The following is a 72,089-nucleotide window of genomic DNA, read 5'->3' as shown; positions in this document are numbered from 1 at the left end:
GAAGTAGGCTAAGTCCTTCCACAGCAGAGAAATTAATATTTTTTAATAAAAATCTCTAAAATAGTGAGACATTGTGGCTTGATTTCTTTTATTAATATTCATTTTGCAGGACCAAAATAACATTATGCACAGTGAGGAGCCTATAGGTTACAAGCTTCACATATTAGAAAAATACAATAATAAAAAAACAACAAATTTTTTTAATGGCTCGTCAAGGTTGTTTCAGATCAACACCTGCAAGTGACCACTAGGTGTCACCGTTGAGACGGGTGTCGGAGCCTCGAAACAATATGGCCCATTTGGTTCAACTGTTTCATTGCTTCACGAAACCTCGATCTGCCCACCACTAATAAGGGACAGAGCAGAATTTAAGTTATTAATCCATGAAAATGTTAACCCAGCTTCCCTCTGCGTGAAGACGGCGCGCGTGTGCGCGCTTCTGCATTTCAATGTTTCAACTGAAACACGGCATGCTGCAATCTGTGACGAAGCAGGCGAGAGCCAATGAGCGTTTGATATCACTGCCGTAAAACATGTCGTAACGCTTCTTGAGGGCGCAATTTTTGAATTTAAATTCATCACGAGCGCGGCCCTGCGCGGGATTTGACATTTACGGTCGCTGTTGAGAATGGAGATGGAGATCGCTGGATGTGGATGAAGGGCTGAATTTGGATCTGTTTCTTGCTTGCGTATGGATTATAAAGATTTGGATTACATCTAACGTTACATTAGCTAATAAAAATTATGTATTTTGTTCATTTATATTGTGTTTTGGTGTATTATGGTTCTATAGGAGAAAACGCCTTTTGTGTCTCACCGTAACGTTAAATAAACTAAATGTTACAAAATGGTTAAACGATTAAAGAAGGTATTGTTAAGGGTTTAAACTATAGTCTTGTCTGTTAATCCTCCGAAGCGAGTTTGCAGCAGGAACAGAGATTATTTCTTAAATGAGTAATTCTTATAACGTTAAACTGCATTTAATAAATGCGATTTTCTGTAAAACTTACTGTCATGAAAGGCTAAATGTATTAATTAATAATTATTGTTATTTGTTGTTTATAACTTTTGATCTTGGCCTCGGGAATTTGAAATGATGTAGACTATTGAGAGTTTTCTCATTTGGAATGCTCAATATAATTTTTTTTTCACATAATCAGATGGTTCAGATGTGATCGTGATATCCTAGTAAATAATGGGTTGTATTATTATTATTTTTTTATTTTTTTATTTAATAAAAGTGATTTTTTTTCTCTGATGTGCTGGCCATAGTGTTTGTTCTACTTCAGTCTGGTTAGGTATGCATTGCAATCTGTTGATAGGTTGTAGACTTTCTACTGATATCAACTGTCTTTCACTTTAACTAGATAGTCCTGAAAGATATCTACTAACACTTAGTGGATAATGTCTATTAATAGTCAACTGATCATAAACAATATATTAATCTGTTGATAGGTTATAGACTTTCTACTGATATAAACTCGTTTTCACTTTAATTAGATAGTCCTAAAATATATCTACTAACGCTTAGTTGAGAATGTCTATTAATAGTCTACTGGTCATAAACAATTTCTTTGTTGACAAGCAACAAATAAGCAACTACATGTAATCTTTAGTTGACTATCAACAGATTATCTACAAATGGTTAAAACATTTTTTAAAACAGTTTTAAATCAGCTAAAATAATTATTAATTTGATGCACATGAGACCCATTGAGCAGGATATACAGTATAATATACTTCATATGCTGACATGACTGTTGACATTTAACTGACAGATTGATCTTGAGTTGTTGGTACTCAATCTACAGTAAGTTAGTTGACAATTAAAAGTTAGTCGCCAATTGGTTAATAACCTGTTGCAAAATAACATTGACAGTCAACAGGCACTTTTTTGTCAAATCTGTAGATTAACACTTGAATTGTACCTTATAGTCTATAGGCAGTCAGTTGAACGTATGTTACTTGTCTGTTGAAACAGTGTTGTTGAATGTCAATTGATGCACTGTTGACAAGCTACTGAATGGCTACTAATAACTAGTAAGGTCTCAACAAACGGACTATCAAAATAAAGTTACCGATTTTTTTAACAGTGTATTTAAATAAAGTCCATCAAACTTGCATACGAGCAAACATTTTGAGGTCCTTCCTCATAGTTACACAGCCTGTTTCATTAAGCTAGAAGCTATGGAACTGTGAGATTATAACCTGTACTAGTGTGCAGATCCAACAAACCATATGATTATCCTTCCGCGTGCCATATTGCCGACCCCTGAACAAACCTGATTATTCTCTCTCTGGCTGTGGCCGATCTGCTTATGGGATTTATTGTGATGCCCATAGAAGCCATTAACCTGTTAAGCTGCAACGCCACTTTTGAAAAATCCCCAGAAATGACATACCCAAACTGAAACACATACAGTTCATGAACCCTTTGCACTAAAAGCACAAGTATGATCTCATTTGAAAGCTGACACCTGGTAGTTTATTGTAAATGTAGAATTAATTATTGTCATAATGAAAATAATTTTTTTAAATAGCTTCAAAGTTTTGTAAAGTTATTAGAAATTTATTTTTATGAAACATCTTCATGAAAATAAAATTGAAGTTGGCCCTGGAGCAATCTAGAAATGCACTGCAGCTAAAGCCATATGTGTGACCATGTTATATTTAAAATCTGAAAATGATAAGTCTAAAACTCTGTATTTAGTTAAATGTTTTTCAAGATCATGTCATATAACTTTATTTTGATTAGACTCTAAAAATGCTACTGATGTTTAGTCATCATCTAAGTCATCTATTCAGTCTATTGTCTCTATTGTTTTGTGGTGCAAACGAGCCCCATTCAGTCTCCCCAGTACACATTCACACACCTCTCCAGCCTGGTTATGGATCTAAATATGCATATCTTTTGTCTGCATTATAGTTACTAACGACTGGCTATTCACATGCTATTCATAGGGTTTCAATCCCTAATTTATTTGATCAAAGTTCTCACTTACATTTGAAACTGTATCAAATGCACTAAAACATTTCAGAAAAGCATTACTATTTAGAAAAAAACCCCATAAAAGAATAACTTCTAGGTGACAGGTGCACCTGAGCTAGCTAGCATGTTAGCTTAGCACACCATCAATACACGACCATTTATGAGATTAAAACTATGTTTGTGCTTCAAACTTATTTCATAACGCAAGACGAGTGTTTTAAATAATCTTCTGTGATCTAATTTGGCTTCAGATAAAAAAAAATTAGAAAGAAAATATATTATTTATAGTATGCACGATGATAAAGTCTATATCGATTACCATTACATTATAAATATAATCTATTATTATAAAAATACCTGGCATTGCTTGAAGAACACTCAAATATCAAATATAATTTGCAATCATGTTTATTGTCTTCAAAACGTCTATATCTGCATATTACAGCGATCTCTGTGTTAGCTTTGTGTGTAGCTGCTATCAGTGACGTCAGAGAATGTCTAATATGGCGAGAAGTTTCACTCTCACTACACTTCCGGCTTCTGAACTGGTTGCAGTTCCACTCTGATTCCATATGAGGGCGCTCACAGGACGAGTGCAGAATGAATGGAGGTCAATGGCGGTATACCCCTCAAAATCCACTTTTCTCAGGATATAATTTTTTGTCTAGTAATTTGAATGTTGTATTCGAAAGGAGATGCAAAGAAATTACACATTGCTGGGTGTTAGATTTTTTAGAGTCACTTATTTGATTTAAAAAAGTCTTTCAAAATGTCAATGACGTCAGAATGCTGACGTCATTAGCAGAATGCTAGCGTGTTATGGGCAACAACAACTCAACCTGTAAGAAATCCAAACGACATAAGTACTCGTTCATTCAACTTTCGACCTAAAACCCATGTTGAACTTGCAAAATCTACAATCACATCTGAGATTTCTCAACGGCAATCGGGTGAAAGAGACAAATTTAGCCGTCTAGCCCCATTGACTCCCATTCATTTTGCACTCATGGCGAGCGCCCCCAGTGGAACTCTGGTGGTACTACAACCAAAATTCGGTACAATAGGGCTTAATAGGGAGTGGACAGGCTCTCCGTAGACGGGCTCTGGTGACGTCCTTGAAGGTCACATGATTATGGCTCTTCTTCATGTTCCATATATGGATTATTTTTGTGCATATAGCGCCCTCAGGCTATTGGTATGAATTGAAAACACAGCACATCTCAGTAAGAAGCGCTCATAATGATTACATCGACGCATTTGGGTATAAATTCAATAAATATTATTCCTGTCTATAGAAATATGATGTGAATCTATGAGAATATATCAATATTTCTCCAAGTCAGCACATTTTTGAGCTAAAAGCCCTGAGGGACGTTGTTTTGTGAATCGCTGTCATGACAACAGCACGGAGTTTTTTTTTCTGAATGGACCAGCTGACGGTCATAATTCATATTAAAGGTATCAACGCATTTTTTCATTTCATAACTCCTGACACAAATTAAGACATAACTGTCACTATAAGTTTCTCAGAATACAATAGTTGTCAAATACTGAAACTTGAGTCTCATATCTTTTTAATGATATAGTTTGTCAAGGTAAAACATTTAATCTGATAGTAACTTTGAACTAAATAAAAAAAAAAAAACGCTTCAGTGCGCCGACGCACAGGTTAAACTGAGATGTGTTGGTACCCAGTCTGATTATCTCAGGATCTCTCTGTCATTTAGTATTAATTGCTGTTGATAGTTATGTAGCTGTGTGTTGCCCTTTACTGTACCCACAGAAAATTACCATAACTAAAACATTAATGACCATCTGTCTTTGCTGCTTTTGCTCTTTGGCTTATATCACTGCTCTTTCAAGCAGCAATCAATGTTTTGACACATAACACAAAACAGATGTGTGTTATGGAGAGTGTTCTCTCATGATAAGTTTTACATGGATAGTCAGTGATCTGTTCGAATCCTTGCTGTTTCCTTGTACCCTAATCATAACTTTAAATTTCAGGATTTTCTTTGTTGTACATCAGCAAGTGAAAGTTATAAACTCTCTGATGAAAGGTGGTAAATGTGTAATGGAAGGTTCAGTGAGAAGGAAATCTGAGAGAAAAGCTGCTGTGACATTAGGAATCATTGTGGCAATTCATATTCTCTGCTTTCTACCTCTCTATACATTTTCTCTTACAGGGAATACAACAATGTTCTCTGTAATAGTGAATTTTCAAACATGGGTCTACTATTTTAACTCGAATCCTATCTATATGCTTTATTTTGCCCTTGGTCAGTTAAACACATCCTATCACTTAGGATATTTCAGTCAGCATCCTCTTTAGTGGACATTTTTACAAATTATCATTGATGAGTGCTGTATCTCACAATGTACAGTCAAACCAAAAATTATTCAGACACCAGATATCATTTTTGATTTTTTTTTTTTTACTAGTGGGTGCAGGACACTAAAGTTTATTTATGTAAGTGAGGATAGCAAAATAAAGTAAACTGTGACAAATTGTACCCAAAAATTCTTCAAACATTGGACTACCAGTAAAAAAATAAAAAATTGGACCAAAAATTATTCAGACACTTTGACCTGACCATATTTTAATTAAGTGTTTTTTCTTTAATTGCTAATGCGACCTTTTTACACCACAGACTGAACAAAATTAAGCATTGCTTGGTAATTGGTTTACCTAAATTGGTATTATGTAATTGTATACTAATATTTAACAGCTGACAACTGACAACTATTCAACCTAATTCATTTGTGAAACAGTCTAACAGAAGGATGGCCAAAACCAGTGAAATATCAGCTGATTTGATAACTCTGAGTTCCTGTCATATTTTATTACCATTTTCTAAACTACGGCGAATAAACTGTGATAATGTGAGAAATGTTGAAGGTGTCTGAATACATTTAGGTTTGACTGTATTTGTGTTTCAGATTTCAAAATGGTAAAGCACACTTTTAAGCTGCACCCGATATAATGCACCATAACCGTTATTACACGTTACATTTTATGTTGTGGTAAGAACAGTAAATTTAATTGTGGTTCATTTTTAACAATATAGAGGGACACTTTGTCGTCCTAAGATTTTTTTCCTAAGATTTATTCCAAATGTGCAGCTCCTTTTCAGTCGACTGATTGGGATCACGCTAGGGAGCCTGTCATCTTCGAGTATATTAAAAACGAGCCAATTGCATTTGCAATTTGGGTATAAACACTGAAGCGGATGCACGCACCACTTGTCTTTCGCTTCGGAGCCGATCGGTCTTCATGTCGATGTCTCTGAAGAGTGTGTTGTTTTACAACGAGCGAGTGTGTCGGTGCTTCTTCAGGAATTCTCTCCCGGTGCTGGTGGTTTTACAGCTCGTGACAGAGGTAGTCGCGAGTTTTCTAAGCTCTCAACTGCTGTTTTGACAGCAAAGCAAATTTCTTTTGTTTGTCTGACGGCCGGTTGAGGGCGAAGAGAGTGAGTGCTTCACTGGTACAGGCTGCACCATCCCTGTCAGTGTTGCCGCGATCATTCCCCTGTGTGCTCCAGCACTGGTGAGAGTGTTTCTTTCCTGAAAGAGCAACACGGGTGCGTTTGTGTCTTTTTCAAGATGTCATTCCACCCGTGCGTTTCTGGATGCGGCCGTTCCCTATCCCCCTCTGATGGTCACAATTGTTGCATCATGTGTTTGGGCTTACAGCACGCTGAAGCAGATTTTGTGGATGGTTCGTGTGCTCATTGTGGGAACATGACTGTCTCGGTGTTGAGATCAAGACTTGCCTTCGTCCGCGAAGGTGCAGTTTGAGTCCAGCCCGGTAACCATTCCCCGTGGACTTCTCACGATTCCATCACACTGCTACCGGTGAATTCCTTTGTTGAGCGCGCTGGCCTGTCTGTAATGGATGGGATAGAGGTTCCATTGGAGGTTCCTCAGGAGGATAGGATGCCGATTGCAACATTGGAGGGTGAGCTGAGCTCTGGAGATGATGACTCAGCTGTGTTGTCCCCTTTGGGGAGTACAACGTTGCCTCAGCCGGATCCACAGTTGTCAGCTATGCTGAAACGGGCCGCTGCAGCTGTCGGACTCGAGTGGAACCCTCCACCGTGTCCCGCTCAGTCTTGGTTGGATGATTGGTTTCTCGGGGCGGGCCGTGCTGGTTCTCAGCCCGCCGCCCTAGTACCTTTCTTTCCTGAGGTGCATAGAGAACTGACCAGGTTGTTGATGGCACCTTTTACTGCTGGAAACGACCTGGATAGTTCTCCCCACTCACTACCCTTGAAGGAGGAATAGTGAGAGGTTACGTGGCTGTCCCTCCAGTGGAGCGGTCTGTCACGGCACACCTGTGTCCGGCAGCTGCTGTATCTGGTTTGGGGAGCCTCGTTTCCCCTCGCGGGCCTGTGAGTTTTCGTCTGTTCTTACAGACGGAGCTTATAGAGCTTGCGGGCAAGCTGCTTCCTCTCTGCATGCCATGGCGTTGTTACAGGTCTATAGTCTAGACCGTGCGCTGATGAGTGAGCTCCGCACTGCAACTGACTTGGCTCTCCGGAGCACAAGCGTTGCGGCCTGCGCGATCGGTCTAGCAATGCGCCCAACAGCGATGCGCCCAACTGAGCCCAACAGTTCTCTGCTGCTCAGGAGCAGATGGAGGAGGTCTGACACATCCTGTCCCGGCGGCCCGCTGCTGCCATCACCCCGCCGCCGGTGGCAGTTCCTCCACCTGCACATTGCAGAGGTTGCCCCTTGCCACCGCTCACGCTCCTGCTGGGCCACCGTGGCAGCCTTCACTCAGGCCTCAGCTGAGATCTAGCCGCAGGCAGGCCGTCCAGCCTGTATCAGACACTGCCAAACCAGGTGGCAAGAGCGAGACTAAGCGTCCCTGATACAGGCCACCCAGGGAATGGGGGAGGAGTTCTTCAGATGGTTTCTGTTCCACCGCCGGCTTCCCAGAGTCCAGTGGTTCCGAATTGTCAGAAGAACAAATTCCTTTATTCCTGGGTTCCAAGAGGGTTTTTGGAAGCCTGGAAAGTGCTTTCCAATCCGTCCAGCTGGATTCTCCACACCATCAGACTCGGCTACACGAATCAGTTTGCCCGGCACCCGCAGACTCGACTACACAAATCAGTTTGCCCGGCACCCGCCCGTGTTCAGAGGCATTTGTGGATGAAAGAGCCCCTGTCATGCATGCGGAAATCGCAGTCCTACTGGCGAAGGATGGGATAGAGCCAGTTCCCCTAGCCTAAATGAAGTATGGCTTCTACAGCCCTTACTTTATTGTACCCAAGAAAGGTGGTGGGTTAAGACCAATCTTGGACCTGCACGTCTTGAATCGGGCCCTTTACAAGCTTCCGTTCAAGATGCTAATGCAGAAATGCATTTTTGAATGCATTCGTCCTGGAGATTGGTTCGCAGCAATCGACCTGAAGGATACGTACTTTCATGTCTCCATGGCCCTTCCTGCGTTTTGCGTTCGAGGGTTGAGTGTATCAGTACAAAGTCCAAGCCTTCGGGCTGGCCCTGTCGCCCCGCATCTTTATGAAGATCGTGGAGGTGGCCATTGCTCCCATTAGAGAGCGTGGTGTTCGTGTCCTCAACTATCTCGATGACTGGCTGATACTAGCTCAGTCTCGGGAACAGTTGTGCAAACACAGGGACTTTTTGCTCCAACATGTCAGCCAATTGGGTCTTCGGGTCAACTGGGAAAAGAGCAAACTCACCCCTGGGCAGAGGATCTCTTTTCTCGGTATGGAGCTGGACTCTGTCAAACAGATGGCACGCCTCACAGAGGAACGTGTCCAGTCGGTGCAGAACTGCCTAAATACATTCAAGAGCAGGATGGTGGTCCCACTGAAACTTTTTCAGAGGCTCCTGGGGCATATGGCAGCCGCAGCCGCAGTAACGCCGCTCGGTATGATACCACTTCAGCACTGGCTTCATGGCCGAGTCTGAGGTGGGCGTGGCAGAGCGGCACAGCATGTGGCTGACAGCATGTGGCCACCGGAGAGTGGAGACTTCATCCCTAGGTGGTTCAGCTGATCTGGGACCACTTCGGAGCTGCACAGATCGATCTGTTTGCCTCTCCGGACTCGTCAAATTGTTTTACTCCCTGACCGAGGGCACTCTCAGCACGGATGCACTGGCACACAGCTGGCCCCGGAGCCAACGCAAATATGCGTTTCCCCCAGTGAACCTTCTTGCACAGACACTGTGCAAGGTTAGGGAGGAAGAGGAGCAGGTCTTGCTAGTTGCCCCTTATTGGCCCAACCGGACCTGGTTCCCCAAACTTGTGCTCCTCTCGTCAGCACCTCCCTGGCCCATTCCTCTGAGGGAGGATCTTCTTTCTCAGGGACGGGGTACCATATGGCACCCGCAACCAGACCTCTGGAAACTTAATGTCTGGTCTCTGGATGGGACGCGGAGGTTCTGGGTGATCAACCACAATCAGACGTAGACACCATCGCTTCTGCGAGAGCACCTTCTACAAGGCATGTTTACGCATTGAGGTGGAACCTGTTCGTTGATTGGTGTTCTTTCACAGAGAAGACCCCCGAAGATGCTCGATCGGGACTGTGCTTTCTTGCCTGCAAGAGGGGTTGGAGCGAAAGCTGTCTCCCACCACCCTCAAAGTGTTTGTTGCCTCTATTGCTGCATATCACGATGCAGTGGATGGGAAATCCGTGGGAAGGCACGACCTGGTTGTCAGGTTCCTTAGGCGAGCAAGGAGATTGAATCCACCTCGCGTCCCTTCCATTCCCTCTTGGGATTTATCTCTGGTACTGACCGCACTTCAGAGGCCTTCCTTTGAGCCTCTGCAGTCAGTCGAGTTAAAAATTATGTCGTTAAAGACAGTTCTCCTGCTTGCATTTGCCTCTATCAAGAGGGTAGGGGACCTGCAAGCATTTTTGGTCGACGAATTGTGCCTGGAATTCGGGCCGGCTAACTCTCTCGTTATCTTGAGACCCCGGCCTGGATATGTGCCCAAGGTTCCTACCACTCCCTTTCGGGAATAGGTGGTGAACCTGCAAGTGCTGCCCCTGGAGGAGGTAGACCCATCCCTGGCTTTTCTCTGTCCCGTCCGCTCCTTGCGGATATATGTGGATAGAACGCAAAGCCTCAGGACCTCAGATCAGCTCTTCATCTGTTACGGAGGCCAGCAGAAGGGAAAGGTTTTCTCCAAGCAGAGGTTGGCCCACTGGATAGTGGATGCCATCATCTTGGCATATGAATCCCAAGATGCACCTTGTCCCCCGGGACTGCAAGTTCACTCCACACAAAGTGTTGCCGCTTCCTGGCCGTTGGCGCAAGGTGCCTTGCTGACAGATGTATGTAGAGCTGCGGGCTGGATGACACCTAACACGTTTGCTAGATTTTATAGCCTATGCGTCGAGCCAATTGACACAGTAAGCATGCTCGATGTGTTGGCTTGCTGTGCCATTCCCCTCCTATGGACAGGATACGTGTGCCATTCTTGCTCCAGTTGAGTGCTCCTTATTCGAACCCTGTGAGTTCCTCCACAACCCCTTCGGCATTGGACGTGGCGGAGCGTCCAATGCTAGGCCTACCACTTGTAAGCTTAGTGAACTTGTGCTAGGCTGGGTCCATATGTTGTATCGACTACGTCTCTGTTCCCTCCTTCAGGGAACGAGGGTTACATACGTAACCGAGATGTTTTATATTTCAGCCACAAGAAATAATAAACCGAAACCAAGGCCCTCCAAACAAGTGATATTTAGAATAATCATAATAATGACCCAATAAAATAAACTATCACACAGTTATTTGAGTTTAAGATTCATGAGTGAATCATTCTTCAGAGTCCGATCAGTGAATCACTTGATTCACTTCACCATACAGTTGACGTTGAACCAGAAACATAATTATCCAGTTTTTCTAAATTGTTCTAAGACGATCATTAGTTGTCAGCTGAAACATTTCATTTGTTCATTTGTTCTGTTGGAATGTGTTTCTCTGTACTGTTGGCACCTGCACCACATAAAAAATCAGAGTAAGATTTACTTGGAAAAAAAGCTAGGATACAAATTTCACTTAAATTATTAATTTATTTGAGCAGTTTTAATACCAATAATGAGTGAAATAAAATTATCTGAACATTACATTACCATACAACATTATACATAAAAATATTGTTTATGTCTGAATTGTTCAATCAAAAACAGATATAACTAATAATTTGAGAATAAAACAAAAAAAATCTTCAATTCTCTTGTACTCTGCAAAAAAGATAAGTTAGATAAGGTAGCATTGCCATCACACATACAGTTGGTGTATAACGTTCATTGGCTCATTCTGTAGATACTAGAAGATGATAGGGCTCCCTGAAGTGAACCCAATTACATCGGCACATCAACGTAACATCTCCCATTCCGTCCTTCAGGGAACGAGGGTTACAGACATTACGAGACGTTTTACCGCATTATTGTGTGACTAAACATAATAATGCATACAATGATGTATATTATGCAGCATCAGAGTGGGCGGTAGATCATGGGTAGGTTGGTCTGATCCAGACACTGTATAAATTAAACGACAATAGAGCAGAGGAGAAGAGCAGAACAAACTCCTAACAGGAGGAGACTCACTCATGGCCTATGAGACAGAGGATCATGAGACTCAATACTGCTTTCCTGCCATCAACTCATCATGTATCAAGGGAAAACGCTCCACACATGAATACAACATCATATATGTGTTTGTATCATTGCTGTCAGCATGGACTGTGATTCTGAACCTGCTGGTGATCATCTCCATCTCTCACTTCAAGAAGCTTCACACTCCAACAAACCTGATTATTCTCTCTCTGGCTGTGGCCGACCTGCTTATGGGACTTGTCATGCCCATAGAGGCCACCAGGCTGATTGAGACGTGTTGGTACTTTGGAGACACGTTATGCGGATTCTATTCAATATTTATTGATGTGCCTCTTTCAGCATCTCTCAGTAATTTATTTTTAGTTGCTGTTGATCGTTATGTGGCTGTGTGTCACCCTTTACTGTACCCACAGAAAATAACCACAACTAAAACTTTAATGAGCATCTGTCTGAGCTGGATTTGCTCTTTAGCTTATATTACTGCCTTTATAATTAATAGCGGATATTTTGACACTTCACACAGAACAGACATCTGTTATGGAGAGTGTTCTGTTATGATGGGTTTTGCCTGGAGAATCATTGATCTGTTCATGTCTTTTATTTTTCCTTGTATCCTGATCATAACTTTATATTTGAGAATTTTTTATGTAGTACATCAGCAAGTGAAAGTTATAAACTCTCTGATGAAGGGTGGTAAATGTGTAATGGAATGTTCGGTTAGGAGAAAATCTGAGCGCAAAGCTGCTCTGACATTAGGAATCATTGTGACAGTTTATCTGCTGTGCTATATTCCATACTATATCTGTTCTATTGCAGTAATCTCTTCCACAACCATAAATGTTTTGACATGGGTCTTGTACACAAACTCAGGTCTGAATCCTCTGGTCTATGCTTTATTCTATCCCTGGTTTAAAAAGACAGTTAAACACATCATAACTCTGAAAATATTTCAGCCAGCATCCTCTCTGGTTGATATTTTTACACAATATTAATTGTAATTAAATCACTCTGAGAGCAATTTCACATAAACTTCATTATTGTTATACAGTCATAAAGGTAGATTAACAGTTTATCTGTGTAATTTACATAACATGTTCAGTTATTTTATTTGCTCATTAAGTAAATTGAGCAAGAAGCACAAATCTTCAGTCCACTGAAATAAATGATAAAAGTAGATATTATGTAGTTTATGCTTCACTTTCATCAGTTATTTCATCAGTTTTATCATAAATCAAAAACACAATGACAAAAAGAGACAGTCAAATGATAAGTAAAATAAAATGTAAGTAATTGTGAGTCTTTTCCCCACAAATGTTATAGGATCTTAAGTGTCCACAGTCAGGGGTCAGCACAGAGAGAGGGGAAATGAAAGCTTTAGCATTAAGTTCTGCCAGGAAGACTTAATTGTTACGTCACACTACCTTTTCATCTATCCAATCACATTCCAACACTTGTGGTATAAAAGTTCGGTACTTATGTTTGAGTTCGCAGATGCTGACGCTTCAATTCACCACCATCCTCCCCACCTCCTCCAAATTGAATCCTTCCCTCCATCCTCCTCACCACCAGGATGGTCCCTTCCATACCTCACGGGGGTCGGCTGCGCCCCTGCCTTGATCTTCAGGCAGGATATGCAGAGTCCGGACCCTCAGATTGCGAGCTACGGACGGGGCCTACGCCAAAGAACTTTATTGCTTGCTGGGTTGCTAATAAATGGATAATTGTCACAGTATTTATTCTCCCGAGTCTTTCTGGTAGAACTGTTATGTTCAAACCAGAAAGTCAGAAAGATGGAGAGACTCAAGAAGAAGTGACAACATGTAGACAACATTTCTGAATGGTTAGTTGGTGAATTTATGTAGCTTATGTGTAGCATACACAATGATCTTCTAGTCATTGATTAGCATATTCTGTCTTGTTAATCTATAAATCGCGTTCCCGGGGGTGGGTTTCTGTAAATTTTAGGGTTAGTGATGTCACTAACCCGGGAGGATTGTGTGTAGTCCTTACCAGCCATTTGTTGTAGTCCTTAAAAAGCAATTTCTTTAAAAGCAAATATCTCCCTTTGCTTTGAACTTTGAGTGTTGTAACTTTGCAGATATTATTTATGCTCAAATAGTGCATTACACACTAAATAAAGTTAGAAAAGTGAAATCATATTCAACCACCCCTTTAAGAAAGTACTCCTAATGTCAGCTCATTATGTGTATAAAAGACACCTGTCCACAGAATCTGTATCTTCCATTCCAACCTCTCCACCACCATGGGCAAGACCAAAGAGCTGTCAAAGGACATCAGGGACAAGATTGTAGACCTGTACAAGGCTGGTGTAGTGAAATCAACTCAAATGAGGGGAATGTATAATTAATAGTTAATAATTAATCATACTGGTTATGAGCCATATTACCTACACATTTTAAATCGCCCAAAAAGGGAATACATAGCTATAGATAAATATAGATAATTAACCACAACAAATTACAATCAATTATGAATATACAGATGGGCTATAGATCAAATTTGTGAATGCCTACAGAATTAATGTCACATTGAATAATTTGTTCGTCCACCAAACGAATCGTGATTTTCTTATCACTCTCAAGGAGGATTCTTCTTCTTATAAACTCTCAAGAAGCTATTCTTCTGGCCATGAATAACTTTCCTGTTCTAAAAGATTACTAACTTGTAGGCTAATCAACAATATAAAGCTTGTAGCTAAGATCACACATTTAAGAGGCTTTATTTGGTGAGCAGCAGACAGAGACAATCAAAATGTATAATGGGTTTTTAATAAATGAAACTATAAAACATACAACTACATTTAACAAAGAATATATATATAACAGAATAACGAAAGTAAATAAAGAAAGAAAGAGCAGATCACAGAATGGCAAATTATCACAAACAGTTAACCTTTGAGAACCAGCAAAGAATCAAATCACCTTAAGCAGGGGCAGACAACCTTAAACGCATTTAAATCTCGATAAAGATAATACTTGCATTGATCTTTGTGGCTGAGTGAGAATTCATGTGTGTGAGTGTCTGTCTTTGGTGTGTCCGTTAGTTGGAAGCGTTCTCTGGGTTCTCAGGAGTGCGTCGTCCGCGGGAAGTTCAAATGGTTTACTCGTAAGCGGAGTTGCCAGAAACTCAGTTTAAGTCCGTTTCACTCGTAGGTAGGAATGAATGAGCCCGAGACTAAACGAGGCAAGACATAAAACAAAACGCGGAGAGAGGACAAACTTAGGGAGATAAAAGAAACTTGAAGAAAACAAAAGCTTGAAGAAACGAAACGAAGAGCGACGAAAACATGAAGAGAGCGAACATGAAGAAGAGAGCTGATCTTGTGATCAGGGTTGCCAGGTGCCAGCAAGGTTTTCCAGCCCAAAACCTCGTCAAAAACCTTTTTTTTTTTTTTGGCTTGTTTCTCGTTTCACATTGAAATCATTAACAAGCTTTAAAATGACCCATTTTTCGACTTAGCCCATCCGATTTTAGAAACAATATTCAATCAAATGAACGCAACAGTAGGCTACTGACCTCAGTCAGACTATTCTATTAAACTATAAGCTTATGTTACGGAAAATAATGCGGCTATCGATGAGTCTGTTTATTGCCAATAAAAGTCGATTTGGAACAAAAGCATTCAGTAGCATAAAAACATTAAGTGGATATATGGACATAAAAAATAACCCACTTTAACATTTCAGTTATTTCAAATGGCAACATGAAACAGGGCTGGGAGAAAAAATCGATTCACCATGATTTTACAAATCGATTTTTTTTATTACTACAGAATATTACAGATATTAATTCAAATTAAATTGCTTTATTTTTGCCCTTGCTTATAGATGAGGTTGACAGAAGTTAGCCACTTTCGTTTCAATAGAGGATGAAATGTCTCATTACAGAGCTGCACCATTCTGTTGTGTTCACATAATTAACTAGAATCATTTATTTACACACTGCTAGGAAAAAAGCAAGGGGGCTACTATTATGAAGTAATCTAGCTGTGTTGGTTGTTATAGAATCATCTGCGTGATGTTTATGGTGTGCGCATGCGATGAAGAGGAAAAAAGTGAAGTTCAGTAAAAAAACATGTAATACAGATTATGTGTGTCTCGGCTCTTTCGTAAACGTAAGATTGGCGACGAGGATGGCTGAATTTGGTTTACCCCCACCTGCACACTTTCTTGCCGTCCCCGGAGATCCTCCAGTTCCATGGGCAAACTGGCTGGAGAGTTTCACAGTCTACCTGGACGCTATAGGCTTTGATGACATTACTGACAAGAGGAAAATGGCGCTCCTCCGCCATTGTCTGGGAGTGGAGGGGCAACGCATTTTTCGCAATCTTGGGACGCCCAACGACTATGATGCTGCAGTTACCCTCTTGACGACCCATTTCACTGGCCACCAAAGGACTTTACTCCGTCGGTATAAACTTCGAAAGCGCCTGCAACGACCCGGTGAGTCTGTTCGAAGCTACGTGACAAACTTAAAAGACATGGCGCGCTTGTGTGACTATGGGGTTCTGCAAGATCAAATACTTCGGGACCAGTTCATTGAGGGGACATCGTGTGAGAAAACAAGAGAAAAGCTGTTACTAGAAGCGGACGATTTGACTTTAAACAGAGCTGTGAAGATAGCGCTGCAAATCGAGACAGCCATGGAATGCACGTCTCAGCTAGCAGGCACGCGGCCACTCGCGGACAGAGCTACAGAGCAGTTACAGCCCGCCTATCACACCAGCATGCACTCCGCCAACGACAGTCGGTGTTCAGAGCAAGGTTTCCCAGTACAATTCACGCAGAGACAGAACAATAGGCGAACTGCAGAGGTATGTGGTAACTGTGGTTCTAAATCACACAATTCTAAGGCACAGCATTGTCCTGCCAAAGGACAACAATGTAGAAACTGTCTGAAGCAAAACCATTTTGCCAAGATGTGCCGTTCAGCCCCGGCCACGCTCCCACAACACACTGGACCTCCACCAGCTCAGCACAACTATACTGAGATCAGAAATGTGACCGCTGGTCAGGTGGCGTTTAAAACATGTACCGTCCAGTTAGCCGAAGTAACCCTACCCTTATTAATGGACACTGGTGCGGCTGCATCGCTCCTAAATTCAAGCACTTACTTTAAGTTTTTCTCTCACCTGCCATTAGAACATCCTGCCACCGCTCTATGTGGCTATGACAGCTCCAGGATTGACATCCTAGGTGTGCTCCACGTGCCGGTTCACTATGGCTCCAAGCACCTACCATCTTTCCCCTTTCACATTGCGAGGAGGGGAGCCAACCTTCTAGGCCTGGACCTGTTCACAGGCCTGGGGTTCACGCTCAGGGATGATGCTGGCTCCGACATTCACCACATCACCTCCACTTGGCAGCAAAAGTGGCCAGCTCTGTTCGATGGCCTAGGCTGTCTCTCAGCCTTCACACACAGGCCTCTGGTGAACCCAGACGTGTAACCTGTCATCCAGCCCCTGCGCAGGATCCCCTTTGCCTTGAGAGACGAGGTCACCCGTGAACTTGGGACACTTCTGGACATGGAAATTATTGAACCAGTCAACGCTGCTCCCTGGATTTCAAACCTAGTCATTGCAAAGAAAAAATCTGGGGGAATAAGAATATGCGTGGACCTACGCTTGGTGAATAAAGCAGTTATTCCAGACAGATATCCTTTGCCTACCTCAGAGGAGCTCACTGCACACTTTCACGGCTCAACAGTCTTCACAAAGCTTGACTTACGTCAGGGCTACCTGCAGGGACCTCACTGCTTTCGTGACGCATGCTGGAGTGTTCCGGTACACTCGAATGGCCTTTGGATTAAGCTCCGCCCCTAGCTGCTTTCAGAAGGTGATGAGCACAATACTGGCCGGCATCCCTGGGGTAGCGGTTTTTCTGGATGACATTGTTATTCATGCCCAAGACATCGAGACACACAACAAGCACCTCCAGAGGGTGGCTCAAGCCCTTCTTCAGAACAACCTGACTCTGAACCCAGAAAAATGCTGCTTTGCTGCCCCAGCCATCGACTTTGTTGGGTTCCGCTTGTCAGCCAAAGGGATTTCCCCTCTACAGTCCAATGTCGATGCCATACACAGGATTCCAGAGCCGACCTCAGCCTCTCAAGTGGCCTCATTTTTAGGCATGACGGCCTACTACCTCCGTTTCCTGCCCCACTACTCACAGACCACTGCACCCCTCCGCCAGCTGCTTAAAAAAGAAGAGCAATGGCACTGGACTATAGCATGTTCTGAGGCCGTACAAACACTGAAAGCCCAGCTCACAACACCTCCTGTACTAGCCCACTTCAACCCTGAATGTCTGACTCTAGTCACCTGTGATGCTTCAGATCGGGCTATTGGTGCAGTCCTTTCACAGGTGCAGGACGGGGTGGAGAGACCTGTAGCCTTCGCCTCCAGGGCATTAACACCAACAGAACAGCGCTACTCTGTGGGTGAGCGTGAGGCGCTTGCCTGTGTTTGGGCTTCAGAGAGGTGGCACCTTTACCTCTACGGACGGCGTTTCACCCTCAGGACTGACCATCAGGCCCTGACCGCATTGCTGACGGCATCTGGATCCGGTCATAAACCCCTGCGCCTGCACAGATGGGGGGAAAGGCTGAGGCAATATGACTATGTACTGAAATTTACCCCTGGAAGGGACAATGTAGTCGCCGACTTACTCTCTCGTTCCATCGATGCCCCCACACCCATGGTCTCCCCGGACGAGGACACAGAGTGTATTATTTGTTGTATTATTTTAATTTAATACTGTGAAGCTGCTTTGATACAATCTGTATTGTGAAAAGCGCTATACAAATAAACTTGACTTGACTTGACTTGACAGAGACTGAATTAATTCACATGCTTCACACGCCCTTGCAGTCTGCCGTGTCGTTGGAGGAGTTGCAGCATGAGTCAGAGCGTGACCCCACACTATCCTCGCTACGCACGTACATTCGCTCTGGATGGCCAGCAAAGGTTTGTGACGAGCTCATGCCATTCACAAGGGTCCGTGATGAACTTTCATGTTGGGGTGATGTTTGTGTCTCCAGGGGGTTGTGCACCGTGGTGCCCTGTAGCCTGCGGGCCCGCGTGCTATCCATGGCACACGAGGGGCCCCTAGGCATTGTTAAACTCAAACAGCGATGCCGAGATCTCATCTGGTGGCCAGGCATCGATCGCGATATTGAAGCCCTTGTTAAAGATTGTGTGCCATGCCTCCTTAGTGGGAAAACTGGACCTCCAGTGCCAACCCCTCTGCAGCCGGTTCCATGGCCGTCCCGCCCATGGGAACATCTCCAGCTTGACATCTGTGGAGAAATCCATGGACGTGGAATTCCCCATCATCAGCGTTTCCTTGTGGTGCTGTACGACCTCCATTCGAAATGGCCTGAAGTGGTTCCGGCTGGAACTGTCACAACCCAGGTAATCACAGACATTCTAGAAGTCTTGTTCGCGCGTTGGGGCATGCCTCGCGCCATCACGACAGATAATGGACCCCAGTTCATCTCTGCAGACTTTTCTCAGTTCCTCAGTGATAGGGGAATCAAACACATCCGCACAGCATACTACAATCCTCAAGCAAATGGCGGTGTGGAGCGGTTCAACCAGAGCCTAAAGAATGGCGTCCGGGCCCACCTGGCTCAGGGGTGTACATTCCAGACAGCACTCAACCAAACCTTAATGCACTACAGGGCCAGCCAACACGCTACAACTGGGGCCTCTCCAGCACTCCTCATGCTGGGCCGGGAGATGGAACTGCCACTGGACAGACTTAAGGCACAAGGCATGGTAGTGCCTACAGCCGGCAGCTCTCAGGCTCAGACCAAAGCCGCTGTAAACAGACACCAGCAACGGATGCGGCAGTATTTTGACCGGAAACACAGGGTCAAGGCCACTGCTATTACCGCAGGTGACTGGGTTCGAGCACGTAGGCCACATCGGGGCAACAAGATGGCTTCATACTGGAGCCAGCCCTTTCAGGTGCACCGCCAGCTGGGCCCAGCCACATTCATGCTTAGTGACGGATCACGATGGCATGCTAAAAGACTGAGGAAAGTGCGGAACCCAGGTGAGGAAATGGTGGCTCCACTGCCATCGGCCCCTCCTCCACCGGTGCCGACATGTACAGGGCCACAGCAGGCTTCCCATACTCCTCAGGCCGCACTGTCACCAGTGCCCCAGCAACCTGCCCCTGACCTGCAATCTCATCTGCTTTCCCCTGGCCTCCAGTCAGATCCAGGGCCGGGCTGTGCCACAAGTCCAGCTATGGGGAACTCCCCAGCAGTTCTGGAATGGCCACAGCCTGAGGTCGAGGAGGGCCGACCCGTAAGAGCCAGGGTCCGCCCTGCTTACTTAAAGGACTTTGTCACAGAGTGACAGTGTAGGCCTTGCACTATGTATTGGACTGTTCAATTGTTTTGGCAAGGACTTTGTTATGCATAAGTCTAGTTTCTTGGGAGGGAGGGGGAAATGTGTTCACATAATTAACTAGAATCATTTATTTACACACTGCTAGGAAAAAAGCAAGGGGGCTACTATTATGAAGTAATCTAGCTGTGTTGGTTGTTATAGAATCAGCTGCGTGATGTTTATGGTGTGCGCATGCGTTGAAGAGGAAAAAAGTGAAGTTCAGTAAAAAAACATGTAATACAGATTCTGTGTGTCTCGGCTCTTTCGTAAACGTAAGACATTCATCTTTAAAAGTCTGTGATCTCGATTCAAACACCCACGCGATCTTCTTCCATTTCGTCTGTCTATTAAACCTTTGACAAAATCATATCGCAACATTAAAATCTGTGTTGGCGCTGCCGCTGACCCAGAGAGAGTGTCATGAAACCGCAGTGTCAGTCATCTAGCTAAGTTTGAAAACCCCGCGATCTAGTGTGTTGTTTGAGGGGCGGGCGGTGCCGTCGTGCGTCACTTTAAGGTAGTGGGAGGGAGCAGAGGTGGGAGTAAGTCACACATGTTCAAGTCACAAGTAAGTCTCAAGTCCCTACCATCAAGTCTCAAGCAAGTCTAATGCCGAGTTCAGACTGCACGATTTTCAAAGTAGTTGGGTCACTGTTCTTTTCACACTGCATGACTATCCAGGGTAACATTCAGTTGCTGGTGTGTTCACACTGCACGATGCATCGGCGACAGGTTTCACACTCCATGACTTTCAGGAGGAAGAATCGCCGACAACTCCTGTCTGGCCCGCAAACTACGTTTCGCAACCAAACACACGCGAGAAGTGATAAGGAAATAACACAAAATCCCGCGTGCGTAAGACCGCAGTTCTCGCGCGAGTTTGAAATTGTTATTAAAAATGATAGCCTGCAAGAAGCTTGCGATCCAAATTGTCTGTGCACTGATTTGCAGCGAAAAGGAGAAAAAGAAAAACATTATGCGTGAGGAAATGGCTGGGAAGACAAGGGGAGCAAGGACTGTGTGTTCTGCAAAGAGAGTTCGGGGTAAATAAATAATGTTGCAATGTGCTGCTGTTGCTGCTGGTCAAGCAAATGTTTGTGCTTTGTTTCTGTTTGATATAATTGTAAATATATCTATTAAAATACTGATATTGTGGTCTATAACTCCTCCCCGAACTCCCCGCTGCTCTGTATCTTGCTCTCTCATTGGCTGTCGGTCATCGCCGATGTAGTTTTCAGTCAGAACACTTTTCACACAGCAGGATTTTGAATCGCCGACAGGTCCAGATATTTAGCATGCCAAATATCTCACGGGCGTCGGCGACTCGTCGGTGATTCTCTCAGATCGCGTCTTTGCTCATTCACACTGCGTGATTGTCACTCGCGTGAACGAGCACCGATTTGCCTGTGATTTCGGGCATTTGTCGGCGATTTCTCAAAACCTGTCGGCGAGCCAAAATCGGGGCTAAAATCATGCAGTCTGAACTCGGCATAAGTCGCAGTACACAAATACCAAGTCAAGTCAGTGGTTCACTTCAAGCAAGTCAAGTCGAGTCCTGCTAAGGGTCAAGTCAAGTCGAAGTCAAATTACAATACCAAACAGAAACATTTATATACATTTATATCGTAATATTCATATAATTTATTAGCATGCATTTATGATTATCAAAATTTGGAATTACTATAATAACAATGATACAAAATGTTTTGAAGATAAAACATTTGAAGGTAAATTCACAAGTGTGATGCATTAATTATATTGGTTTTATAGTAAATGTCATATGTTTAATTAGATGCTAAAAAATAATAAAATATATATTTTTAATTATGAAGTTAAAACCGCCAATAGGTGGCGCCAAATCACCGTCTTAATGTACGAGTCATAGAAGCATTCATTCAACTGATTTGTTTAAAACGGCAGATTCGTTCTGGAACTAAGCAACTAGGTCACTGAATCACAAAAAAACAACAAAAAAACCCCGAATTTGTTCAGATATGCATAACTCTTTCTGTGGCTTGTTTGGAACTATTGTCATTGGAGAAACATTTGGAATATTATGTCTAAAATGTCACATCACAATATTCACTCTTTGTTTACTGAACTGTTTTATAAAATCATTATCACATTTGCAATCGTGCCAATATTCTGGAATTTTTTTTTAATATCATATGTTATAATTATAATAATAACTATACATAAGGACATTTTTATATTAATTCTGCTCGCATTTTGCCCCCAACCCCCTGATAACATCTGACCCTGCTTTAAGAGAAACATAAAACACGACAAAACATTAACAGTTTTCTATGTTGTTTTTCGTCATTGGAAAGAACGACATATTTGGCTTTAAAGCATGATTTGAAAGAAATGTGGCAAATGTTATACAAAACATATGCCATCATTAATTATTATTTGAATATTGACAACATTAAGCTACATTTGAAAACATAATTGTGTATAAAGAGGCATGCTGTTTTGACCAATATTCTCTCTAGATTTAACGATAGTCAAATTAACTATAACAAACAGGTTAAACAAGCCATAGCTTAGGCCTACTTTTAGACGTGGTGAATGAAGTTCGACTGTTCAAGGTTGTGATGGTCGTCCGATATCCCTTGCCAGTTATTATGCATACAGCAAATCTTCTTGTATGAATATGGTCAATTTTAGTGTTTATATCCAAAAATAAACGATGCTGGGAGATGTTTTTGTATTTAGCGCGCTCACCGCGATGTATGTTTTTTCTGGGCTTGTGCAGCGTCACGCAATCGCTCAGAATCTGATGACTGGCGTCAATGGTTCCGTTGCTTTCATTTTGTTCATCAATTGATGTTGCAATGATTTATATAAAAATGTATATCAAGTCATTCTCGAGTCATACAGTTCAAGTCAAGTCAAGTCTCGAGTCATTGGATCTCAAGTCAAAGTCAAGTCGAGTCATTTTCTTAATTTAGTCAAGCAAGTCTCAAGTCCTTAAATTTGCGACTCGAGTCTGACTCAAGTCAAGTCATGTGACTCGAGTCACCCATCTCTGGGAGGGAGTGTCTGTTATGAGCGAGGTTAGGGGGCACGTCAGCCAGAGTTGTAGTGGGTGTGCCGAACTGATCCGAAACCAGCCCAATTTTTATCCACCCGCCCAAACCCATTTTGCCCGCAAAATAGATTGCAAAACCGCCCAACCTGGCAACCCTGCTTCTCACTTCCTGATGTACCGTATTTTCCGCACTATAAGGCGCACCGGATTATAAGGCGCACCTTCAATGAATGGCCTATTTTAGAACTATTTTCATATATAGGGCGCACCGGATTATAAGGCGCATAGAATAGAAGATACTGCAGTCAAACGTTTGACTGGGTTTGCGTTATGCAGTGGTCACCAACCTTTTCAAGCCTAAGATCACATCCAAAGTCCAAATGTAAACCAAGATCTACCACTTGCAAAAAAATATGAAAAAACAAGTGGCTGAGCTGTAAAACCTTGTTTATACTCGACGCGTCCGCGTGAGCGCGAAGGTAATAAAAAACTAATATCCGTCTGCTCGGGCAGATTCGGCTCAAAGTCGTGCATCTTCGGATGCGGAGGCGCGCGCGCGGCAAAATGACGTCATTGTGACAGCGCGCGCGCCTCTGCATCCGAAGATGCACGACTTTGAGCCGAATCTGCCCGAGCAGACGGATATTAGTACATCTCATCACACCGGCACCCAGTTTGCGCGTCTAAATCAGTTGTATGGTCTGGTGTTCAGTCTAAAACAAAACAGTTGCGTCAAGTATAAATGCCTCGTCTGTTTGGGTAGGTGCGCGCGCAGTCAGCGGAGGCTCGCGCTCCGGTGGCAGGCGAAAGTATAAACAAAAGGTTTAAGTCAGCGGTTGTTTTACAGACATTAATATAAGGCGCCAGATCCATATATAAGGCGCTCCGGATTATAAGGCGCACTGTCGTTTTTTGAAAAAATGAAAGGCTTTTAAGTGCGCCTTATAGTGCGGAAAATACGGTATGTGTGTAAGCCAATGAGAACGTACTCGGTTACTAACGTAACCTCGGTTCTCTCTAGAAGAGGGAACGAGTACTGCGTAAGATATCTTACGCTAGGGGAAAATCCTTTTCCGCGAGATATTGAAGCCAAAAATTATCCTTAATTTTGTAATAATGCAAAACGCGTTGCAGCAGCAATGCAGACATAGGCGAGACAGCTCGCGCGCCTATTGGCTGCTCTGCGGCAACTGCAGCAGCCTATCGAGCGAGGCCTGGCGTGACGTCAGACCCAATCAGGGCACTTCGCGCCCGCTGCGTCACGTCCCGCCGAAATGGGCGTGGTCTAGGCCTATAAATATCGCTCGCAGGCAGCTATTATCTGGTTTTTCATCATCGAAGCAACCAGAGCGTGTGCATGCACGGCAAGATACGCAGTACTCGTTCCCTCTTCTAGAGAGAACCGAGGTTACGTTAGTAACCGAGTACGTTCTCTTACGAGAGGTCTCTCGTACTGCGTAAGATATCTTACGCTAGGGGACCCAGTGTAAAACGCCGTGCATGCTGAGATCTGACACCAAAGACCCAAGGGCGAAAGCCCGGGGTACATATAGTGCACAATCACTCAGTGAACTCACAGAGAGTCCGGGAAGAAGGAGGGGTGTAGCCTCACTTTTCCACATAAAGTAGCGTCGAAGGGACGCAAATTTCATCATACAGACAGGGCGGGGTACGGCCTGAACTGATGGGAAAAAATGTGGGTCTTACACAGTTTGCCCAGCTTTAAACTGTCGAAAATTGAGCTGTGCTCAGTAAACGCAGCATTCTGAGCTGAACGCATCAGGTCAGATAATATTGGTAGTTTAGACCGACAGCAGCCTGGCCTGCAGGGCGGGAACCTCTAGGTTATAAAACCTTATAAATGTAGACGGGGAGGCCCAGCCTGCCGCCATACAAATATCTTGCAAGGCAATCCCACTTGACCAAGCCCACGAAGAGGCCATGCCTCTTGTGGAATGCGCTCTGACACCCAAAGGGCACTGCATGCCCTTGGAGGCGTATGCCAGCGCTATAGCATCAACTATCCATCTGGATAGGCTCTGTTTCGACGCGGCTAGTCCCTTAGAACGTCCGCTAAACGAAACAAAGAGCTGTTCCGTCTGTCTGAAAACAGACGAGCGAGACACATAAGCTCGTAATGCCCTGACTGGGCAAAGGAGGCTCGCGTCTCTTTCCTCATCAGGGACCGGTAGGGCTGACAGAGAGATAATCTGCGCCCTAAACGGTGTGTTGAGGGATTTTGGAACATAACCGTGCTTAGGTTTGAGTATAACTTTTGAGTCATTGGGCCCAAACTCCATGCACGCCGCGCTCACAGAGAGCGCGTGCAGATCCCCTATGCGCTTCACCGAAGCGAGAGCCAGCAAAAACACCGTTTTGAAAGACAGGTGTTTCAAATCGATTGACTGTAAAGGCTCAAATGGCGCACCTTTCATGGCTTCCAGAACCGTAGAAAGGTCCCATACGGGGACTGAGGGAGGTCTGGGAGGATTCAGTCTCTTAGCTCCTTTAAGGAAGCGGATGACTAAATCGTTCCTTCCTATTGACTGACCAAGCGTTGTTTCTGAGAACGCTGCTATAGCCGCCACATAAACTTTGAGCGTGGAGGGGGCCCTGCCCCCATCCAACAGCTCTTGTAGGAAGGAAAGCACCTCCGTCAAATCACAATTTGTGGGTGACACACCACGGGCTGTGCACCAGCCCGAAAACACTGACCATTTCGAAGAATAGAGTCGTCTTGTAGACGGAGCTCTAGCCTGCGTGATCGTGTTTAATACTCCTTTAGGGAGTCCAACATGTACCCGTTGATGGCCCAGACATGAAGGGACCATAGTTCCGGGTGAGGATGCCAGATCGAGCCGCGGGCCTGTGAGAGGAGATCTCTCGTCACTGGTACTGGCCACGGGGCAGTACTTGCTAACTGCATCACGGCTGGGAACCAAGGTTGGTTTTTCCAGAACGGTGCTACCAGCAGTACTGAGCATCCTTCTTCCCTGATCCGTTCTATCACCTGAGGCAGGAGAGAGACGGGGGGAAAAGCATAGAGCGGGCGGCGGGGCCACACATGGGCCAGGGCGCTCCTGCTCTTGGAGAAAAATTCTTGACAATGAGCGTTTTCTTGAGACGCAAACAGGTCCACTTCCGCTCTGCCGAATTTCTTCCACAGCAGTTGGACTGTCTGTGGGTGTAGAGACCATTCGCCTGCCGGAACATTGTTCCTGGACAGTCTGTCCGGTCCTAAATTCAAGATCCCTGGCACGTGCGCTGCTCTGAGCGAGCGCAGGTTGCACTGAGCCCATACCAGGAGGCGTTCTGCCAGCCTGTACAGTTTCTCGGATCTTATGCCGCCCTGGCGATTTATGTAGGACACCACAGACATGTTGTCCGAACGGACCAAGACGTGGTGACCATTTATTTGGGGACAAAAACGCGTCAGCGCGTTGTCTACTGCCAGCATTTCGAGGCAGTTTATGTGCAGGAGCTTCTCCCGTTCTGACCACTGGCCGAAGAACGGTCTGCCCTCGAGCAGCGCTCCCCATCTCGAGGTGGACGCGTCCGTGGACACCACTTTCACCCTCGAGGAAGTCCCCAGGCTTACACCTGATTGGTACCAGTCGTTCGCTTTCCAGGGTTTCAGAGCTGTAACGCATTTCTGATTGACCCTGAGGCGAAGCAAACCGGGTGCCCACGCTTCGCGTGGGACTCGCGCTTTCAGCCAAAACTGCAGCGGGCGCATGCGGAGCAGACCCAGCTGGAGCACTGACGATGCTGAGGCCATGAGACCTAGCATCTTCTGAAATTTCTTGAGCGGGACAGACGCGCCGCAGCGAAAAGAGTTCGCTGTGCGTCAAATGTCTACCGCGCGCTGTTGTGATAGTCGCGCTATCATGGATAGTGAGTTCAGTTCTGTGCCCAGGAAAGATATTTTCTGACTGGGTGACAGGGAGCTCTTTGCCCAATTGACACTCAGACCCAAATCCTCGAGGTGATCGAGTAAAATGGTCGTGTGTTCTATGAGCACTGCGCGAGATTGCGCTAGAATCAGCCAATCGTTCAAATAGTTCAGCACTCGCATGCCTCTCATTCTGAGGGGTGCGAGCGCCGCATACATGCACTTCGTAAATGTACGGGGTGCTAGGGACAAACCGAACGGCAGGACTGTGTACTGATATGCCTGGCCCTCGAAGGCGAATCTCAAATATCGCCTGTGACGTGACGCTATCTGTATTTGAAAATACGCGTCTTTCAGATCTATTGACACAAACCAATCTCCTTGGCGAATTTGCACAAGGATTTGCCTGGTCGTGAGCATCCTGAACTGTCGCTTCACAAGCACTTTGTTCAGTTGCCTTAGATCTAGTATGGGTCTGAGACCCCCGTCTTTTTTCGGTACCAGGAAGTATCTGCTGTATAGCCCTCCCTCGCTCTGATCTTGAGAGAGAGGTTCTATGGCCCCTTTGCTCAATAGTTTCGTCACTTCGGCTCGAAGTAGATGTGCTACTTCTGTTTTTACCGTGGTCTCGACGCGCGCCACATAGCGGCGAGGGCGTCGGCGAAACTGCAGCGAATAGCCTCTTTCTATAATGTTCAGCACCCACTTCGAAAACCCCGGGTAGCTTTGCCCATGCGTCTGCATGGATAGCTAGGGGTCGAATACGAAGCGCGCTCCGCTCGCTCAGCGATGGGGAAGCTTCGGTGTGCTGTAACACAAGCGTGTCGCTCGTGACATTTGAGGCATGGGGCGCGCTGATGACAGCGGGCAGATTGCCCGCGCTCGACTCCTCTGCGGTGGTTAACCGCGAGGGGGAGGGCTGGGCGGTTCCCGTGGGAACTGTCATGTCTATGTGTGGATGTGGGCGCGGGACAGCGGGCACATTTATCACACCGAAAGCATCGTTCGCTTGCGTGAAGCGAGTGCACGTTGGTTTCGTTTTTACAGAAACCGTGAGACATGCATAACGTGGTGTTAGTGGGCACATTCACCATGTTTGAAGCGCAATCGGTCTGAGCCGATTCATGTGCGCGAGCCCTGTGTGACGGGCTGTGCTTGTGTGTAGAGATGGGCACTGGGCAGTGGGCATTCTTCTTACACATAAAGCACCATCGGCCGTGGCCGGGACACCAGAAAAATACACACTTATGGGATTTATCTGGGTAGCCGTAAAAACGGCGTTTGTGTGCAGGCAAGCGGGTGACAGAACCGACTTGTTTACTGCAGGATACACTGGAACAGTCACATTTACTGGAACTGAACGAGCGAGAAGTTGCCATAGAAACAGAGAGCGTCAACATGCTGGCGTTTATTGCAGGCCTGCGTGCATTACAACAGGCTTGTTCACAGCAATATTGACATTTCCAGTCGCCTGAATTCCAGAGGGGAATGGGAAATGTATAGGAAAAAGGAGGTTGGTCCGTCCGCAGCGGGACCAGAAAAACTCCCTTTTTTCCTTACGCCAGTGACGCACGGAACACCATAGAAACGGTGTTTGGGTGCAGGCGAGCGGGTTGTACAACGCGCTCGTTGGCTGCAAAATACACATCTGCAGTCGCCTTTTCAGGGAACTGACAGAGCGAGCATTGACGGCATAATTTTATCTGCCGGTAGACCCGGGGATCGAACGCGGGTCTCTCGCGGGTCTCTCGCGTGCAAAAACCTGAGAGTCTGCCACTGGGCCACAGGGGGAGACACATTGTAACTCAGTTAGCGCGAGTATTATAAGAGAGCGTCAACGTGCTGGCGTTTGTTTGCAGGCACTTCAGAGGGGAATGAGAAATGTACGAGAAAGAGGAGGTCGGTCCGTCCGCGGGGGGACCAGAAAACGCTCTTTTCTCCTTTCGCCAGTGACGCACGGAAACCATAGAAACGGTGTTTGGGTGCAGGCGAGCGGGTTGTGCAACGCGCTCGTTGGCTGCAAAATGCACGTCTGCAGTCGCTTTTCAGGGAACTGACAGAGCGAAGCATTGGCGGCATAATTTTAACTGCCGCTAGACCGGGATTCGAACTCCGGTCTCTCGTGAGAAAAACCAATGATTCCGCCACTGAGCCACAGGGGGGAACGCAAAGGTTTTCGGATGCACGAGCATATAAGAGCGTCACATGCTTTCTTCGGCGTATGCTTGCAGGCGCGCTTGTATTAAAACAGGCTCGCCTGCTGCAATATTGATATTTCCAGTCGCATGATCAGGGAACTGGGAATATGTATGAGAAATTGAAGGTCAGTCCATCCTCGGAGGGACTAAAAAACACATCTTTCTCCTTTCGCCGGTGAGTGACGCATGAATGGGGCGCAGAAGGCAGGGTAGCTTTCTTATAACGTAAAGAAAAACTAACCCCGACCGTCCGCTTCCAGCCTCCCTTGTGAGCGGCGCAGTTTGCGCGGCTTGAACAGAGGGAGAGAGAAAGCTAGCCCCGTGACCGCCCGCTCCTGACATCCTCTGTGAGCGGCGCGGTGTGCGCGGCTCGAACAGAGGGAGAACAGGTATCGTCCCCCAAGCAGGCAAGGCAAGCGGGCGAACTGGCAAGCTTTGCGGGTTGGGGGGGGGGGGGGGGGGGTTGGAGGAGCAGTCTCGGAGAAGGATGCCAGGTGAGTCCTCAGAGTCACCATAGGCAGTACCTAACTCGCAGTGAGGGCAGTCGCCGTCAGCGAGTGCGAGAGCTGCGTGATCAGGAAAAGGGGCGTCTTGAAAAAGACGCCCAGCTCTTTTAGTGCAATGGGAGTGTGTGTCGCGGCGGCGAGCACACACACATACATAAACACAGTAGCAGAGAAAGGATATAATGCCGGAAAGCGCAGCAGGAAGGCAAGGAAGGCGGCGCGGCCAGCGACTTCAGTGACTCGTCCCGCTGAAGGTGCTCTCTGTCAGACGGCGCGGCTTCTAATCCAGCTCCAGCGATGCGTGTGCTTCGCTTGAAGGATGAAAAATCAGATAATAGCTGCCTGCGAGCGATATTTATAGGCCTAGACCACGCCCATTTCGGCGGGACGTGACGCAGCGGGCGCGAAGTGCCCTGATTGGGTCTGACGTCACGCCAGGCCTCGCTCGATAGGCTGCTGCAGTTGTCGCAGAGCAGCCAATAGGCGCGCGAGCTGTCTCGCCTATGTCTGCATTGCTGCTGCAACGCGTTTTGCATTATTACAAAATTAAGGATAATTTTTGGCTTCAATATCTCGCGGAAAAGGATTTTCCCCTAGCGTAAGATATCTTACGCAGTACGAGAGACCTCTCGTAAGAGAACTGTTTTCCTTTGGAGGGAAATTTCTTTATGACCCATTGTTCGAGTAGGCCTCTGAACATGTAATTTGATTGGATGTTTAACACAAGAATCTTTAAGATGCTTATAATACTAATGTGTCAAAGTTAGCAAAATGTGATGTAAATTAACAAATGGGGGACGAAGATTTGAGTTTATAGAGGCTAAACATGCCACACATATGATTTTGGTAAACCATAGTATGTAAAAAAAAAAGTCTGAAACATTAATCCCAAAAGTTTACAAGAATACAAAGGCCAAACCACATAGAAGGAAAATCATTAGATGAGAAAATTAGATACATGTTTAGATATATTTCTCAAGTGGTTATATATAGAATATATAGGATTAACATGGTTTATTTAAAATCCTCAACAAGAATTGAGTGAGCTGTCACAGCCCTCTGCAAATTCCTTTTGGGGTTGTAAAACTCTTATCAGTCTCAAAGGGGTCCTGTAACAGGACGCCGCATTCTGCTAGAGATACATCCTTATTCTTTAAAATAAGCACTTAGAGTTCAGCTAGCACAACTAGGAAGTCATAACTAGGCTAATATAAAGGGGAAAACATGCATGCATGCATACAGGAATATATCAAATACATTTCAGAATTATTTATATTCTGAGTTAGATACAAAGGACGTTTGTGTGTGTGTGCATTGGGCATCTCGGAGAGGGCTTTTCCTGGCCACCTGGACTTGGAGTACCATGAGAGGGGGGTTTGAAATTGATAGTGATCTATTTGAACCCCACGACGAGCTTCGGAGGTGTTCCTGTTCAATTTCTACAAAGTCACAAACGTGTCAGAAGAAGCAATTCAGTCCAGACTCATCGGCGCTAAGCTGTGATTTACATGAAATGAGTCAAAAAAAGTTAAAAGCTTTCTGAATCTTAAAATGACAAGTCATCGTGATTTGATCCAGACGCTACACTGCAATGGGCTACAAGACCATCAGCAAGAAGCTTGGTGAGAAGGAGACAACTGTTGGTGCCATTATTCGGAAATGGAAAAAATACAAAATAACCATCAATCGCCCTCGGTCTGGACCTCAATGCAAGATCTCGCCCTAATGGGGTAAGGTTGATCATTAAAAGGTGAGGGATCAGCCCAGAACTACACGGGAGGAGCTTGTTAATGATCTCAAGGCAGTTGCGATCACAGTCACCAAGCAAACCATTTGGTAACACGCTACGCCACAATGGATTGAAATTCTGCAGCGCCCGCAAGGTCCCCCTGCTCAAGAAGGCACATGTACAGGCCTGTCTGAAGTTTGCCAATGAACATCTAAATGATTCCGAGAAGGCTTGGGATAAAGTGCTGTGGTCAGATAAGACCAAAATTGAGCTATTTGGCATCAGCTCAACTCGTCGTGTTTGGAGGAAGAGAAATGCTGACTATGACCCCAAGAACACCATCCCTACAGTTAAGCACGGAGGTGGAAACATTATGGTACTTCTGTATATATCTCCTTCTGACATAAGAAGGGGATCTTATTATAATATTACCGCCCCTTAATCTGCATGTTTCTATCCACGGCGCCGCCCTTTGGTTTTCGCAAGCGTAACCAGTTCTAACACAATGGCAGAAGTTCGAGCAAAGCATGCAAACTGTTCTGTTGTTGGCTGCACAGACGAGCACAGAACACTATTTGACAAAAAAATGTCACAGTTGTCTTATAAAGATATCAGGGAACTGTGTCAACTTGTGTAAAAGTTAAACATCACGTTACAACCAAGTCGATGAGATGAATCACTGTAACTCCACAACAACTACATAAATGTATCCACTAACCATTCAGAAACGTCCAGGTGCGTCTAAAAGTTGCAACATCTTCCTGAGTCTCTCCGTAAGAATGTACTCGCTACTGGTTATTTCTGAGATTCGTGATTTCCCCGTGTTTTGTTATTGCCAGAGTATCTGAAGCTTGTGTAAAGGATCGGCCGTCTTCTGAACGGGGGCGGGGAGCAGCAGCTCAATTATATGGGGTTAGGATTGTTGCATTATTCCAAATAAATAGAATGAGATTCACAAACAAATGTAAAGAGATTCACAAAAATGTATCAAATTCACAAGTAAATAGATTAAGATCCACAAATAATTGTAAAGAGTTTATAAAACTCGCAAATAAATAAAATGAGATTTGCACATATATATATATTTTTTACAAATGTGTTTTATGTCACAAACACAACTCTGCCTGGCATTTATTTGTGAACTGCTTTCTGTGCATTTGTAAATTGCTGCACATATTTGTGAATCTCTTCTTGTGCATTTGTAAATCCCCTCACGCATCTGTGGATTTTGAAACACTTAAGTGGATTCTACCCACCGTTTACTCAATCACGTTTGGTTTTACAATCAGGGTGGTCTTGCCCTGAAATAACTTTGCTCGTTCATCTGCATTAGCTCAAATAGAAAGTGTAAGGCTAAGGCCTATAAAATTGCTACAGAAAAATAGGTTTAAAATGTGCATTTCGCTAGAGTTAGACCAAGACTGTGTATCAAGTCAAGACACATTTTATGAGCTTTTGAAAATACCAGAGGAACGGCGCTTACGTCTCTGTCATGGGAACGACGGGTTATGTAAGCATCACGTTATTCAAGATAGAACCAAGGGGGTAATCCATCAGCCGGAAGTCAAGTCAAGTCATCTTCATTTATATAGCGCTTTTAACAATGTAGATTGTTTCAAAGCAGCTTTACAGAGATAAACGTATAATTTATGGTAACAGAGATTGTTTTGGCTTTATAGCGGTTATTTTCCAGCTAAGGTTAGTTATGATTGATTCGCTTCCGTCGCAACAATCATTTGTTATTAAATTAGGGGCCGCTAAGATGACACAATTCTCTCTACATAGACTTTAAACGCGAACCTGTGAGAAACGCTGATGGCGTTCACATGCGCATTAAGAATTGGTTCTATAGTTATGTGCGTTTGAATATATGTACGCAGGTTTGTAATTCCCTACAAACCAAGCCTAAACAAAGTACTGGTGTTTCCTTATAATTTTTTATACAGAATTGTATTTTATTTGATCAATTCGGGGTAGATACGCGAATTGAGTTTCCCGACAACGCTTTATCTGTAGAGTGGTAAAGGGATCCTCCATAGGGAGAGACTAGTTGGCACTTCAGCACTGCGTTGTCATCGGGTCCAGGCGAAGGTCCTTCATCAGATCTGGATACGGCCTGGATCCGGCAGGCTGCGGGAAAAACTTGGGATAAACAAATACACTAAAATTAGCGTAGATGCCACTCTTCTTATGATGTAACGAGTACATCAGGATTTATGGGAAGTGTTCCCGGTTCCAGCTGACCTAATCTATGCAGCCTAACATTGAATTATAGAAGTCTATAATGTATTATGTGAAAGCTAGGTCAAAGAGATGTGTTTTTAGTCTAGCTTTGAACTGACAGAGTGTGTCTGCTTCCCGGATCTACCGCCAGCAGTCGATTTTGATATTCTAGGTATTATCAACTGGCCGGAATTTTGAGATCGCAATAGACGTGAAGGACTATAATGCGTTAAGAGCTCGCTCAAGTACTGCGGAGCTAAACCATTTAGTGCTTTGTACGTGATCAGCAATATTTTAAAATTGATGTGATGTTTAATAGGGAGCCAGTGCAGTTTTGACAGAACCGGGCTAATATGGTCATACTTCCTGGTTCTGGTAAGAACTCGAGCTGCTGCGTTTTGAACTAGCTGTAGTTTGTTTATTAAGCGTGCAGGGCAACCACCCAGTAGAGCATTACAATAATCTAGCCTTGAGGTCATGAACGCATGAACTAATTGTTCCGCATTTGTCAATGAGAGCATATGACGTAATTTAGATATATTTTTAAGATGGAAAAATACAGTTTTACAGATACTGGACACGTGACTTTCAAATGAAAGATTGGTATCAAAGAGCGCACCCAGGTTCCTAACCGACGACGAAGACTTAACAGAGCAGCCATCAAGTGTCAGACAGTATTCTAGGTTATTACGTGAGGAAGTTTTTTGTCCAATAATTAGAAACTCTGTTTTTTCAGAATTTAGAAGTAGGAAATTACGAGTCATCCAATTTTTTATATCCGCTATGCATTCCGTTAATTTTGTGAATTGGTTCGTTAGGTTTTGAAGAAATATAGAGCTGAGTATCGTCGGCATAATAGTGAAAGCTAATGCCATGTTTCCTAATGATATCTCCTAATGGTAGCATGTACAGAGTGAACAGCAGCGGTCCTAGTACTGAGCCTTGTGGTACGCCATACTGAACTTGTGATCGATGAGACATCTCTTCATTTACTGCTACAAACTGATAACGGTCAGATAAGTATGATTTAAACCATGCTAGTGCAATTCCACTAATGCCAACATAATTTTCGAGTCTATTTAAAAGAATGTTGTGGTCGATAGTATCAAATGCAGCACTAAGATCGAGTAACACTAATAGAGAGACACACAACCACGATCGGATGATAAGAGCAAATCATTTGTGACTCTAATGAGAGCAGTCTCGGTACTATGGTACGGTCTAAATCCTGACTGAAAATCCTTGCAGATATCATTTCTTTCAAGAAAGGAACACAGTTGTGAAGATACTGCTTTTTCTAATATCTTTGACAGAAAAGGTAGATTCGAGATCGGCCTGTAATTGACTAATTCTGTAGGATCAAGTTGCGTTTTTTTAACAAGCGGTTTAATCATAGCCAACTTAAAGGTTTTTGGTACGTATCCTAGAGACAAAGATGAATTAATGATGTTAAGAAGAGGATCTATGACCTCTGGAAGTATTTCTTTCAGTAGCTTAGTCGGTATAGGGTCTAACATACATGTTGTAGATTTAGATGATTTAACGAGTTTAGTAAATTCTTCCTCTTCTATAGCAACGAACGAATAAAATTTTTCCTCCGGGAGACTACAATGCACTGCCTGATGCGATACTGTAGTAGATGGTTGCATAGTTATAATTTTCTCCCTGATATTATCAATCTTAGAAGTGAAGAAGTTCATAAAGTCATTACTGCTGTGTTGCTTGGAAACTTCGGTGCTTGAAGCTTTCTTTTTCGAGAGTTTAGCCACCGTTTCAAATAAATACCTAGGATTATGTTTATTTTCTTCTAATAGGTTTGAAAAATAAGCAGATCTAGCAGCTTTTAAGGCCTCTCTGTAAGCAATCGAGCTCTCTTTCCATGAAATGCGAAACACCTCTAGTTTTGTTTTCTTCCAGTTGCGCTCCATTTTTCTGGCTGCTCTCTTAAGGGCCTGAGTGTGCTCGTTGTACCACGGCGTTGGACTATTTTCTTTAATCTTCTTTAAGCGCAACGGAGCAACTGTGCCTAAAGTGCTGGAAAAGAGAGAGTTAAAAGTTTCTGTTGCAATATCGAGTTCTTCTAAGCTATCTGGGATGCTGAGATGGTGAAACTGATTAGGAAGATTATTAATAAAGCAATCTTTAGTGGCAGAAGTGATAGGTCTAACATATTTGAAACACGGAGTCGGCTTTGCAGCCTTGGCTAAATGAAGTTTACACGAGACTAGATAATGATCTGAGATGTCATCGCTCTGCTGCAGAATTTCAACGGCATCAACATCTATTCCATGTGATAATATTAGATCTAGATTATGATTACGACGATGAGTAGGTCCTGACACGTGTTGTCTAACTCCAATTGAGTTTACAATGTCTTTAAATGCCAATCCCAATGCATCTTTTTCATTAGAGATGCACCGATTGATCGGCTGGTGATCGGAATTGGCCGATTTTCACGTGATCGGCCGTGACCGGCGACCGGCCGGTCAGTCCGACAAATGCCGATTTTATGCTGGTCAAATGCACTCGGGCGCCGCATGATTAACATCGCGCAACATCAGCATCACACGTGCACACGGAACTCACATGTAGGAAACCTCGTGAATTACGTCCGTTCAGACCGCAAACGCGTATTTTTTTTGCGCCGTGCATGTTAATCAGTGAGTGCATTCACAACGGGAGCAGGAGCAGCGCGTGAGCGTCAAGCAGGAGCGTCGCGAGCAGTGAAGCGGCGCCGAGTCTATTTGCTGCACTGCTCACGCTCAATTAAAGGGAAAGCACACTTTTGATGGACAAAATAGCCTAAATAGGGTTTCACAAAAAAGTGCCCAAAATGCACAGAATTTGCGTGTTTTAACAAGAACTGGAGTAGGCTATGTCAGAAAAGTAAATGAAGACTAATATTTATATAAAATGTACCCATTTAAACTTGTTTTATTATTCAGTTAGTACAAGTGATTGCAATAGGCCTGTGTGTGTGTGCTTTGAGAAATATTTTTATACTGCAAGGCTATATTTATTTAATTTTTTATTTATATATTATTTTATTGCCATTCCCTGTTTTCATAAAGATGTTTAGTTCGCTAAATACATATATAAAAAAAAATATTGGATATTGAATGTGAAAAGGAAATGGTTCTTCCATAACACTGCACTTGTGTGTGAATTACCCACACCTGGAGTCATTTCTATAGTTCTATTTTATAGCGTTTATCTGTTAAAAAAAATATGTACTATGCAAATTGTAAAATGTTCCATTACAGAGAAGATATAAAATAAATATTTGTGTGTGCTGTAAAGTGGTTAGAAAAAATGAAATCGGAATCGGCTAAAATCGGTATCGGCAGGTCAAACTTAATGAAAAATCGGAAATCGGAATCGGCCCAGAAAATTGTAATCGGTGCATCTCTATTTTTCATTATCGATGTGTATATTAAAATCACCAACAATTAGTACTTTATCTGCAGTCAATATTAATTATGATAGAAAGTCCGCAAATTCTTTGATAAAATCTTTATGGTGCCCTGGTGGCCTGTATACAGTAGCCAGCACAAATCTCAAGTGATTTATCATTTATACTATATATTTTTACATTAAGTACTAACACTTCAAAATAATTATATTTAAAACTTGATTTCTTAGTGATTTTGAAAATATTACTATAGATTACAGCAACTCCTCCCCCTTTGCGTTTCAGACGAGGCTCATGTTTATAACAGTAATCTTGCGGGGTGGACTCATTTAAAGTAATGTAATCGTTTGGTTTTAGCCAGGTTTCTGTCAAACACAGTACATCTAGGTTATTATCTGAAATCATATCATTAACAATGAGTGCTTTTGAAGTAAGCGATCGAATATTCAGCAACCCAAGCTTTAGCATTTGCTCATCTGTATTATTTAGTTTAGTTTATTTATATCAGGACAATGTGCAGTTACATTAAAAAGATGGCTGCACCAGATTTAGCACTATGCTAATTTCCATCTGTAGTCCTACACAATTAAAAGTACATAACAGAGTTAAAATTACATAACAAAGGCAATTAACAAAGACGGTTAATACAATATAAAAAGGCAGTTTACTAAGAAGGTACAATATATAAAGTGCAAATTACCAATTTGTGTGCAAAATTAGCTAGTTGCAATGTTATGCTAAATGTGCTAAATATATGGAGTGCAACAGTTTTATTTTTTCTTTCTTATAACACACAAAACACAATACAGTGTAAAAGCCATCAAATGGTACCCACAAGGGTATCATCTGATGTCCGGATACCCGTCTGGTGCTTTTAGTGTGAGCAGGACTGGTGGTCTAAAAGCCAGTCTTTAACTGCCCGTGAGAAGCTGTGAAAATCTGCATTGTTCTTTAGATTGTCTGGAAGCCCATTCCATTCTTTGATGGCTTTATAGGAAAAGGCAGATTGAGAGAAGGCAGACTTTCTTTTGGGAACATTGCAATCCACCCCTAGATACAGACCTCAACGCTCTGTTTGTTAGTTCAGAGCGTAGCTGTACATATGTTTTTAAAGGGGGTGGGGCAGCATCATTAAGGATTTTGTGAACCAAACGGATATCAGAATACCTGATCAGGTTGTCAAAGCTTAGTATACTGTACTTTTCAAGTATATTGCAGTGGTGGTACCGCCGAGGCTTTTTATCGAGGATTTTCAAGGCCTGATTATGTAATGATCTAAGGGGGTTTAAAACGGTTTGTTTGGCTTGAGACCATGATGACATACAGTACAATATATGCGATATAATCATTGCCTGGAAATACGATTTTGCTGCTTCCAGTGATAAAGAGCTTCTGATGTGCTGGAAATTAGCGATGTTAAATTTTAAAACACGGCATACCCTTTTAACATGGTTTTTAAAATTTAGTATAGGGTCCAAGATCACACCTAGGTATTTAACTTCTTCCACATTTTTGATCATGTAACTATCCACATAGATATTGGGGAGAGCACTTTGAATTCTTTTGTTTGAAAAATACATTGTGACCGTTTTCTCTGTATTCAGTGTAAGGCAGGACTTGTTCATCCACTCTGTTGCTTTGTTCATTGCCACAGATAGTTTAGCAGCTACAGAATTAACATTGGAACCATGAGTATATAAAACAGTGTCATCAGCGTACATCAAGATTTCCACGTCATCACAGATGAAAGGTAGGTCATTGATGTACAAACTGAAGAGCAATGGCCCCAGAATAGACCCCTGGGGTACCCCTGTAGTACAGGATTTGAACGATGAAGTTTTATTATTTATTCTTACGCACTGGTAACGGCCTGCTAGGTATGTTTGAAGCCAACTAATAGTGTTTGAGGCGAGATTGAAATTCCACAGTTTTGTCAGCAGCACTGAGTGGTTAACAGTGTCGAATGCCTTACGTAGATCCAGAAAAACGGCCCCAACCACCCCTCCCTTCTCCAGACTGGATTTGATCACCTCGAGGAAATAACAACAAGCAAGTGTTTGCGTCGGAAGCCAAATTGCATGGGGTGTAACATATTTCCATTGTCGAGGTGCTCAATCAGCTGTTCGGCGACAATTTTTTCAATAACTTTAGAAACTGCAGGGAGTATACTGATGGGTCTATAATTCTTAATGTCCTTTGTTTCCTGATTTAAAAATGGGCGTGACAATTGCAGTCTTACAGGATGAAGGGAATACACACTCTGTAAACGATTGATTAATTATGTGCGCAATTGGTTCTGCAAAGTCCTCTTTATATTTTTTTAATAACAGCGAATCAAGTCCCCATGAGTCCTTTGCTCTCAAGTTAGAGAGTGATGTAATAACTTTGTTGACCTTGCCTTCATTTACACATTCAAAGTCCAGTACTTCCACCAGAGTGGGTTTTGGTCCTCCTGTGGGACCAGCGGCCGTGGCTCCAACAATGGCTGCAGATGGTGTTAAACGCAGCTCTAAGGGTTTACTTAGTTCCAGAATTGAAGTGATGAAGTAGTCATTAAACATGTTGGCAACCATTAAGCTGACCTTTGCAGTGTCTTGCGTTCCAGGTGCGAGTGTTTCATTGTTGTCAATGTTTATGTTAAGTTCGATAGATCCATTTTTAGTCCGCTCTTTCCCAGAGAAATGGTCAATACTCTCCCATATCATTTTACTATTCCCTTTAGCCTGTTTAATTATTTCTAAGAAAAAGTCTGCTTTAGCTCTTCTGAGCTGTCCTGTGACTTTGTTTCTCAGGCTTTTGAAAATCAACTGGTCAGTCCCCAACCTTGACTTGAGATACTTTTTTAGGGCAGCATCTCTATCTTTCATTAAAAGCCATAACCTCTCACTTAGCCATGTGTGGCGAGGTGAGAGAAATAGAAGCGCTTAGTAATGGTGGGCACTAAAGGCCCAATTACCAAAATGAAATAGAGCTTTTTAATAACCGACAACGCCACTCTGATATCACACAGAGAATAATTATGCTTTATCAAGCACGCAAGTTGTTTACACTAATGAAGAACAGAGACGTGAATATCATACACAATTCTTTATTAACAATAAAAACTCATTTAAAATAAACTGGGCGTGCCAGACGAGACATGCCACACCAACTGATCGTTTATGTGATCAGGAAAGGGAACATGATCATTTAACAAACACTCACAATGACATTAACATACAATAACACTACATTCAAGAGCTTTGGCTGAGGACTCAAGAACAGGTAGTACCTCCACGCACACACTATGGAGTAACTCTCACCACTGCACACAAAATCCGTGCGTCTCACTGCACACCGCACCCTGTGCTCAAACCATCACCGATATGCAGAAAACGAAAGGGAGGATTCCTGGCTCGAGCCCTCAGCGTCTAGCAAAAGAAACTCACGCTCACTCAAGCACACCCGCACACACAAACACGCACTTGCGCAATAAAGAAATAATTCCAAATAAATCAAATTAATATGAACACAGGAAAATATTAATAATAAACCAAAACACTCGCCTGGGAACAATAGCTCCCACTAACAAATCATTTCACAACAAAGAAACAAAACAACAACAAAAACAAATTATAACATCGTCATTCCACTCGTAAGACACAAACCATAACTATTAATCAAGATAAACAGGCAATGGAAAAATAAACTGTAGGACAACGGCGATTCCTCGCATTAAATAGGCCTTCTGAATAGAGAGCAAAAGATTTGCACAAAAGATCTCAACCGCCTTAAAGGGGAAACACAATGGTTAGTACCCACAAAAATACCCAATGTCTCGACCCAATCAGGAAAAGCTTACCCGACGACGAAGTCAGTCAATGGCTCGGAACGAACCACTTTCAGATGTTCCGGTTTCGCTTTGATCCCGTCACGCAAACTGGTCTGTATATCTCTGAAACAAACTGTAAGCACCTCCTTTCAAAATAAATGCCCACACACGCAGCACCCGTAACTTCCTTCAACCCAGACTTACCCGTATTTGATCTCACTTTGATCCCGCAGCGACGCATAAATGGGTTTACATATGCCTGCAACAAGCTAAACATCATACCCACTCGTCAGATTAATACCCAACCACAATTGTCATAAGCTACTGCATTACGAGCTTACCGGAGGCAATCGCCATTGTAGAAACCTGCAATCACTGGCGTAACGCCACACTCGAATCGCCCGCACGTGGGAAGCGAAAGGGAACCCCCGAGTCAACAGGAAGCAGCGTGTCCAAGCAGGCTGAAAGAGGCTATTTATGGCCGATCGGAAATGACGTGTCCCAACACTTAAAGGGAAAGTTACGGCGGGAAACTCTAACTTAATCATTTATATAAGTGAGCAACATGAAGAGGAGAGCATCCGGTCACACATGGTAGGGTTTTTTTACTTTTAAATTTTCGCGGCTGCCTTTTAGTGTATTTAGAGAGAATTTGAGTAATTTTATTTTTAAAAGTACTACAGGCCTGCTCACAGTCTTGGCCACAAACTAAACTATTTTGGACAGTAGTTTTTATTTCAATATCCAAAAGCTCCATGTCACGCTTAGGAATAAGTGATATATAGGTCTTTTCTCTATTTTGATTTCTATAACGGGTCTTGGAGAGTTTCCTAGAGACTAATGTTAGATTATGGTCCGATAAACCGGTTATTAAATTATAGGTTTTATTGACACGATCAGACTTATTAGTGAATATTAAATCTAGCAGTGTTTTAGTGGAGCTAGTTATTGTAGTTGGATTCTTTATCATTTGAGTTAGATTAAACTGTTTGGCAAGATGCCTTAACTTATTGGAACATGTTTTATCAAACCAATTTAAGTTAAAATCCCCCATGAGAATAGTTTCCTTGTTGCTACAGACTTTTAACATATCGAAAAATGCATCCTTCTATGGGGCGCCGTTTGTAAAGTGGCTCACGCTGAAAATAACAGCAACATTTTGACGGTCACTTTTTAGCACATTTACAACAATATTTGTCAACTTAGAGATATTTTAAATAGTTAAATCTAAATATTAAATGTTACACTTCAATGTTAAATGTTAAATCTAAATGCTAAATCTAAATGTTAAATGTTAAATCTAAATCTAAATGTTAAATCTAAATGTTAAATCTAAATCTAAATGTTAAATCTAAATATTAAATCTAAATCTAAATGTTAAATCTAAATGTTAAATCTAAATGTAAATCTAAATGTTAAATCTAAATCTAAATGTTGAATTAAACGTTTATCATTTATCAAATCTAAATTTGCATATTAGTTAAATATTTAGATTCAACATTTAGATTTAACATTTAGATTTAACATTTAGATTTAGATTTAGATTTAATATTTAGATTTAACATTTAGATTTAGATTTAGATTTAATATTTAGATTTAACATTTAGATTTAGATTTAATATTTAGATTTAACATTTGGATTTAGATTTAACATTTAGATTTTACATTTAGATTTAGATTTAACATTTAGATTTAACATTTAGATTTAGATTTAATATTTAACTTTGACATTTAGATTTAGATTTAACATTTAGATTTAACATTTAGATTTAGATTTAGATTTAGATTTAACATTTAGATTTAGATTTAGCATTTAGATTTAATATTTAGGTGTAACATTTAATATTTAGATTTAACTATTTAAAATATCTCTAAGTTGACAAATATTGTTGTAAATGTGCTAAAAAGTGACCGTCAAAAATTCATACCAGTTTTTTAAACATTGTTTGAAGCTAAATGTGACAAAATGTTGCTTTTATTTTCAGCGTGAGCCGCTTTACAAACGGCGCCCCATATCCTTCTCGTTAGGCGGCCTATATAATACTATAACATTAAAAGACATTTCAGGGGATAGACAAATCGTAACTCCCACACATTCCAAGCCATTTTCGGGAAGAACCATCTGCTTGCATTGGATATTCCTTTTAACATATAACAGCACACCACCTCCTTTTTTATGTGATCTATCTCTTCTAAATAAATTATAATTTTGAATAGTATAGGCACCTGCAGGGGTATTTTTTTTCAACCATGTTTCGGTGAGCCCTAGGTAGTCCAGATTTGAGTCATATAATAATTTTTCCAGTTGTTCCGTTTTAGATGGAAGACTTCTAATATTAATGTGACCACCAAAAATCCCCTTTGGTTTAGCTTCAGGGTCCCATAGAATTTTCGCATGGTTAACAGTTTGTAAAAGTTTAGTTTGCAATTGTCTATTTGATACCTCAGTAGTTGTCGGTTTTGGTGGTGGACGTTTTATCAGCCCTGTCGCTAGTCCAATGAGCCCCGCTGCTCGTGGTCGTAGCTCCGGTGCCAGTCCGCTGCCCGCCGCTGGAGGTGGATGCTCCGATGGAGGTGGATGCTCCAATGCTCCGATGCCAACCCGCCACCAGCTACAGGCGTTCGTGGTTCAGGTGCCAGCCCGTGGCCTGCCGCTGGAGGTGGAAGCTCCGATGCTAACCCGCCGCCAGTTGCAGGCGTTTGTGGCTCAGACGCTAGCCCGCGGCCCGCTGCCGGAGGTGGAAGCTCCAATGCTAGCCCGCCTCCAACCGCAGGTGGACGTGGTTCCAATACTAGCCCGTAGCCCGCTGCAGGTGGATGTAGCTTCAAAGCTAACCCGTAGCCTGCTGCAGGTGGATGTAGCTCCAATGCTAGCCCGTATCCCACTGCAGGTTGACACAGCTCCAAATCTAGTCCATGGACCACTGCATGTTGGCATTGCTCCAGTGGTATCCTGAGGTCCGCTGCAAGTTGTAGTAGTTTTGACGCTAGCCCGAGCCACACAGCTGGTGGCATCAGCGTCGTCGGCGCTAGCCCGTCGGGCTCTGCCACTAGCCCCTGCGGTCCGGGATTTAATTCAACATCCCCTGCCAGCAGAATCATTACTACAAAGTGCAATAGTGCAGTCCGGATGTTCCATGTCCCGTTTTCTCTCCTGTGTGTTTCTTGTACTCGTGAATGCCCTTCATCCAAAAACTTAGAGTACAAAAGGAGTTGGCTACGAGCTACTGGAAAGTAAGCTCTTTCGTTCTCCTTAGGTAGAAACAGATGACGATACAAGCAGGAGAGGATGCAGAGTGTTAGCAGGACAGTGAATGTCACATTTCTAGGTGGATTAAGGATAGTAAAACACTGAACAGTCTTTAAACGAGTTATAGGTTTAAAAAACTTGTGGTTAAAATTGCAATGTTCCGAGCGGGACTGCTGTGCTGCGGCGGCCATCTTGTGGGATTGTGTTATAGCTGTTTTGTATTTGTTGAACATCAATTACATTTTTTACCTTAGATGGGTTTAAACGTTTTTTGGATTTCCAAGTTCGGGGAACAGACACAGTCTCTATATGATGATAGCTAGGTGAAAGAGGCTCTATGTGATGGGATTTATCTGACCCGTGACGTGAAGCCGCTAGCAGACGGTCGGTTTAGCCAGTCTGTCTGCTTCCTGACCTGAGCCCCAGATTGTCATGTTTGAGCTCTAAGACTATGTGCCATATTACTAGAGAGAAGAGCAGCACCATCCCAGGAGGGATGAATACCATCTCTTTTCAACAGGTCAGATTTGCCCCAAAAACTTTTCCAATTGTCTATAAATTCGATATTATGTTGTGGACACCACTTAGACAGCCAACCGTTAAGCGAACACAATCTACTAACTATCTCATCACTCCTGCGAACAGGAAGGGGGTCAGAGCAAATTACAGTGCTTGACATCGTACTTGCGAGTTCACACACCTCTTTAATATTAATTTTGGTGATCTCCGACTGGCGGAGTCGAACATCATTAGTGCCGACGTGAATAATGATCTTAGAGAATTTACGATTAGCATTAGCCAGCACTTTTAAATTTGCTTTGATGTCAGGCGCTCTGGCTCCCGGCAAACATGTGACTATGGTGGTTGGTGTCTCTATTTTCACGTTCCGTGTAATAGAATCGCCAATAACTAGGGCACAATCTTTCACTGAGCGGGGCAAATCGATTTGTTATGGTAATCGGAACGGAAGAGTGATTTTTGATCCGCGACTAGAGCGATCCCTCACTGTCACCCATTTGCCTGGCTGCGCAGGCACTAATTCAGCTGGAACCGAATCATGTAAAGAGTTCACTATGCGCGCATCCAAAATAGTATCTGAAGCTCTAGCACTCTTACTATCCTCAATTAAAGTTTGGATGCGTGTTTCTAGTTCTGAAATCTTCTCTGTCAGCCTAACTGTCTCCTTGCATTTATCACATATAAATCCTATATTGCCAACAGAGAAGGCTATGCTAAACATGTGACATGAAGTGCAGGTGACAATAACAGGACAAGACATTACTCACCGTGTTTGTTGAGTGATTCTTACTCACCTGAGCTTTTATGAACTCAAAGGCGCGAGCGCGCGAGAGAAAAATAAATAAATAAAAATAGCTGAGCGCACGGGTGGCGCGTTAACAGGCTAGCGAATTACTAGCGTGTTGTGCTAGTAGTAACGGAAGCTAGCGATGTCAGGTTAATCTGAGATGTTGGTTAAGCTGTATTTAGTAGTAGTATAAACAACTAGAAATTGTAGTAAATTATGGTTCAAAACAAGGAAATACGAGGCTAAGACGGAGCTTACAGCACCGAAGCAAACACACTCACAGCAGGCAGCGAGGCAGACAGGAGCAATCGATCAGACACCAATAGAAGCAAAAGAAACTGAAGCTTCCCCGGGGGCCGCCATTGATTAGCAGACCATCACCTGCTGTTAGCATTCCACTGACTCCCATTCATTTTAGCGTCACTTTAGCCGCTTTCCGACCAAGTAGTTACAAGAACTTAGTTATAGGAACTGTCCACTTCTAAACAGTTCTATGAACTACTCTCCCCCAAACTTGGTTTTGCTGTTTGCGTTCGCACTGACCAAGTGGCCATAGGAACTGGTAGGAGGGGTAGTTAGCGATCAGTCTAACAGTACTGTTTAACATGTTATTAGATAGAATTGTTATAGAAAGTACACAGAATATGAAAAAAAAGTTATTAGCGTATGCCGTGTGGTTGATGTCCAGTGTTGCTAGCTGAGCAGAAATACATAATCATGTTTGACTTGGTCCCCTCAAAGTTGCATTGGATTTTCTCTTCAGCATAAAGGTTTAGAGGCCCATCTATCACTGTTTTCCATGTTTGTATAGTTAGTTTCTGTAGTAAATATATAATCTGTGTGTTTACATAGCTGTTTTAAAAATGGCAGGTGCTGGTGTTTTGCGTGCGTTCGGTCAGCGTACACTAACATCACGGGTAGTTCCTATAGTGCTGGTTTAGACCCTACTCTGAAGTAGGAGCTAAATTAGTTCCTCCAAATGGAGTTCCTAGCACTAAAATCGTTCCTAGTCGGCGTGTTCGCACCGCAGGAACATCCGGGTACTTTAGCCAATAGTTCTAGGAACTGTGAAAAGGTTCCTCCGGTCGGAAAGCAGCTTTTGACAGCGAATAACTTTACATCTGAGGCATTTAAAGACTCCATTTGTCCATTATTTATTTCTAAAGAAACACGAAAATGTATAAAAGGCTCCATTACCTTGTATCTTACATTTTGGCCCCGTAGAAGCAGTTTTTGTAAAAATAGGCTAACGATTGCGTCATAACCACGCGAGAGATTACCGTATAGACAAGAGGAGAAGCTTGCGGGCAATCAGGGGGACGTGGAGGCAAAATGACAAAATTATTAATCAGAATACTTAGCAAAAGTTGCTCCTGCTCCTAGCTCATGGACACCTCGTACTCACAATCTCCGTCTCTGCAAGATTCGGAAGGGAATGATTCAGATTTCTCTTGGCACAGCTACTAGAAGACAGACAGGTTGCTCACATCACATCTACGTCGTCAAGCTCAGTTTGAGTCTGCGCAGTACACTCAACCATCAGGAAGTGAGAGCTTCTAATTGACTTCACTTTTCTCCGTTGAAGTCTATGGGGTCACTGTGTCCATTTCTTTTACTGTCTATGGATAGAACACGCTGTTGCTGAGGCTCATACTGTTACATCATCACTGATGGCCATTTGGGCTCATATTTGGTATTCAACATAATATTGATGTCCTATAATATTTATATCGCTTTTTGTCACCACGATTGTGCTTTTAAAAGACAAAATCATCCGTTTTGCCATTTCTTGCATCGTGTCTACCCTGTGCGAGCCTGTCTACACTGGACAGAGCGAATGTGCAAATCATTAGCCTACTTCAGAAGAAGAACGGGCATCCGTTTACTGTCAGTGAATCATCATGTTGCGCTGCACACGTCCAGTGTAGACAGTATCACGAATGATACATTTTCATAACCGGCACTATAGTCAATAAGGAAGATTATGCAGACACTTTATATCTACAGGTAAGAAAACAGACGTCATGGGCAAAATGTGTTAACATTGCAAACATATTAGTTTTACATTATTTGAAACTGCTACGCAGCAGGGAAGAAAATGGGGCACTATTTGCTTTTGACGTGCTGTCGCGTCAGAGAGGGTGTTATATGATGCTCGGGATCTATGATGTTTGTGTGTAATCCTAAATTTATCCTGATGGAAAAATAAACTTCAACAATCTTTTGGAAACGGGGTGTTTTAACCACACACAAACTGCTCAATTTGAATGAAGCGCCCCGCTCCTTTCAGAGGTGCAAATATCTGCAAAATGAATCAGATTCAGTTCCCGCCCCGAGTGTAAAGTATAATGTGATTGGTTGCGAGAACGTGCTACGATTGGTCATCTCAATGTGGCCGTTATCTGATTGGTTTGAGTAAACGGTAGGTGGAGTCCACTGATTTGTCTGCACATCAATGCTATAAGTGTTTTAAAATCCACAGATGCGTGAGGGGATTTACAAATGCACAAGAAGAGATTCACAAATGTGTGTAGCGATTTACAAATGCACAGAAAGCGGATCACAAATAAATGCCAGGCAGAGTTGTGTTTGTGACATAAAACACATTTGTAAATATATTTTTTTATTTGCAAATCTCATTTTATTTATTTGTGAGTTTTCTACATTTTTGTTGAAACTCTTTACATGTATTTGTGGATCTTAATAGGCTATTGCTTGGAAATGTCTTGTCGTTATTATAGGTCTAGCTGTATGATATATCATAAACAGAAGAATGTTCCTTACCGCATGCTGCTATACATGTCATCCATCTCCATCTAATCTTTTTTATTTAAAAAAAAAAAAAAATTATTCTTCTGATGGTTTTCAGCTTTCTCTTTCTGCAAATTGTATAGTTGTATGGTGTAGGCTATAGCGATATGACCCAGCACCCAAAATACTATCAAAACACTCCAACGCAGCCTCCATTCTTCGCAAAAGATGGATAAAAAAAGTGCACAGGAAACAAAAACCTTGAACAAATAAATAATAATAAACGACCCCGCCAAATCACAGAGATGCCGATTCGCACAGGACTAATATTATCACAGGACCTTGGCGAAATACGGTAAGTCATTTGCGGAGGAATTTTTACCTTACAAATAACAGACCTGGCCGATTCGCACGGGATTAAGATCACAGACAACCTCCGCAATCATTACAAATGACTAGAGGTCACCAGTTAATACTTTTCTCGTGCGAATAGGGCTTATGTTTATTATCTTGTAACAGTGTCTGACTGAGAAGATCATCAGCTTTCTTCTGGATTTTGTAAGTAATGTGTTTCTCTGAAAAGTTGGCACCTGTACAGAGAGGATTTTTTTTGTATATCTACTTCTAAAATACACCGGCAACTGAGCAGCAGCTATTGCATCAGTGCATTCACTGTGTGTTTAGATGTGTTGCTTTCACACCTATTATGAATCTCATCTCTACATTCAGCACAGGTGTTGTTAAAAGCACCCTCAGGTTCACATTTACTCAACAGCAAACCATAATGACTACAATTGGTCTTCAGAATTTACTGTAACTGATTTCTCAGATGACATATTTCTGTCTGTTATTAGTAGTAATTGAGAATTAGTAAACTTGTCATTGCTTGTTTGACAAATCAACCTTCCTTTGTGAGAGGCCTACATGCACAACCGTTTGCAAAGCTCACTGTATTTACATCAAAGTATGACTAATTAAATGTTGGTTTGTACACTAATGGTTACGACACTGATTTGAGGATGCATTTTATTGGTGGATCTGAGTCCAATTGACCCTTTGCAGGGAGTTTGATTGACAGGTGATCTGACCAATCATAATCCGCCATCCGCCGAATCAATTTTTGTCCGACAAAGCAGTCAGGAGAGTTAGTAGATCAACGTTGGAGGATTTGAACTTGAAAAATGGAGTGTACTGACGTCTTTCTGCGGTTAAAAGAACACTCCTTCTTATGATTCTTCCATGTTTATTTGATGCTATAAATTAACTAAGGAAGAGATGATCGGTTCACGAGCAGCTTTAACTGAGGCTCTACAGCGAGCTGTCACGACACATTAAAGAGCCACAAAGTGTTTTTTATTGTTTAAATGTCTTTAAAAAATGACAAAATTTGAAAGTTGAGACTTTGTTTCATATCAAAAAAGTAACCTGGTCTGTCCTATCTGTCAGCGCGTTGTCAGTGTCCTCTCTGCTCCGCGATGTATGTTTCACTGGATGAGAACATGGTGGTGAGAGCGGCGTGGCTTGTCGGACATAGCAACAGTAACTATAGGGGGTGGGTCTCTGCGAACAGTCAATTCCATAATGAAACAGAATGGTTTATCAGCTACATGACAACATACACAGTAAATGTGCTGCTACATTATCAACATCTTTTCCACCGTCGGGCCAAATTGTTCTTGTTGCTTAACTGATCCATTCCGTGCTGATCAAGCCCAGCTGGTACAGATAGTTTCATTTTCCACTGTGGGGCTGATAACAGAGCTCTTTGGAATGTAATATAAATGTGTCAGTTGTTCCATTGGTAACACAAGATATGCCGCCCATTGATCGAATGCGAGACTCCAGTTCCGTTAACAGATGTTTATTAACACCGTAGAACTAAAAGTTCAGGTAAACAAAATAGACAACATTAAATATTGCAATCGTTACATAAATAACAAAGAATACAGAGTAATACTGACCACTTTAGCCTGCTTATCAACCAACGGCAGAGTACTTTTCCAGAAGCAATCTTCAGTCAAAAAATGTATTCTTCAGCTTATACACAGTTGTAGTAAACACCACGAATCATGGATTATAAAGAATAAAAAATGAAACTAGACAGGTGTCACTGCTACATGTGCGCTTGGTCTCTGCGCTTTGGTCTCTGCGTTTCACTTACGGAGCTTACCGAAGCTAACAGCCGCTACTTCCGGTTTTTGGCATGTCAAAATAAAAGTATGTGCGCATTTCAAAATAAATTCAAAAAAGCAGCTGCATTTACACTCCCACCATCACACAATGTGTGATTCACAACAAAAAATATACATTGTTAACAGATCTCTGGAGGTAAATACACCTTCAAATAAAAAACAAAACAATGTCATTGAAGAGCTAACCTACTTATTCAGCCTCAAGCAATAGTACTGTTTTGTGTATTGACCTTTCTAAGTAAAGTGGCTTATGTGAGCATGTGCCTTTACTGTCTAGTGTTGTGTCACTAAGTAACAGTTTGAGTTTTCTGACTCTTCCGTCAGTTCCTTGGATGACTTCAACTACCTTCGCCAGCTTCCACTGATTTCTTGGTGTGCCATCATCTTGCAACAGGACAATATCATTCACTTTAGCATTTCTCCTGTCCTTGCCCCATTTACTCCTCTGCTGCAGATTCAGCAAATACTCCTTTCTCCACCTGGTCCAAAATTCATTGGACAAGAATTGTACTCTCTTCCATCTTTTCTGAAGATAGAGATCTTCCCTTACAAACTCACCAGGTGGTGGTGCGATTATTGACAATTTCATTGTCAATATGTGGTTTGGAGTTAGGGGTTCAGGTCCTAATGGATCATTGAGATGTTCTGTAGTCAATGGTTGACTGTTCACTGTAGCCATCACTTCGTACAGGAATGTTCTTAATGAAGAGCTGTCTAATCTTCCAGCAGACTGGTCTAGGATGGATGTGAGGACACTTCTCACGGTCCGAATCTGCCTCTCCCAGACGCCGCCCATGTGACTGGAAACAGGTGGGTTCATGACAAAGTTGCATCCCAGCTCTTTCACACGTTCTCGATCCATTCCTTTCATTAATTCTTGGAATTCATTGCGTGCCCCCACAAAGTTTGTGCCTTGATCACTTCGTAGTTGACTCACATTGCCTCTTATAGCAATGAAACGGCGCAACGCATTTAGGAAAGCATCAGTGGAAAGGTCATCCAATACCTCAATGTGGATGGAACGTGAACACATGCAGGTGAATAGAAGCCCATACCTCTTCAGTTCTTTCCTTCCGTCTTTGACATAAAATGGTCCGAAGCAGTCCATACCACTATAAGTAAATGGAGGGGTAGCTTCCATCCTCTCTGGTGGAACGGTCGGCCATTTTTTGTTCCTGATTACACTTTCTGAGTTTTCTGCATTTGATGCATTTGAAAATGAGTGATGACACTTCACCACTACACCCCAGGATCCAAATCCCACTGGAGTGTAATTCATTGATGGTCATTCCACGACCCTGATGCTTCACTTTCTCATGGTAGTGCTTTATCAACAATCGAGACACATGATGTCCTTTGGGAAGGATAGCTGGGTGTTTGACATGAGGGTGAAGTGTTGCTTGTGTCAATCTACCTCCCACCCTCAGGATATCTTGGCTGTCCATGAAAGGGTTCAACTTGTGCAGTTTGGTTGACTTGTTCTTTTGTACCTCTTTCTTTTGTTTAACCCTCTGGAGTCTGAGCGTTTTTTTGGGCCCTGGGGGTGTTCTGACATGCTCTGACATTTGTGCTTTTTTCAGTTGCTTATAAACATATTAATGGCAAAGGTGTAAATTCACTCTATATAGCACAAACAGGACTACAATAATATGTGAGCCACATGTATGTACATGTTTTCATTTTTGAGAGAATAATGTTTATGCGTGGTTATCGAAAAAACTAAAAATTAAAAATTTTGAAATAAGACCACAAAACACATACTAAATATGTGGCAATAAGACTTTTGACTTATGGATGTCGTCGCCTATAGTTTTTTCTTCAAAATTATGTGAAAATAGTCTTGCTTTATCGTTCACATAAAACCATACATTGATTTAAATTGATGTAAAACAGGTTTTGCTTGGAAAGCCAATATGCGAGGGGGCGTGAACGAGGAGTGGTTTACACCTTAGAATACACCCACTCTGCATAATTAGCCATTCACTCAGGTGTGACACTGACTGAGCCACAATGCAAAGACAAAAGATATATTTAGAAGAAGACTTATATTGACCATTTAAGATTTTGCTTACATCTATCTTGTAAATATGTTTTGCTATTTTATTAAAATGGTTACAATTACAACAATAATTACAATTTCAACAATATTTCAAGTGTACTCTTTCTTTGTAAAAAAAATGATTATAGGCCCTACATTTTATCTATGTATTCATTAGTTTGAATATAACCAACATTGGAACAGCTAACATCTTAGTTGATGACTTTATTTTTGACAAAAATAGTATTTTATATATAGAAATGGCTAAACAAAAGCTTATTTGATGTGGCAGTATATTCTACAGTAAAAACTGTACCCAAATCTGGTCAACAAAATGTTGTCTTTCATATTTCGTCTGACTGTAACGTTGTTTTCATGAAATATTAGGGCATATTGTTAATTTGCAGTTTAATACGTTGCTTATACAAATAGCCTACATTTTATTTCAACATTCAGTCGATGTTTACTTATCTCAGTATAGCAATACAGTTTGCTAAAACATCATCATTCATTCACACACGCGATTTAAATTTAAACTGTCTTTGCCAGCTGTGGTAAACAGCGCGCATCTCTGCCGTTTATTCATTCATAAACAGAAACCCACGTGAAGAAATTCACGTGAGAAGGAAAAAACTTACTTGTATTCCTCAGCTCGCTCCTCGATATACCCGCACTTCTGAGGGACATTTTCCATTAGTATTATTCCTCACAGCGCTGCAAGACGGTGTAAACAAGTAATGATCTAAATAAACTTGTGTGTTTTCTCGAGCTGATGTGGGCGTTCACAGGATTGCCTCAGCCATTTGCGTTTGAATAGCGCGCGCTCTCCGTGGGCGGGGCCGATTATAACGTAATGAGATGAGATGAGCTCGACTGGAATCGCTCTCTTTTAATACAGATTTCACAAGATGAGAATAATTGTTTTTTTATATAAATGACTTCATTTAAAAGAAGAGAATTCAAGCTTCATGCCTGTCTGTCTGTATGTCTGTTTGACTGAGTATTCGCTGAGTTATTGTTCATTTTCGGACGCGTTTCAGAATGGACTTCACTGGCAGAGAGAAGGCAGAACTCGCTTCGTGTTTATTTTTCTTTATTTGGCAAAAAGCACAACACTTTGTTTTTATTGTGAGTATACACAAAAATAATACACATTTAACAGAATCGATTGATGTATGAAACTCCTATGGAAAATCAAAGTCAACAGAGTATTTATGAGTTTCTTTTACACTAATAAAAAAAAAGCGAGCTGGTATCGCCGGCGATACCGTAGACCTCAGGGGGTTAAGAGCCTTGATTTCATCACTGAACGCTTCTACTTGAACTGCATGGATTATGAATTGTTCAGCCTCCATTCTTTCTTCCAGTGTCGTAGCTTCATTGGATCTTGTTTTAAGACCTTTCACCTCCTTTGCAAGACGCTTAAGTCTTGCTATGGCTCTTACGACTCTTTTCCAATCTGACAACTTCTGAAGTCGGTCTGATAGGGACCTTTCCTCATTTGCTTCCGTTGTAAGAACTTGTGTTCTTTTGATTTCTGGGTCGTCCTCATTGAGTTCTATCTCCTTAAACTCTTCTTCCTTAGGGAGGTCCTTTTGCCACAAGAAACTAGGTCCCGTGAACCAATTAGACTCTATAAGCTCCTTTGCCATGAGTCCGCGAGAGGCATGGTCAGCCGGGTTACTTTCTGAGGCAACATATTTCCACTGACTTGGTTCTGTGCTTGATTTGATCTGCTGGATCCGATTGGCTACGAATACATGAAATCGCTTTTCATCATTGGTAATGTAACCAAGGACAACCTTGGAATCGGTCCAAAAGTATTCCTGCAGATTTTCAATCTCCATTTCTCTCCTTAGCAGATCACTTGACCTTGTGGCCACAACCGCAGCTGAGAGTTACAACCTTGGGATTGTTGTTACCTTTGTCAGTGCAACCCTTGCCTTTCCCATAACAAGAGCACAATTGACTTCTCCAGACTTCGAAACAACCCTAAGGTAAGAACACATTCCATAGCCAGAAACACTGGCATCTGAAAAATGGTTCACACTGCTGTACTTCCTTAGCTGCTAATGGTATGTAGTGGCGTGGTATCTCTACCGAAGACAGATTATGAAGGTCTTGGAGCCATGCTTCCCAACGCGGCCTGAGGTCATCAGAAAGCGGCTCATCCCATCCCACCTTGTCTTGGCACATCCTTTGTAGAATCTGTTTACCTTTCAAAATGATAGGTGCCACAAATCCAAGCGGATCAAAAATTGAGGCCACTGTTGACAGTATTCCTCTTCTGGTAAAAGGATGCTCTTTTACCCTCACTCTGAACTGGAACTTATCTGAGCTAATGCACCATTGGACCCTGAGAGCCCGTTCCATCTTGTGCTCACCCAAGGCCATGTCGAGATCAGCTGAAACTTCAGCAAGTTCTTGCTTTGGGATAGTGGCAATAACCCTCTTGTTGTTGGTAATGAATTTGTGTAAGTGGAGTTTACCGGTGTTGCAGAGGTCTCTTGCCTCTCTAACAAGCTCAATAGCTTCTTCTTCACTGTCCAAACTTGTCAATCCATCATCAACATAAAAGTTGCGCTGTATAAACCTCACTGTAGCTTCACTAAACTTGCCTTCTCCTTCTGCAGCAAGGTGTTTGAGCCCAAAGTTTGCGCATCCAGGTGACGATGCAGCACCGGACAAGTGAACCTTCATGCGGAATACTGACGGTGGAGCTTCCATATTGCCTCTTTCCCACCACAGAAATCTGAGATAGTCTTGGTCTCTTGGTGTAACATGAAATTGATGGAACATCCGCTCTACATCACACCTGATGGATACTTGTCCTTTGCGGAAGCGACACAAGACCCCTACGAGGGTATTTGTAAGGTCTGGCCCGGTGAGTAGATGCTCATTCAGTGATGTATTCTGGAACTTAGCTGAGCAATCAAATTCCACGCGAATCTTTCCTGGCTTTTGGGGATGGTAAACCCCATGGTGAGGGATATACCACTTGGTCTGATTGGTTACCTCTGACTCTGGAACCTTTTCAGCATCACCTATTGCTATGATGTCCTCCATGAAAGCCACATAATCTTTGTGATATTGATTATCTTTCTTAAGCCGTTTTTCCAAACATCTGAGTCTATGTTCTGCACACACTTTGTTGTTTGGCAGGCTTGGTCTCTCTTCCTTGAAAGGCAATGGCATTTCGTAATGTCCATTTGGCTTTTGCTTGATTTCTTCTTTCAGCTTCCTCAAGAACTTAATATCTTCTTGCGATATTAGAATTTCTTCACTGAACTTCTCAGTAAAATCTGTCTCAAAGACCTTGAGTATATCTGCTGGAGTGATCATTTCCTTGACTTGAGTTCTATAAACAAAATGAACCACAGACTTGAGCTCAGTAAAGGGCTTGGTAGCTGGCTGAACTTCCTTTATGATGATACGGTGGCTCACACCGATTTCATCCTCATGATCATAATCAACTTCAGTGCTACTGTAGCCGATAATGCTCCAACCCAACACAGACCTTTGTGCATATGGCTGGTTTTCATTGCCCGTGATGACATCTCTGGGAAGTAAGGCTTGTGGACAGTTATAGCCGATTGACAATCCTACTTTACAGTCGAGCTCCGGAGACATTTCATCTGCCAAATGTTCTAAGTGAGGCCAGGACTTTGCGGTTGTGCTTGTGGGTATATGGGATCTGTTTGCTAGTATGTAATCTCTGGTATAGGTTGTTGGGAGTTTGATTTTAGTGTCAGAGCTGATGCCTCTTACTTGTAGTCCTTGCACCTTTTGGCTATTCACCACTTTTGTTTTTGATGTTATCGTGGACACTTTAAGTTTTACTGGCTCTTTCTTGACACCCAATGTATCAGTTGCATCCTTCAGGATGAAGGTAGTGTCGCTCTGACTATCAAGTAAAGCATACACTAAAACTTCCTTGTCTGGTTCCATTGTTGTGGAGACATAGACTGGAACAATAGATGAAGTGTGAGTGCTGCTCTTCTCTTGAACAACTCGGTTAGAGGTAGCTTGCTGTATTTCAATTGATTCAGACTGTTGATTCCTGTCTCCTTTGTTTTCATTTGGCCTTTCTTGTTTTGATTTTACTCCTTGTTCTTGGTCTTTCTTCCCACAATCTTGATGTAGGCTTGTAGGGTGGCGTTTTCCACACAAGTCACACACACTCCTGGATGTGCAAGCTCTGGAGTTATGGCCGATCCTAAGGCAGCCAAAACATAATTTCTCCAGTTGGACAAACTTAACTCTTTCTTCAACTGGTTTTTCCCTAATCTTGAGACATTTATGGAGAGTAAGGCCTTTTTTCTTGCAAAACAAGCATGTGATGTTTGTCTTCTCAATTGTGTTAGTAGTGAAAGTCTTTGCACTAAAGTTTTGATTCCGTTGATACTTAGACTGTTCTCGTTCTGTTGGCTTTGATCTTTCTTGGTCAGTTGACTTTACTGCATATAATGATGTGATGGGGTTGCATGCAATTCGAGCCTCCATGTTGAGAAATCTCACAAAGTATCTGAAGTCAGGGAACATTTTGTGTCCATCTTGATAAATTGTGGCTTCTCTGTTCCAGCGTGAGCTCAACCAATCCGGGAGCTTGCCAGTAATCCTTTGGTTTTCCACACAGTCGTTGAGTGTTTGTAGACCTTGAACATATGGCATAGCAGATTCCACACTGCTCAGGAAATCAACAAACTCACGAAGATTTTATGCCATGTATGTATCTTGTCACGGTATGACTTGGCAACTATAAATGGATTACCAAATCGGTCTTCAAGTATGTCCCAGGCAGCATGATATGCTGTTTTTGTTCCTACAAGGAAATGGCCTTCTATAGCTCTCTTGGCTGAGCCACCAACGTACTTACGTAAAAATAAGAGCTTTTCTTGAGCTAGCAGGTTCTTGCGATCAATCAGAGTAAAGAAGGAAAGCTTCCAATCATTGTACTTGAGAGGATCTCCTTTGAAAACTTCAGGTTCTGGGATTGGAACTCGATTAGCTGTGATTGCTTCAGCAAGAGTTCTCACAAGGTCATTGGAAGCTTCATGTGAGGTTAAAATGGCTTGAGTGGCAGGAGCTTTAGTGGTTGGGGCTTGTTGCTTGTTACAGGGACTTGAGAAAATGTGGCTGGCTGTGGAACAGAACATGAGGTGTACATGGAGGGATATGGAAGAGGGTTTTTAGTGGCTGTAACCTCATGTGGGTGATGGACTTGATTGGGCTTGGCTTGTTGCGCAGGAAGAGCTTGAGAGACTGGTGCTTGATAGGAGGGGAAAAATTAATCCATTAAAGGGGTCATATAATGGTACATGCACTTTTACAAGTTGATTGTACTGAAATGTGTGTTGGCAGTGCCTGTACACAACCATCATAAAATGATAAACATCCATCCAGTGTTTTTTTTAAAATCTTCTTATATGTTTCCTCCCATCTCAAATCAAGCTGTTCCACGATGGTTGATTGACAGCAGCGTTTCAACACAGACCCGCCCTCGGCTCGCGCACTCGTTGATAGCTGGAGCACTGAGTAGAATGGCGTCTAAGTGATTGTGGTGTTCTGTTCTTGGATGTAATAACGAACACAGCATCATTTTGATGTTCCTAAATCCGAACCGCTGAAGACGCAGTGGCTGAGTTTGTTTTCGAAGGGAATATTCCCCACGATCAACGTCAACGCTTTCATGTTTGCACGAATCATTTCACACACCAGACTGCTTTACAAACGAGGATCAGTAAAAAGCTGGTTTTGCTAAGAAGCTGCTCCTGAAAAAAGGATCGGTACCAACTATTTGTGTTCCTGCTGCACCTCCAGAAGAACTGAAGTGAGTGTAACGTTTTATTGACCTTTATATTAATCTTTACATTAATCTTTGCAAATCGCTTGCACGCTTCACGATGAATGTGGCTATTTTTACACTCAGGGTACATTACGGCATGTTTTCTAAGTATGACGTTCTCAATGTAATTCATAATCCCATGTTTATAATGAACAACGCGTTATGGTAATTGTGTTATTGTGTTACAAACGGTGTGCGCACAGAACAGAGGGGCGGGGTGAGCAAAGCACATTATCATTTAAAGACACATGCACTTAAACGGCATGCTGAAAACAGAGCTGTTTTTGACCAGGTAAAATTAGTGTTTTCTTACAATAGTAATGAGAATTTTTAATTAAAGTATATTACAAACTTTTAATTTAGACCCTAAAGAATCATATTAGCTTGTGCAAAAATGACATTATATGACCCCTTTAAAGGGTTAAGTGCAAAAGGTGGATCGACAGATTCTGAATAAACCTGCAGTCTTGCTTGAGCTGCAACATGCCCTTTAAGTTCTTCTAGCCGTTCTACTTCTCTTCTTTTCTTTTCCAGCTTTATTTTTCTATCAGCACTTTCTGCTATGAACTGAGCTCTTTTTTTAGCACTCTCCGCTTCAATTTCCTTTTCGTTAGCTTCTCTTTCAGCCTTTAAGATTTGATCTTCCACCTCAAGTCTTTGAATTTCTTCCTTTTGCTGATGTTGTGCATTTGTTATCTTTATCACCTCTTGCGTAGCCACAACTTCAGCTGCCGCTTGTTTTGCATTAAGGGACAGGATGGAAGAGTGTCTGGAAACTTTGGAAGAAGCCTTTGACTTGGCGGTTTGAGCTGAGGAAACACTAGACACTGTGCTGTCAAACACTGATTTAGCATTAGGCCAGGCTATAATTTCTGAATCATCACCACTGCGGAAATGTTGAACATTTGTATTTGCAATCATAGTGAATGCCTGGCATGTGTCATTCATTCTTCGAATGTGAGGTTCAGGACTTGAAATGGCTCTTATTTTGAGGTAAGTATTGTCCATGTCAACTTGGATGGTATTGATTGCATTGACAATCTCATCAATCAGATCATCAGCATCATTATTCTTAATGGACCGTTTTAAGCCATTGATATGATACTGCCATATTCTGTACATCTTTACAAAACTCACATTTAGATCCTTCAATTTGTCATCTAACAGAGCTTTCCCCCTTTCAGTGAGCTTTTGTATGCGTCCAGATTTCCTAATTCCAGGAGGCATTTGTGTGTCATCCGCACCAACCTGAGATTGTGTGTCTGCGCTGTGTCTTCAACATCAGCTTGCTCATCAGCGTCAGCTTGCTGTGATAGTCTGTTCTGCGTTACTATCTTCTTGAAAGTCTCCATGAGTGACCTCTTCAGTTGGAAGAAATGTTTTTTCCTTTGAGTGTGACATATTAAATGCAGAGTTTTAAATGTGTTGATATTTGAATGAAATGTATTCAGTTCTCTAATGTGTGCAAATATGAAATAAAATGTAAAAATAAATCTCTTTGATTACCTTAGCTTAACCTTTGAATAATGCACAATAAACACTACAGTATCATAAGAAACACACTTCAATAAATGAGCAATAAAAAGGCAATTAAAGTGAGAAAAAAATAAATAAATAATTTGTCACAGTCTAAATATGAAAAACTCACTTGTAAGACCAATACTTAGATATAAACTTAAAACATCTTATATTCAACTGGAAGAATGGTTAATTTACTTGTCTACTTAGTTTCTTTGATTCTTACTAGATAATCAACTGCAGGAAGAAATAATGTCCACTGTTGCTTCAAGGAAAAAACACAAATGAAACGCCCGTGTGCTATAATGGCAGTACTTGCGCTACTTTCAAGACACTCTTTTCGACGTGCTTGCTTGTTTAGCCTTGTCCACTTGCCCCTTTGGATTCACACGAACAATTCACAAGGTGGCTTCTCCTTTACCGCACGTGGCCTGCTCGTCCATCTTCGTCCGCTCGGAGTCTTCACCGATGCAGAAGTGTTCTACTATGCCGCCCATTGATCGAATGCGAGACTCCAGTTCCGTTAACAGATGTTTATTAACACCGTAGAACTAAAAGTTCAGGTAAACAAAATAGACAACATTAAATATTGCAATCGTTACATAAATAACAAAGAATACAGAGTAATACTGACCACTTTAGCCTGCTTATCAACCAACGGCAGAGTACTTTTCCAGAAGCAATCTTCAGTCAAAAAATTTATTCTTCAGCTTATACACAGTTGTAGTAAACACCACGAATCATGGATTATAAAGAATACAAAATGAAACTAGACAGGTGTAACTGCTACATGTGCGCTTGGTCTCTGTGCTTTGGTCTCTGCGTTTCACTTACAGAGCTTACCGAAGCTAACAGCCGCTACTTCCAGTTTTCGGCATGTCAAAATAAAAGTATGTGCGCATTTCAAAATAAATTCAAAAAAGCAGCTGCATTTACACAAGATTTTACAGACGTTATGAGATGTAAATATATCAACTGCGTTATGGATGATCATATATTTCTATGATTAACCTTTTTGAGCGGTACGGTCCCATATATGGGATTCTTATTTCTGTGCCCCTGAGAGTACGGTCCTACATATGAAATTTATAATGAACAGTGACATGACATAACTGCCAGATTCAAACGTACTCGGTTACTAACATAATGTCGGTTCCCTGAGAGTAGGGAACGAGTATTGTGTAGCTACACGCAGTGGGATTATTGAATTATTGATTATTATCTTTCCTCAGATTATTGAAGCCTTTATGTAAAACGCAGTGCAGCTGCACAGCGAGCACAGAGAGTGTCTAGCTCACTCATTGGCTGTGCTGCAGCAACTGCAGAATGGGCGTGGCTATGCCTATAAAAGAGCCCTTAATTCGCCATTATAGCAGGTTTAAATCGACAAAACCCTGACAGGTTACAATAGTGCGGCAGGCTATGCAATACTCGTTCCCTACTCTCAGGGAACTTTCCCTTTCGAGAACGGTCACTTCGTATTGCGTAGCTATATGCAGTGGAGACGCGATGTAACACGCCGCACTATCAGTAACTGGTTGCACAACTGGAGCCTAGGAACCCTCCAAGGCTCACAGAAACAAGCCAAAAAACAAAAACCCCATAAGTGACAGAACCAGACCTGAGTCGGGTTTTATAATAAGGGGATTAATGTGCTTATGAACAGTAATATGTCATACAGATAAGACCGGACACCGTCGGGTCTAAATCATATAAAGAGGACCTTAGCCTGAAGGCAAGGGACCTCCATGTTATAAAACCTCACAAATGTGGACGGCGAAGACCAACCGGCCACCGCACATATGTCCTGAATAGGTTTACCAGAGGACCATGCCCATGAAGAGGCCATGCCTAGTAGGCTAGTGCCTATAGGGCAAACCTGACCCACTGAGGCGTATGCTAGAGAGATGGCGTCCACTATCCATCTAGATCAGGGGTTTTCAAATTGGTTGAATGTGAGCCTCTTCTTAGAGTAGGTAAGGACAGCTGAGCCCCCCCTTCCCCAAAATTCTGTCCGCCTGCCCTAACCCACACACGCCTCTGCAGTATATGCCATCTTTTGTGTGTTCCAGGCAATGATGAGTTTCAATAACAACTGATAAAATATAAATATTTTATTTCCACAACTTTCTTAAAAGTGCATTCATAAACGATTCTTTGCAACAGCAAATATTTTCCAACTTCATGCAGGCCTAATTGAGGCTACTTTTAAAATCCCTGAACATCAGTAGGCCTAACCACAAGTCAACAAAACATGCTTAACGTGCAATCGGCGCCAAAGCTACCACCGACGACACCTGACGGCTGAAATTGGGTCTGGGCTTTAAGTGCACATTTGAAGGAGATGCACATCATCTTGAACAAAATCGAGAGTACTGAAAAAACATACTCAAGTAAAAGTACCATTACATTCCAAAAAAATGTAGTGTGAGTAGAGTAAAAAGTACTTGTCCAAAAAACTACTTGAGTAAGAGTAAAAAAGTAGCTTATTTAAAAGTACTCATGAGTAGTGAGTAGTGAGTACTGAGCTGCGGATTCTACCCCCTTATAATAAACACTGTGCACTACAATTAATAAATTAAAAAAAATTGCACTTACTTGTAACGGTGGCTGCCCCAAATCAAATTTGATTTAATAAATGTAAATTTAATTTAAATTGTTCGGGCGTCAGACAAGTCAAAACTTGTCAATAAAAAAAAAATATATAATGAAGTTCAATTTCTCGAAGATAACTCAAACCACTGTTACACAAAAAATGAAAATAAATTCCTACAAATACCCACAATAATATAGAATAGGGCTTAAATGACACATTCAGAGACTGAAGGGTTTGGTCAAAAAATATATATATTTTAAGAAAACATTTTGCAAAAGAAAAAGTTACACAAAGTAAAATTTTCACAGAGTTTGTATTTTTTTCTTTACCTCACATGACAAATAACAAAAGATGTAAGGCAAACAGACAGTAAGTAGATTGCTGTTCAAGTTCAGTTCAAGATTTCACAAACAAAAACAAAAATCACAATCACGAGAGTCCTTGATTCACTAATGTCTTAAAGTTCGTTCTTTTTTTCAAACTCAGTTTTTCGTGTTCAATTTTCAACCAAAAAAAAAAAAAAAAACACAAAGAAAAATAAATAATCCAAACGAGTGTTTGTGTATGGGTGTGTGCGTGTGCAATGAGCGTGTATGTGTGTGTGTGGTGGCTGCGTGAAGCAGTCTGTGTAGCGGCCGCAAATCCCGGGCCGAGGAAAGAGTTTGGAGACTTGGCGTGAGGTTAAAAGATGATGGACATCATCACTAGTACCTGAGGCAGGCGAACGAACCAGGCTGGATTGTGTTGCACCAGGCAGGCGAACGAACCATGCAGAGGCTCAATGGACCACTTGCACTGAACTCCGTGACGCACTTCCGTTTGGAAACAATACATATAACTTATTTCCGGTTATGTTTACTTTCAATGTACTGTGGTCAATGAGTTGAACAAACACCACCTAAAATCGCTGTGTGTTTTACTGTTGAAGATAAATTAACATCGTTCCAGGCACCTCGCAAGCATTCATTCATTCATTCAACTATTTTTAAAAGACTGTAATAAACCACCAATGCACACAAGCAATCCTTTTTATTAGTCAAATTCATTAAAAAATTTAAACTAAACAGGTATAAGTAGGTTAAGAGAAAAACATTGTTAATGAGAAGACAGAGGACTGCTGCAGGTTAGTGGATACATATATTTAGCCTATTTATTATCCAGAATGAACAGTTGGAAAGAAAATATATTTATAGGAACATTTCAGCAGCCTCAAGATAATTAATACAGAGATCATTATTCATTGTTTTAATCAATTGGCATCCATAAAACGTAGTGATAATCTGCATTCTCATGTATGTATGTGCGCTGAACGCTCTAACCGGAAACTCCCGATATGTAATAAGTAGAATGCAGAAGTAGTTGTGCAAGTAGCCCATTTCTCTGTCACTTTGGCGATCGCACCCAGTCAGCGCATGCACAGAGCAAAGAATAGCAACGACGGCCTTCAGGTAGCGTGTGTCCCACTTCGATAACCTACATGTTTATTTTGTTTTGTTTTTACTGCTCCCCCTCTTCCGTTTCTAGCTCTCTTTTATATTCAATTTCCTCATTGGTTTCCGCCCATTAGAAAAAGTGAAAAGCTGGCATGGATTTCTTCCATATCGCCACATACTGTAATTCACATTATATTTTGTTCTTTGTCAGAAAGATTGAAGAATATCTATCATCCATCTTTTTAAAATGCATCAAATCAGTACACTCATCACCATTTAAATCATATTATTTGAAAATAAAAAGCATTTAAAATTATGCGAAAGGCCACTGAGCCTGAGCATGCTATTGTTGCACATAAAATATCAATGTTCATAACTGTGCAAAGAATTCAAAAACCTTTAGAAACTCATATGATAGTTCAGCATCACACACCATGAGATGGGTAAAATAGAGAGATTAAAAAATACCCAATTTCTCTCCAAAACGGTACCAATTTTAGTGTTTTGATAAATGAGAATCACTAATATTATCAGATTACCTCACCTAATGCACTGAAAAAGGCTAAGATAGTAGGCTAACACTAATTACACTGTAATTCCACAATTTAAACGCAAATGCACATTGTTCTATAAGGGTGGCATCATCCCTTACATTTTACATGGCTACATTTACTCACATTGTAATGCTGATAATATAATTTGTAAGGAAATTGTGCATTAAATAGGGAAGTTATATCCGGGAAACTTTTACAAAAGAAACAAACACACACACACACACACACACACACACACACACACACACACACACACACACATGCATGTCTCTTTGTAGTCTCGGCGAAGCTGTATTATCAGCAGCATCCACACACAAAAAAACAAAAGTTGAACATGAAAAATGTTTTTGCGCAAGTGCACTTGCCAAATGAAGACGGATTGTATGAAATGGATCAATCAAAAAAACGTTGTTTATTAACGAGCTGTAGTCACGCACTGACAGAAATGCAGTTCAAGTTAACGCCATGGTTCATAAGGAGCACTGCATACTGAATCTGGTGGCATGGCAAGCGCGAGACGCGGCAGTGCACAGATCGTGATGCGCGTCTCTCTATAATGAGATTGTGAAGTAAATGGGAGCGGGAATTCACAGCATTATGAACTCGTCACGCAATACACACCCAGTGACAGTCCAAGTGACGGAGCGGTCGCATATGCAGTAATCCCAGACAGAGTACCCAGAAAGATTACGTTCTGGCTGGCTAACAGTTTGCTCTTGGGTAAATTGATTCTGAGCCCCAGACATTCCAAATGGCTGAGGAGCAAAGATCTGTGTGCCAATAGTTCGGTCCTCGACTGCGCCAGAATGAGCCAGTCGTCGAGATAATTCAGCACACGCACTCCCTGATGCCTCAGGGGAGAAGGCACCGCATCCATGCATTTCGTAAATGTACGGGGTGCCAGAGACAGACCGAACTGTAGGACTGTGTATTGATAATACTGGTTCTCCAACCAGCAGCAGTGGTCGGGCAGAGGTGAGCGGCCACGGCTTCTTCGAGCGGCGGTAGCTTCTCGTATCCTTTTTCCGCTGCGCCATCAACAGATGAGATCGTTGCGGAAGAGCTTGTGCATGCTGAGTAGGGGGCATGCCACGTCTTAGTGAGTTCTTCATGTACCTCAGGGAAGAACGGAGCCGGCCTGTGGCGGGGGGCCTGCTGGCGCCCAGGCAGAAACCAGCCATCCAGCCAACTTCTGGGGGGCTCTTCGGGCGAGGCCCACTCGAGCCAGAGGTCAGTGACAGCCGTGGTGAGGATGTGTTGTAACTCCGCGTCCCAATTAGTCCTGGTAGCGATAGCACTGGCACCTGACTTAGAGAGAAGGGCGGGGTCGACGGAGCCCGACCATTCCTCTTCAGACGCAGAAATGGAGAGGCTGTCATCGTGTTCGTCTGCCAAAGGAGACGAGACCCGCCGCTTGACTAGAGGGGAGCTTGTCCGCCTGCGTGAACAGGACCGGTGACAGAGTTTTTTGCAAGAGAAAGCGAGGCATGCGGGGACCTGGCCGGCGTGGGCTCGCTTACCTCCATGTGTTCGGGCTGCCGTTGGCTGCGGCGCTTCTTTTTCCTCGGCTGCAGTAGTGCGGGAAAAGGAAGAGCAGGAGAAGCGGTGTCGCCAACTTTGCAGAGAGCTAGCCGCGTCTGCAGCACAGAAACAGGCAAACTCTCGCAGAGAGAGCAGCCTCCGGCAGAGAGTGCAGCCTCAGCATGGGCGGTTCCCAGGCATGTGACGCACTTCATGTTCCCGTCAGCCTGAAGAGCGAGGCATTTCTCTTGTTTCTTTTCTCTGAAGAGCGAAATTTCTCTTTTAGACTGAGTGTCGCAGCGGCGAGCACACAGTAGCAGAAAAGCAGAAAAGGATATGCGTAGATCAAGCCTTTTGATCAGGAGAACGGCGAAAGAAGAGAAGCGGCTTCTGGGTGAGTGAAAGCGCTGTCCACTCTTCACAGATTGCTCGTTCTATCTGCAAAAGGCTTGTTTCCACGGCGATGATTTCAGAGGAGACGCGAAGTGTTGCTGAAGAAGATAAAATCTGCTATAATGGTGAATTACGGCCTCTTTTATAGACATCTCTGACGTACGTTGGCGCCTTACCATTGGGTGTGCAGTTGCTGCATCACAGCCAATGAGTGAGCTAGACATTCTCTGTGCTCGCTCTGCAGCTGCACTGCGTTTTACATATAGGCTTCAATAATCTGAGGAAAGGAGTTCCCCACTGCGTATAGCTATGCAATACGAAGTGACCAACGCATTCTCATCCTTGGGCGTCATATACTGACGCTTTTGACATTTCGTCTACATCGAACGCACATGGCACCCTTTAGCGTCAATATGAGACGCACAGAGCTTTGTTCGGTTATGGGTAGGTTTAGGTCTGGTGTAGGGTTAGGGTTAGACCGCTAGGAGGCGCCTTCTGGCCCATTTCTATCTGCGTCTCATATTGACGCTAAAGGGTGCCATGTGCGTTCGATGTAGACGAAATGTCAAAAGCATCAATATATGACACCCTAGGATGAGAACGGGCTGAAGTGACCGTTCTTGAAAGGGAACTGTGCTTTCATGCGTTGGCTGGCGCTAAGCCAGAGATGGACGCGCTCAGCACTTGTCATATATCACAACTATATGCAATGTTTTCAAACACATAATGTTTAATTTAGGTTCCACACATTTAAATACTCATAAGTAAAACAATACATTTTGAGTTTGTAAAATACACACTGATGTCTATGGAATCAGCAATAACAATCTATTCAAATATAATTTGCCAACGTGTGTTATTCACATCAGATACACATAGTGTAAGTAGTATAAAGTTTACTCTATTCTTCTCCCAGTTCACCGGCCACTTCTTACATGTATTTCGGGAGAAACTGATGAATTTTCATGCTGTAAATCCGACTGATTATTTATAAAGGTCTTTAAATGACAAAACACACTCACACGTATTTGAGAATCGGAATATCAGAAAGTTTGTGAATATTTTGAATAAAAAAGGAAAAACAATATAAACGCGATACATCTATCATACAGTGTTATTGTGGCTGCGATGACAAGCGTGACACGTCGCCATGGAAACATTAAGGGGGAATGTTCTAAAATAGAGGTCGCCTTGAAAAAACTCACTCTGGGGGGTCAGTTAGAAAATTTTAAACTTACACATGAAAGGGTTAACTTGCATTTACTTTGCTCAAAGAGTGCCTTGTCCAGCTACATAAAAAATGGTAGCCAGGCAACAGACAAGTGACCAATCCTGAGGGGCGACGTCACTACACACAGTGCACGCTTTAGCCAACCGTGCTGAAGAATGGTTTGTAGCCATGCCGAACCAAGCTTAAAGTCTGCGTGAACCGGAAGTTGCAAATTACTTTTCTCCAGTGTTGTGACGTATTTCCAAGTGAAATGGAATATTGACAGGCCCGGGGTGGGTAATCGGGAGAATCGGGACAATTCCCGGTGGGCCGCCTCACTTTTGGGCCGGTCGAGGAAAAAATTATTTTTTATTTATTTTTTTTTTCACATTTGTCACGTTAATTACATTAGGCTACACACGTTCCACATTCTGACACCGCAGCGCGCAGCCTCTGCATGGATTGTACCATGTGAGGGAGTTCTCCCCTCCCCTCCTATAGAGTTGGTTGGGTCCACCCCGTCTTTTCCAAAACGTTTTCTCAGGTAGGCTACCGCGGCACCGCCGGCGCCTACCGATAGCTGGGCCGGCCCTACCGTAACGGTCCACGCCAGGGAGGATGGATGGGAGGAAGAGGCCAGGAGGTATGGAAGTCACAGAATAAAACATTTTAAAAGATAATTGCGACTTTTTATCTCACAATTGCGAGTTTACATCTCGCAATTCTGACTTTATTTCTCAGAATTGCAAGATATAAAGTTAGAATTGCGTGAAATAAAGTCGCACTCGTACTTGCGTGTTATAAAGTCAGAATTGCGAGATATAAAATCCGAATTGCGTGAAATAAAGTCTCAATTGCGTGTTATAAAGTCAGAATTGCAAGATATAAAGTCAGAATTGTGTGAAATAAAGTCGCAATTGCTTCTTATAAAGTCTAAGTGAATTATTATTTAACCTTTACATTATTTGTTGAACCATGGTCTTAATACAAACTACACAATAGTAAGAGTTGAACTGTTGCTTCATTTATCCAATTTGGAAAAAGTGCTAATTTGGAATTCCACCATGGAAAAAGTGGGCCGGTCTTGGCCTGAAAGTCCCGGGCTGAAAAGTGGCCCCACTCCGGCCCTGAATATTGAACAGAGGGCAGGGTTTTACTTTAGCGCTCCTCCTCTCCATCTCCATCACTAACGGTTTGAGGGGAGTGGTTAAGCATTTTCAACCCAAGCCGTCAAACTGACGACATCAGAAAGGGGACGCCATTCCAGACTGGAAGTAACTGTTCAGATTTTGATTAAAGATTACCACAGCAAACAATTTTTTTCTGTGTATTAACTTGCACGGATTAATTGTTCACCACAAGACTAGTAATATGCGCTAACAAAGTAAATAGGGTCAATTTTGATTTCATGTCGACTTGAAGTAGAAATACAACCATAACTGTGATTTCTTCTCTGGAACACAAAAGAACATATTTTGAAGACTGTTGGTAACCAGACAGTTTTAGTTCCTATTAGGGGCTTTCACACCAGAGAAATGTTTTCATAGTTATTTTTTTATTTTTATTTTTATTGCTGTGTTAACACTGCTGGAACTGGGAATGATTTTAGGTATAGGAACACCTTTTGGGGGGACTAAATAGCTCCCACTTCAGAGTAGGGTTTAACCCAGCACAAGGAACTACCAGTGATGTAAGTGTACTTTGATTGGCTGAACAAAACACCGGCAACCGTCATTTTTAAAAAGTATTGTAAACACACAGTTAACATTTACTTATTCCATGATCTAACTTCACAAACATGGAAAACAGCAATGCTATAAGCATACAGAAAGCATTAATGTTAACAGCATTTACCTGTCACCTTTGTCTGCGGCATTGTGTTTTCTCTGCCTCGATGATATGTAACACTGCAATTTGTTGTAGGAGATTTTTTCTCTTAGCCCTCCTTTTTGCTCTTTCAATCAAATAACTTATGGAGCGACATTCTCTCAGTTTTCACGAAACCTATGACACACAACAAAAACACAGCTGTCAGCTGGCTTACATCACTTCAAAGGGTCTTCCGTTTTAATGACTTTTCTTTACACTAGTGCCACATAACCAGGAAAATGGCCATAGGGGAACATTTAATTGTATTTATTGAGTCGAATGGGAACCAAAACTGTCTGAATGACTGATGACAGAATTGTAATTTATTGGTGGGACTATCCCTGTCACGATCCACACTCAAAGAGACAGGGGTAGATCCAAAATGCAGTATTTATTGTTTAGGGTAATCCAATATCGTAATCATCCAGGCAGGGGTCAAATCCAAGTAAGCAATCCAAAACGAGAAACACAAAAGGAACAGGCGAGACACAGACATCAGAAGTGGTGTGATATAGGGGAGAGCGGGGCACAACCTAACGCTTTTTGACTTTCTCAGTTTGTGTAAATCTACTTATGGTTCAGAGTATTTATTTTTTCCCACATTAATTTCCCACATGTCTAGTACAATTATGTGGTTTTGTTTTATTAATACAGTATATACTTTTTTCTTGACATACCCCGAAAGAATGGAAGTGAAATGTGACAACATGCCCCATAGGTGGGGTACATTGTAACATGTGTGGGGCACATTGTAACATAACATATGACAGCTTAAAATGTTATCTGATCTAATAAAAAAAATATACAAAACAAACTAAAATATTTTCTAAATAAAATACAATTAAAAAACTTTTTCATATAAAATAATGGCAATTTTTAATAATTAAATATAAACAAATTTTTTAGTTTTGACTACGAACACATGAAAACACAGCTATACAACATAGTTCAAAACAAATAAATAATTAGTCATTTCTGAACATTGACTCTCAGTCTTTATTCACCTTTTTCTCACGTTTTCCCAATAAAATTAATAAAAGTATAGAATATAATAGCATATTTCTAATAGGGGCACATTGTAACGCAGTGTTACAACATGCCCCCGCCTGCACAACTGGGATTTAAACCCTGCTAGTGTCTTCTGCTAGTTAGCGAAGCATTAAATAACTATCTCAACTGTTAAATAACATCTTGGAGATTCAAATAATATCAGATTTGTCTTATTTTAAATAAACACAAAAAATAGAGATGAAAAATTAACTTAAGAAATTTACTTTTGCTATGGTTTAATAAATGTCTATGGATATCTTCCCCAAAAAAAAAAATTTTGGCGGATTTTTTTTTTCTATATAGTGTTGATATGGCAACTAGTAAATACACAAAGTTTCGTCATCCAAGCATGTGCGGAAGTATTTAAAACAAGCGTGTTACAACTAGCCCCGCGTTAGGTTGTGCCCCGCGCTCCCCTACAACAAGGACTCCGTGACAAACACTGAAACAACCAGGGTATATATACACAGATACTAATGAGGTGACGGGAAACAGCTGTGTGCAATGATACAATGAGTGACAGAACAGGATGATGGGAAATGTAGTAAGAGTGAATGACACCGTGGGGAAACCTCTAGTGGTGACCCAGGGAAACACAAACCAGACACTGTGACATAACCCCACCCCCCCCTCTACGGAGCGGCTACCAGACGCTCCAAGACACAATACACAATAAAACAAGAGTGCAGGAGGGAGGTGGAATGGTGGAGGATCAGGGGGAGGGATGGGGGGCCAGATCCATGGAGGGGAACAGGAACAGGGGGTGATGGCTTAGCCACCGGCCAGGGCCAAACATACAGTCCATCGGGCGGCCAGCGAGAAGCAGACAGTCCATCGGGCGATCTGGGCGGAGACGACCCTTCAGGTGGCCAGGGTGGAGCAGATAGTCCATCGGGCGGTCTGGGCGGAGACAACCCTTCAGGTGGCCAGGGTGGAGCAGGTAGTCCATCGGGCAGCCAGGGCGGAGACTTCCCTTCGAGCGACCACGGCGAAGACGACCCATCGGGAGGCCACGGCGGAGACTCTCCCTCGGGCGGCCAGGGCGGAGACGACCCCTCGGGCGGCCAGGGCAGAGGAACAGACACCGGCTCAGGAACTGGAACAGACACCACCGGCTCAGGAACTGGAAAAGACACCACCGGCTCAGGAACTGGAAAAGACACCACCGGCTCAGGAACAGACACCACCGGCTCAGGAACAGACACCGGCTCGGCGGCGGCCATCTTGTCCGAAGACACAGGCTCGGCAGACGTGACATGAACAGTCTCTGTGGCGGCCATCTTGTCCGAAGACACAGGCTCGGCAGACATGACGTGAACAGTCTCTGTGGCGGCCATCTTGTCCGAAGACACAGGCCCGGCAGACGTGACGTGAACAGTCTCTGGATCGGCAGAACTCATATGCTTCCTCCATGCATGCACAACAGCCAATGCATAGAAGGTGATGACAGCCCTCTTGGCCATGGCAGGACTGATGGTGGACAGCTCTGGACCAACAGACATGACGTGAACAGTCTCTGGATCAACAGATGTGATGTGAACAGTCTCTGGATCGGCAGACGTGACATGAACTGTCTCTGGATCGACAGACATGACGTGAACTGTCTCTGGATCGGCAGACGTGACGTGAACAGTCTCGGGCTGGGCCATCTTGTCCGAAGACACAGGCTCGGCAGGCGTAACGTGAATAGGCTCGGCAGGCGTGACGTGAACAGGCTCGGCTGGCGGCCATCTTGTCCGAAGACACAGGC

The 72,089-nt window shown here is 42.6% G+C and overlaps 1 protein-coding gene and 1 long non-coding RNA gene across 2 annotated transcripts; one reads left to right on the top strand and one right to left on the bottom strand.

The window, feature by feature from the left end:
* Positions 1 to 11,549: 11,549 nt before the first annotated feature.
* LOC309489263 (trace amine-associated receptor 13c-like) lies at positions 11,550 to 12,581 on the top strand (the record flags this gene model as incomplete). Its single annotated transcript, XM_082157908.1, has 1 exon — positions 11,550 to 12,581. The coding sequence occupies exon 1, from the start codon at positions 11,583 to 11,585 to the stop codon at positions 12,579 to 12,581; it is 999 nt and encodes a 332-aa protein (XP_082014034.1). The 5' UTR covers positions 11,550 to 11,582.
* A 27,329-nt stretch (positions 12,582 to 39,910) lies between these two features.
* LOC309489271 lies at positions 39,911 to 41,264 on the bottom strand. Its single transcript, XR_014202375.1, has 3 exons — positions 41,155 to 41,264; positions 41,018 to 41,082; positions 39,911 to 40,946 (listed from the first exon to the last, which is right to left on the bottom strand). It is a non-coding gene; the product is annotated as an uncharacterized lncRNA (long non-coding RNA).
* Positions 41,265 to 72,089: the final 30,825 nt, after the last annotated feature.

The sequence above is a fragment of the Leuciscus leuciscus genome (assembly GCF_965113295.1).
Source record: "Leuciscus leuciscus genome assembly, chromosome: 24".
NCBI lineage: Eukaryota > Metazoa > Chordata > Actinopteri > Cypriniformes > Leuciscidae > Leuciscus > Leuciscus leuciscus.
This window is presented reverse-complemented; position numbering and strand designations above follow the sequence as displayed.